This window comes from Dipodomys merriami, unplaced genomic scaffold (assembly GCF_024711535.1).
Source record: "Dipodomys merriami isolate MVZ:Mamm:240054 unplaced genomic scaffold, mDipMer1.0.p SCAF_75, whole genome shotgun sequence".
Taxonomy (NCBI): Eukaryota; Metazoa; Chordata; class Mammalia; order Rodentia; family Heteromyidae; genus Dipodomys; species Dipodomys merriami.
Genome location: NW_027206346.1, coordinates 6,288,454 through 6,360,542, shown reverse-complemented (window position 1 = coordinate 6,360,542; position 72,089 = coordinate 6,288,454). Strand labels below are relative to the sequence as shown.

The 72,089-nt window shown below is 41.1% G+C and overlaps 1 long non-coding RNA gene across 1 annotated transcript; it reads right to left on the bottom strand.

The window, feature by feature from the left end:
* Positions 1-36,258: 36,258 nt before the first annotated feature.
* On the bottom strand, positions 36,259-65,394 carry LOC138818383 (uncharacterized). Its single transcript, XR_011369095.1, has 4 exons — positions 65,266-65,394; positions 37,541-37,747; positions 37,011-37,117; positions 36,259-36,280 (listed from the first exon to the last, which is right to left on the bottom strand). It is a non-coding gene; the product is annotated as an uncharacterized lncRNA (long non-coding RNA).
* Between the last annotated feature and the right edge of the window lie 6,695 nt (positions 65,395-72,089).

Sequence of the window (72,089 nt, the reverse complement as noted above, 5' to 3'; positions counted from 1 at the left end):
TTTGCATTTCTTTTATGGCTAGGGATGTTGAACATTTCTTCATGTGTCTATTGGCCATCCTTCTTTCTTCTTCAGAGAAGCTTCTCTTTAAGTCTTTCGCCCACTTATTTATTGGGCAGTTGTTTCTTTGAGGATTTGTTGTTGGGTGGTTTAATTTTTTGAGTTCCAAGTATATTTTAGATATGAGACCTTTGTCCGTTGTATGGCTAGTAAAGATCTTCTCCCAATCGGTGGGCTTTCTATTGATCTTGCCAGCTATGTCATTTGCCCTGCAGAAGCTCTGCAATCTTATGCAATCCCATTTGTCCAACCTTTCTTTGATTTGTTGTGCTTCCGGGTCTCTATTCAGAAAATTTCGACCTGAGCCAAGGAGACCTAGGGTTTCTCCTATTCCATCCTGTAATGTTTTCAGAGTGTCTGCTTTGAGTTCAAGGTCTTTGATCCATTTGGAGTTGATTCTGGTGCAGGGTGATATATAAGGATCTAGCTTTAGTTTTCTACATGTAGTTAACCAATTTTGCCAGCACCATTTACTGAAGAGGCTGTCTTTCTTCCATTCTATTGTTTTAGCTTCCTTATCGAAGATTAGATGGCTATAGGTCTGTAGGTTCATTTCTGGGTTTTCAATTCTATTCCATTGGTCCTGAGGTCTGTTCTTATGCCAATACCAAGCTGTTTTGATTACTATGGCTTTATAGTAGAGTTTGAAATTTGGTATTGATATTCCTCCAGCAGTGTTCTTTCCGTTGAGGAGCGTTTTTGCTATTCGGGGTCTTTTATTGTTCCATATGAATTTTTGGATTGCCTCCTCTATTTCCTTGAAGAATGAGGGTGGAATTTTGATAGGTATCGCGTTGAATTTGTAGATAGCCTTGGGAAGTATTGCCATTTTCACGATGTTAATCTTGCCAATCCAGGAGCATGGGAGGTTTTGCCATTTTTTAAGTTCTGTGTTGATTTCCTTTTTCAAGATTTTAAAGTTTTCATCATAGAGGTCCTTCACTTCTTTGGTTAAGTTAATTCCTAGGTATTTTATTTTTTGTGGGGCTATTACAAATGGAGTTGCTTTCCTAATTTCAGCCACACTTTTCTCATTGTTGGCATATAGAAAAGCCATTGATTTTTGGGGGTTAATTTTATAACCTGCTACTTTGCCAAAGTTTTGAATCAGCTTGAGTAATTTGGGAGTGGAGTCTATGGGATTCTTTAAATACAAGATCATGTCATCTGCAAAGAGGGAGAGTTTTATTTCTTATTTCCCTATTTGGATCCCCTTTATGTCTGCATCTTGCCTTATTGCTGTAGCTAGGCATTCTAATACTAGATTGAAGAGAAGTGGAGAGAGTGGGCATCCTTGTCTTGTTCCTGAGTTAAGAGGAAATGGCTTTAGTTTTTCACCATTGAGTATAATGCTGGCTGTAGGTTTGTCATATACAGCCTTTATTGTATTGAGGAATGTTCCATGGATTCCTAATTTTTCCAGAACCTTCATCATAAAGGGGTGTTGGATCTTGTCAAATGCTTTTTCTGCATCTATTGAGATAACCATGTGGTTCTTATTCTTGCTCCTGTTGATGTGATGAATAATATTAATTGATTTGCGTATATTGAACCAGCTTTGCATCCCTGAAATGAATCCTGTTTGATCATGGTGTATGATTTTTTGGATGAATTGTTGAAGTCGATTGGCCAAAATTTTGTTGAGAAGTTTTGCATCAATGTTCATCAAAGAAATGGGTCTATAGTTTTCTTTCTTTGATGAGTCCCTGCCTGGTTTTGGGATGAGGGTTATGATGGCTTCATAGAATGTGTTTGGTAGTGAGCTTTCTCTTTCAATTTCATTGAAGAGTTGGAGGAGTATTGGTGTGAGGTCTGCTTTGAAGGCCTTGTAAAATTCCGCTGTAAAACCATCTGGTCCTGGACTTTTCTTAGCTGGGAGGTCTCTTATTGCTGTTTCTATTTCAATGCTTGATATGGGCCTGTTAAGCTGGTTTAACTCATCTTGGTTTAGTTTTGGCATGTCAATATTTGCTAGGAAAAGGTCCATTTCTGTCAAGTTCTCAAACTTATTAGCATAAAGTTTTGAGAAGTATTCCCTTATAATGTTCTGAATCTTGGTTGTTTCCGTGGTGATGTTTCCGTTCTCATCTCTGAGTTTATTAATTTGGGTGTGCTCTCTCCTTTTTCTGATAAGGTTTGCTAAGGGTCTGTCAATTTTGTTAAGTTTTTCGAAGAACCAACTCTTTGTTTTGTTGATTCTTTCTATAGTTTTTTTGGATTCTAATTCATTTAATTCTGATTTAATTTTGATTATTTCTTTCCGTCTACTGGATTGGGGTTTATCTTGCTGCTCTTTTTCAAGGAGGTTTAGATGTGTCATTAAATTGTTAGTTTCCGATCTCTCCAATTTGTTGATGTAGGAGCTCAGAGCTATAAACTTGCCTCTGAGTACTGCCTTTGCTGTGTCCCAGAGGAGCTGGTAATTTGTGTGTTCATTTTTGTTGAATAGCATGAACATTTGAATTTCCTTTCTAATCTCTTCCATGACCCACTCATGATTCAGCAGTGTGTTGTTCAGCCTCCATGTGATACCGGACTTTCTTTGGTGGCTTTTGGTGTTGAGTTCTAATTTTATTCCCTTGTGGTCAGAGAGAATGCAAGGTATAACTTCAATGTTTCTGAATTTAGACAAGTTTGCTTTGTGGCCTAAAATGTGGTCTATTTTAGAAAACGTTCCATGTGCTGCTGAGAAGAACGTGTATTCTGATGCTGCTGGGTGAAATGTTCGGTAAATGTCTGTTAAGTCTAGTTGATCTATGCAGCTGTTTAGATCTGCGGTTTCTCTGTTGAGTTTTTGCCCAGTTGATCTGTCTAGTGGGGAGAGTGGTGTGTTAAAATCCCCAACGATTAATGTGTTTGGATCTATCTGGGATTTGAGGGAAAGTAGTGTTTCTTTGATAAATTTGGGTGCTCCATTGTTTGGCGAATAGATATTTAGAATTGTAATATCCTCCTGAAGGAGAGATCCTTTAATTAGTATGTAGCGACCTTCTTTATCTCTTCTCACGAATTTTAATTTGAAGTCTATTTTATCTGATATTAGGATTGCAACTCCCGCCTGTTTATGAGGGCCGTTTGCTTGGTAGATTTTGTTCCAGCCTTTAACCTTGAAAATATGTTTGTTTTTACGGGCAAGATGTGACTCCTGCAGGCAGCAGATAGAAGGGTCTTGTTTTTTAATCCAACTAGACAGTCTATGTCGCTTAATTGGAGAGTTCAGTCCATTAACGTTAAGAGATAGGACTGAGAGGTATTTGGGAGTTCCTGCCATGTTATCCACCTTCTTGGGGGCTGTGAAAACTGGGTTCTTCCTAAGGTTCTTGGATTCTCAGTTTGTGTGCAGTTTCTTGGCCTTTGTTGCGTTCTTGTTGGTTTTCTATGTGTAGGACATCTTTAAGAATCTTTTGCAGGGCTGGTTTGGTGGAGATGTATTGTTTCAATTTTTCTTTGCTATGGAAGGTTTTTATTTGGCCTTCAGTTATGAAGGAGAGTTTAGCTGGGTACAGTATTCTTGGTTGATAGTTGTTTGTTTTTAGGGCATGGCATACGTCATTCCAGGCTCTTCTTGCTTTGATTGTCTCTGCTGAGAAATCTGAGGTAATTCTAATTGGTTTCCCTTTATAGGTGATTAATCTTTTCTCCTTGACAGCTTTAAGGATCTTTTCCTTGGTCTGGGTTGATCCTGTGTGGATTATAATGTGACGGTGGGATGTCCTATTCTGGTCTGGTCTATTTGGGGTTCTAAAAGCTTCTTGTATCTGAATAGGCCTATCTTTTTGTATGTTTGGGAAGTTCTCTGCAAGGATCCTGTTAAACAAATTTCCTAGACCATTAACTTCTGTTTCTAGGTGCTCCTCTACACCCATTATCCTTAAATTGGGCCTTCTGATGGTGTCCTCCAGGTGTTGGATAGATCTATCATATTTCTTGGACTTGTCTTGGATGGTTGTATGTTCTTTCTCTATAATATCTAGGCTGTCTTCAATCCCTGAGATTCGATCTTCTGCATGGTCTAACCTGCTGTCAAGACTCTCTACTTTGTTTTTTATCTCTTTTCCTTCTAATTGGTCAGCTTTGATGGCTTCAAGTTCTTTGTTGAAGCTCTGTTTTAGGTCTTGTATGAATTTCTTTACTTCCTTAATTTGGTGTTCAGTGTTTGTTCTCAAATCACTTAGTTGATTGGTTATGGTTTCTTTGGACTCCCATTCCTTCTGTTGGGTTCCATTCAACATTCCCTTTGTGGTCTCCCTGACTTCCTTCAGCTCTTTGTTAATGGATTCCATGAATGTCTTTAGTGATCTTTGTGTATTCTCTACCTGGTCTCTTAATTCTTGAATTACTCTTTGATTAGTTTCCTCCCTTCTGTGGGATTCCTGCAGTTCTCTTTGAGTGTTCTCTGCCTGCTCACGCCATTCCTCCCTTTCTCTTTGAGTATTCTCAAGTTGTTCATGCAAATCCTGTATCAGTTTTTGAGAAGCTTCCTCACGCTTATGATATTCCTGTATAAACTTCTGGGATGTCTCCTCTCTCTCCCTATCACGCTCATACAGAGTCCTTTGTACATTGTCAAACTTCTCATTTATCATGTTTGCTATTAGTGTTTGTAGAGCTATTTGGGAACTCTCCTCTGGGTTATTCTTTATCTGTTCTAATCCCTGATTATCAAGGTTGGGAATTGAGATACCCGAATTTGCCATTTTTCTTGTGTTTTTCCTGCTTACTCGGCCCATTTGAGATAAAGATTGCACCAGTTTTGTGCTAGAACACTATCTTAAGGCAACCATCAACCAAAGTTTGCATTTGTACAGTCAATAGTCTACAGATACAATCTAGTTCAACAGATACATCTATTCAACATCAAACGACTATATGATAAAGGACTTCGAACCGCAGAAAAGAATTTGGAAAACCAGAAATTATTAGGATTAGTGAGAGATGTGGGTAAAAAATAGGAATGGATTGGTGTGGGGAGGCACAAGGAGAGTTAACTATGTCCTACTCACAGTGCAGGAAATGGGTTGGGTAGGATGCAAGTAGAGAGAGAGAGAAAAAGAAGAGACGGAAAGGGGAATAAAGAGAGACCAGAAAAAGAATAGAAACGTAAAAATTAATGTTATTATAGAGGTTAAAAGACCGTCTATTTAGAGAGGAATGTGAATATGTTCAGAGAAGGGGAGGGACATTGAGGAGATGTGAAACGCTTTAAGGGAGAAGAAAAGATCAGAAGTTCAGTAGAGCTAGATAAAAAACAAAAAGATAATTAAGAAAGAAGGAAAAAGAGAAAGAAGACAAGAAAAGAAAGGAAAACTCTCATTCACGTAATTCTGAAATAAAAATTATAAGATGAGAAAAAAAAAGTTACTGGAAAACAATTATTTTTTCAGAAGAGGCAAAAATTAAAGATTGATAAAAGTTTTAGAAGGGAAAAAAATTATATACATATATATATATATATATATATAAGGTAACAAAAAACAAAAAACAAGCAAAAAAAAGAAAAGAAGAAGAAGAAAAAAAGAGAAAAAAAAAAGAAAAAAAAAAGAAGAAAAAAAAAAAAAAAGTCTTTTGATTTTTTTTTTTGGGGGGGGGGAGGAGTGGGAAGAATCCTGTATCTCCCTTTTGTCTGCAACCAGTCTCTTGGAGTCTCTGGTCAGCTTGAGGTCCTGTGGCTTGATTGGTTTCTTAAGTCGGTTGGTTGGAAGAGGCAGAAAAATGCTCTGCTTTACCCAAGATTTTGAGATCCCCCTCCCAGGTTAGTTTTCTGGGAGGGTGGTCTGCTTTGAGAGTCACAAAAGAGGGGGATGTGGTGATGAGGCTAGGTTCTGGGTGGAGTTGAGGCCTTTCAGCAAACAGTAGCTTTTCCCTGGGGCTATTTTGTGATAACTCACAGCGCCCAGCCTGGAGCCATTCTCAGGATTTCTGTTTTTCAATTGATTGTGGTGGCTGCTAGAGGGAGGGGCAGCCTCTGGCTCTGGTTACCCAGTGAGGCTAGGCTGGCGCCTGTGCTGGGTGACTTTTCCCTGGATGGAGCTGGGTCTGGCAGGTCACTTCGGCGTTAAGTTCTTGTGACCTGCTAAATGACTCATTTTATTCCAAGGCCTGAGCTGGAGCTAGCAGCAACTCCGAGCTTTGTCGGTATCCAAGATGGAGATCACCGCTGCTGGGGGGGGAGGGGTGGCCTTCCTTCCTCTGCTCCCTGAGGAGTGAGGATGTCGGGCTTGTACTCACGCCGAGTCTTGGGTCCTGGGTCGTCTCTGGTGCCGAGTCTTGGATCCTGGGTCGTCTCTGGTCTGCAAGCTGCAGGGTGAAGATGTCCGCTCTTTGTTGGTTCTTGCTGGTGTTGAGTAGAATCCGCTCGCCCGCTGCGTCTGGCTCCTTCGTCCCGGACTCTCTGTGTGAGCGCTCAGGTATGGCCCCCGGCTGTGGTCTCTGCCGCTTGCGACCCTGTCGCCGCCGCCACCGCCGTGGCGGCTGCTGGCGACCACTTGCCTTGGCTTCCCCTCTCTTGTCTAACTCTCTGTCCTGTGATGGCACACTTGGTGTGATTCTCTGGCTTAGGACTGTTCACTGGAACTCTAAAGCTGCTTTCTATGCGAGAGCTTGTTCAGATTCCAGCTTCTCCTCCGCCATCTTCCCAGAACTCTCTGTCCAATGGATTCATTTCTGAGTCTTCAGTCCTTTTCCATTTGTCCTCAGGTTTGTTCTTGTGCCATTATCTCTTTGTTCTTATTACTATGGCTTTTTAGTAGAGTTTGAAATTTGGAACTGATATTGCTCCAGTACTGTTCTTTCTGCTAAGGATTGACAAACCTACAGCCAGCATTATAGTTAATGGCAAAAAGTTAAAATCATTTCTTACAAATTCAGGAATGAGATAAGGATGTCTTCTCTCTCCATTCCTCTTCAACTTAGTATTTGAATGCCAGCTGGGGCAATAAGACAAGATGCAAACTTAAAGGGGATCTAAATAGGGAAAGATGAAGTAAAACTATCCCTCTTTGCAGATGACATGAGCTTGTATTTAAAGAACCCCATGGACTCCACTCCCAAGTTACTTGAGCTGATCAGAAACTTTGTCAAACTAGCAGAATATAAAATTAACCCTCAAAATTCAATGGCTTTCCTGTATTCCAATAACGATAAGAGTGAGGCTGAAAATAGGAACACAATACCTTTTTAATATCCCCCCCAATACCTAGGAGTTAACTTAAGAGTGAAGGACCTCTATGATGGAAACTTTAAATACCTGAAAAATAAAATTAAGGCAGAACTAAGGAAGTGGGAAACCTCCCACACTCCTAGATTGGGAAGAGTAACATCATTAAATTGGCAATACTGCCAAAGGCTATATCCAAATTCAATGTGATACCTATCAATATTCCAATCTCACTTTCAATGAAATAGAAGAAGCAATCCAAAAATTCATATGGAAGAATAAAAGACCCCGAATAGCAGAGAGGATTTATGTGATTCTCATTTGGTATTACCACTTTTATTCTACAAAGTAATCTATGGATTTTAACTTTCTTCCCTCCCTTTGGATAAACCTCACAAAAACCCTGGCTCTAGCTCCCAAGACACCTAACTCTTAGGTCTGGACAATTGTTCCTAGATAGTGAATTACTTAGTTGTATTTTGAATGCATAAAACATGCATATAAAACTAGCATATTTTGATCTCATGAGAAAACTGCCTTTTCCCTCTCTCAAATTCATTTCCTGATAGGCATTTTTAGAAAGAATATATTTTCATTTTTAGATGAAAGTATTGTAGGAAACTATGTTCATAATCTGGCTCCTCCTGCACCTCAACACCTAAACACAAATGTCACAAAGCATTTATAAGAAACAATACAAAGACCAAACACTGGGAAATGCTCAGATGCAGAAAGTTTTACAAAACCCAGAATATAACTCTGCTGTCTGAGGCAGGGGCTCTCTGTGTAAATTAACAAACCCCAAAAGAGCAGCCAGGAGTACCGGACATGAGTGTCCCTGGCTGATAATCCAAGAACAAGGAGCATGGAAGGGCACCCTGAGCCTGCAGGAGAGTGTCTGGAGGAAAGTTTCCTTGCCAGCCTGAGTACAAAAGTTAGCATCACCCCACCTGGGCCTGTATTTCTTGTCTTCTCCCCACAGCTGAGCACAATCGTCCACTGCTCCATGGATGATACTGTACAAGCTGATCCCCAGAGTGGCTTCTGTTTTGTCTGCACTCCTTTCTAGGTGGGTGCTCCCCCGCCCTGCCGTGTGTGTGTGCTATCACGGGCTGATCCTTAGGGCCCAGTCCCATGGGGCTGGTAGGTGCTAGATGTGGGTCAGTGGCACTGTGTCATTCACGCAGCAGCTTCCCTAGTCCAACAGCAGGTACACCCTGATATCCTCCCACAGAATCAGGCGAGATGCCCAGAAGCACCTGAGTTGGGCAGGCTGCCACTAGGATCCTACTTCATCAGAGGGACCAGGATGCCAGATGAAGTGGCTGCTTCCTCAATTAGTAATTATTTTATGGAGCAGTTATAAACAAATTGACCCACATTACTGTATGATATATAATGATATATCCTTGAGTCTCTAGTCTACAAAATCATTGAACTTGATACTAGCAAGAATGGATTTTATTGTATGCGTTTATAAGGCCTAATGGCAAACTGAAATAAAAGTACAACAAAACTCTTATCCAAAAAACACATTCTTAAATCTCAGAATTAAAAAAAATTGTATGTAAGTGGTGCAAATAAAGTTATACTAGAATAGTAAAATACACACAAAAATACTACATTCGTTACATTCCAAAGTAAAATAAGGAGGGGGGACCAAGATGGTGACGGGGCAGTAGGGAAACGCCACAGATCTCCCCAACAAAAAAGAGAGTTGAGTTCCAACGCTTAATCTCCCCAAGAGACCGACAACAACAAAAAGACGAACACTCAGAGAAAAATCAGAGGTGGAAAATAACAAAAAAAGAAAGAGAGGAAAAGAAGAATTTCAGAACAGAGAAGAGTGAAGACCCCTCTCCCAACCTTTACTGGCCGCATGGCAATGCGCCAAGCTGCCGGACAGCCAGCCCAGTGGGGGCTGCCGGAGCCCCAGAGACACAGGGGGCCGCTTGCAGACCACCCGCACAGAAGCGGCCTGAGGTACCGTTTTGCAGAACAACTGTTCGCCAGGAACAGAGAAACCTACCAGCCGGGTGTCTCTAAGAGGATCCCACCCCCACCCCTCACTCTCCACCCAAGCATAGAGGCTACATCCTGCCAAAGCCACCCGGCACTGGCAGCACGACAAAGGAACCTGTCTGCAGACCAACCGCGCAGAAGCTGCCGGAAGCACTAGACCCGCCCGTTCTTGAGCGCAACAACCCGGCAGGGCCCTCCCGGGTCCCAGAAGCACAGGGGGCTGCTTGCAGATCACCCGCACAGAAGCCACCTGAGCATGGACACTGTGGCCCCAACAGCTTCGATAGAGGCAGAGACAGAAAAGAATCACACAGAGCCACCACCGCCCAGCCCAGCCCGCAACCACCCCAACTGAACTAGGATTGCAAAAACAACTGATGACCTACACCACACAGAAACAACCAGCTCCAGGGTGAGTACCCCACAGGGGACAGTGCATCCCTCAAGGTAGACCAGAGCTGGAGGGAATCCCCAGACCCTGACCTAGACTCCCTACACCAACACCCGAACCACAGGACCCACTAAAATTGGGAACTGTTTGAGAGCTCCACCAGCCCATGGAGCACATTCTGATGGCCAGGCCAGAGAAAGAGTGCCCCTGGAAGGGAGCTTAAATGCCCAATATAACAGTAGAAGAAATTTGAACTGTGTCCTCCAGGCTGCATAACCTAGGTGGTATACACATCAGCACAGGCCTAACAAGTGCGCTCCAGGCTGGGGCCGGAACCAGGCCCGGGGATCTGGCGCCTGAACAACACAACCAACTCCTCCCAACTGAAGTAAAAAGCTGAGCATACGCCTCAACAGAGGGGAGAAAATCAGGAAACAGCACTCCCCGGAAAGCACGCCTGTGACAACAAAAGACCTGGAGGCCCAGGACAAGAGAAGCCCAAACACCACCAAAACTCCACCCATATACCCTAGGCTGGGAATTGGGCAACACAGGCTGCCAGCACCTGATAGTAAGCAGGAGCTCAGACTGATAAGGCGGCTCAGCAATAGAGTGATAGTCTTGGATGTATGAGGCCCTGGATCTGATTCCTCAGCATCACAAAAGCAAAAGGTTCAGAAGTGGTGCTGTGGCTCAAACGGTAGGGTGCCAGCCTTGAGCTGAAGAGCTGAGGGACAGCACCCAAACCTAGAGTTCAAGCCCACAACCAGCCCAAAACAAACAAACAAAAACGCATCAGGAGCCCATAGCAGACTCCAGTATTTGGGAGAGTGCATCCAGAGCATCTGATCTTCCCAAGAGCCCCCGTAGGAGCAAACACAAGCAGTCTAGGCTGCTCAACCCTTCCAAAGGCGGGAATTGCCAGCAATCTACAGCAGAGAGCTGAGAATCCTAAGTAGGTCAGAATAGCAGCTGGAAATAGGCTCCCAACAGAACCCAGATCAGGCACAGACTCTCTCTACCAATACAGAATCAGCAACCAAGCAAAGACAGACACACCAAAACAAAATTGAAGAGTAGTCTCCTAAACCCCCATGCGAAAATCACAGAGAAAAATCACAAGGTTTACTACCACCCAGGACAGCAAGCTCACCTCAAAAGCCAGCAGCCACACAGGGGAGAGCCGCAGTGGGAGCAAAGCAGGAATGGAAGACAAAAGCTACATCCAAGGGTTGCTGGAGGCAATGACTCAAGAAATAAAGCGAGAAATTGATCAGAAATTGAAAGAGCACAAGGATGAACTATCAAAAGAGATACAGGATATCAAACAAAAGTTGGATGCAAAAATAGAAGCTGCACAAACCTCAGTAAGAAGTGAGATAAGGGCCAAATTAGAGGAAATACATACTGAGATCAGTACTCTGAGAACCAACATCGAATCCATAAAGGGATCCATTTCCTCCATGCAAACCACAATAGAAGCCACTGTCAACAGAGTTAATGAAATGGAAGGTAGACTGTCAGATACATAAGACAGAATACACCAACTGGACCAAAAAGTAACAGATTTGGAAAAATCACTCAAATTAAACCAAAGGGAAATTCAAGAGCAAGCAGATAATGCCAAGAAGTTTAACCTTCACATAATCAGAGTGGAAGAAGGTGAGGAATTACAGAGCAAGGGAATGCAACAAATTTTTAACAAGATAATCAATGAAAATTTTCCCCACCTCAAAAACGACCATCTTAACTACATTCCAGAAGCTTATAGAACACCCAACAAGCAAGATCCCAGGAGAAACACTTCTAGACACATTATAGTAAAAATGATAGATCTGAATAATAAGGAAACAATCCTGCATGCAGCAAAAATGAAGAAGGAGCTATACTACAACGGGAAAAAAATTAGAATCACTGCAGAGCTCTCCACACAAACAATGGATACTTAAAGATGTCCTACACATAGAAAACCAATAAGACCACAATAAAGGCCAATAAATGGCATCCAAGGGAATAAAATTAGAACTCAACACTAAAAGCCACCAAAGAAAAGTCCTGTAACACATGGAGGCTAAACAACACACTGTTGAATCACCAATGCGTCATAGAAGAGATTAGAAAGGAAATGCAAATGTTCGTGATATTCAACAAAAATGAACACATAAATTACCAGCTTCTCTGGGACACAGGAAATGCAGTTCTCATAGGCAATTTTGTACCTCTGAGTTTCTACATCAACAAATTAGAGAGATCTGAAAACAACAATTTAATTAGACATCTGAACCTTCATGAAAAAGAGCAACAAAATAAACACCAATCCAGTAGATGGGAAAAAATAATTAAATTTAAATCAGAATTAAACTAATTAGAATCCAAAAAAACCTAGAAAGAATCAACACAACAAAGAGTTGTTTCTTCAAAAAGTTAACAAAAATTGACAGACCCTTAGCAAACCTTATCAGAAGAAGAAGAGCACACAAGGAAATAAACAAACTCAGATATGAGAATGGAAACATCACCACAAAAACAACCAAGATCCAGAACATTATAAGGGAATACTTCTCAAAGCTTTTGCTAATAAGTTTGAGAATCTGGTAGAAATAGACCTTTTCCTAGCAAATATTGACATGACAAAACTAAACCAAAATGAGTTAAACCAACTTAACAGACCCATATCAAGCATTGAAATAGAAACATCAATAAGAGTACTCTCATCTAAGAAAAACCCTTGACCAGATGGATTTACAGTGAAATTCTACAAGGACTTCAAAGCAGAGCTCACACCAATACTCCTCCAACTTTTCAATGAAATTGAAAGAGAAAGTGCACTACTGAACTCATTCTATGAAGACATCATAACCCTCATCCCAAAACCAGGCAGGGACTCATCAAAGAAACAGAACTACAGACCCATTTCTTTGATGAACATTGATGCAAGACTTCTCAACAAAATTTTGGCCTACCGACTTCAATTCATCCAAAAAATCATACAACAAGATCAAACAGGATTCATTTCAAGGTTGAAAAGCTGGTTAAATATATGCAAATCAATTAATACAATTTATCACATCAACAAAAGCAAGGATAAGAACCACATGATTATTTCAATAAATGCAGAAAAAAAACATTTGACAAGTTCCAAAACCCCTTTATGATGAAGGTTCTGGAAAAATTAGGAATCCAGGGAACATTCCTCAAAACAATAAAGGCTGTATATGACAAACCTACAGCCAGCATTATACTTAATGGTGAAAAACTAAAGCCATTTCCTCTTAGGAACGAAACAAGGATGACCAATCTCTCCACTTCTCTTCAATTTAGTATTAGAATACCTAGCTACAGCAATAAGACAAGAGGCCATCATTAAAGGATCCAAATAGGTAAAGATCATGTAAAACTCTCCCTCTTTCCAGATGATATGATCTTATATTTAAAGATTCCCACAGAATCCACTCCCAAATCACTCATGCTCATTGAAAACTTTGGCAGAATAGCAGAGTATAATGTTAACCCTCTAAAATCAATGGCTTTACTATAAGCCAACAATGAGAATAGTGTGGCTGAAATAAGGAAAACAACTCCATTCGTAATAGCCCCACAAAAAATAAAATGACTAGGAGTTAGTTTAACTAAAGATGTAAAAATCTTTATGATGAAAACTTAAAAACCTAAAAAAGGAAATCAAAACAGAACTTAGAAAGTGGAAAAACATCCCTGGATTGGAAAGATGATCATCATGAAAATGGCAACACTTCCCTAGGCTATGTACAAATTCAATGTGATACTTATGAGTATTCCAACCTCATTCTTCAAGAAAATAGAAGAGGCAATCCAAAAATTCATATGGAACAATAAAAGACCTCGAACAACAAAAACATTCCTTAATAGAATAGTGCTGGAGGAATATCAATACCAAATTTCAAACTCTACTACAGAGCCATAATAATCAAAACAGCTTGGTATTGGTACCAGAACTGATCTCAGGACCAATGGAATAGAAGTGAAAACCCAGAAATAAACCCACAGACATATAGCTATCTAATTTTCGATAAGGGAGCTAAAAAAATAGAATGGAAGAAAGGAAGCCTCCTCAGTAAGTGGCTGGCACAATAGGTTAATTACTCATAGAAAAATAAAGTTAAATGCTTATATATCACCCTGCACCAGAATCAACTCCAAATGGTTCAAAGACCTGGAGTCACAGCAGACACCTTAGGTCTCCTTATCACAGGTCAAAATTTTCTTAATAGAGACCCAGAAACACAACAAATCAAAGAAAGGTTGGACAAATGGGATTGCATGAAATTGCAGAGCTTCTGCATGGCAAAGAGTAAATCTAGCAAGATCAATAGAAAGCCCACGGATTGGGAGAAGATCTTCACTAGCCATACAACGGACAAGGGTTTCATATCTAAAATGTACCAGGAATTCACAAAAGTAAATCTAACAACAAATCCTCAAACAACTTCCCAATAAATAAGTGGGACTTAAAGAGAAACTTCTCTGAAGAGGAAAGAAGGATGGTCAATAGACACATGAAGAAATACTCAACTTCCCTAACCATAAAAGAAATGCAAATCTAAACAATATTGAGATACCACGTCATCCCAGTTAGAATGGCTATAATCAAGAACTCTAATAACATCAGAAGCTGGAGGGGATGTGGACAGAAGGGAACCTTACTGCATTGTTGATGGGAGTGTAAATTTGTTCAACCACTTTGGAAAGCAGTATGGATGTTCCCTAAAAGACTTCACATAGCGCTCTCCTATGATCCAGCAATCCCACTTTTGGGCACTTACCCAAATGATCACAAACATGATGATACTAAAGCTTACCAGCACAACTATGTTTATTACAGCCTTATTTACTATAGCTAAGATATGGAACCAACCCAGATGCCCCTCAGTAGATGAATGGATCAAGAAAATGTGGTATACTTACACAATCGAATTCTTGGCCTCCATCAGAAAGAATGACATTGCCCCATTTGTTAGGAAAAAATTGGAAAAAATTATATTAAGTGAAGTAAGCCAGGCCCAAAAAGTATAGGTCCCACGGTTTCCCTTATTTGCAATAACTAGTATATTTGTGAGACAAGCAAAAACGGTCAGATAAGTTGATGTTAGGTGAAATGAACCCCAAGATAAGGACAAAAATGTTTTTTTTTGTCTTGGTATTGTTTCTAGCTTATTTATAAGATGATTTATTTGTTGCTTTGTATGTCCCTCCCCCATGTTATAACCCGTTTTGACTGTATTTGATGTTGGTATAATTTGTGGAGGAGAAGGGAAAAACAAATTCTTTAAATAGGGATACAAGTGGACCCATTGTTTCGTGCATGGGTTGGTTTTGGGTGGGAGGGGATGGGAAGGGATGGGAAAGGGAAACAAAGTAGGGGGCAACAATGCTTGATAAGAAATGTAATCGTTACCTTTCTCATGTAATTGTAACCCCTCTATATGTATTTTCACAATAAAAATCATGAAATAATAAAGTAAAAATCCATGTCAATTTTTTGTGTTGTTGTTGTTGGTCGTGTGGCTTGAACTCTGGGCCTTGGCGATATCTCGCAGCTCTTCAGCTCATTGATTCCACTGAATCACTTGAGCTACATTGCCGTTTCTACTTTTCAAGTGGGTCATTGGAGATAAGAGTCTTACAGACTTTTCTGCCCAGGCTGGTTTTGAACCACCATCCTCAATCTCAGACTCCTGAGTAGCTAGGATTACAGGCATGAGCCACCAAAGCCCAGATGCAAGTCAATTTGTAAAAAGCAAGCTTATTGAAACTTCTGGCTTTTTCCAATAAACAATCTTACTTTTTAGCATTAGTTTATAACTATGAGTTATTTTTGATGTAACTGTAAAGTTTTTAATAGAAACAAACATAATTTTTACTATTGCTCAGTATCTCACAAAATCCCTTGTAATTGACTTTCCCCAAAGTCAATTATTACATACTATTACTCACTATTATTACACTCTATATTACATATAGTGTGAAGCAAAAATAGTTTGGACCATTTCATTTAAATTATTAGATGGTATTTTAGCATTATAAATTCGCATCTGTGATTTTAAAAGAAGGAAAGTATAAAAGTGTAGTATGTCCTAATTAATGCAAAATTCATGAGTTCATACAGACAAAATTATTTTCTTTCCACTAAAGGTTTGAAGGAATACTATTGGAAATAGTGAGGCAAGAGGAGGAAGAATTCCAATCATGTCAAAGAATGTCTCTGTTATTCTGCTACCCCTTCCACTAACAAGACCTACCCGGTACCAGATGTCACAAAACTTCAAGTATCTCTCTTAGAAATCTATTTGGAAAAGTTCTAAATCACTGATTATTTATGTACTATCTGTTATATGAAACAAAATATAGACATATAACAATTGAAATAAAATGCACACATATGTTGAAGTCACCACACCTGGAAAAACAACCAACAAAGTAGAACTCCCCCAGGAACAAAAACATGTTGTGTCCGGTTGTTTTGAATCACAAAATCCTCAAATACATGTTATCCTTGAGTAGCTCCATAAAGATAACTGTCTCAGAAGTACAGTTGTGTTAATTTGTAATTAAATTCATCTAGATGAACCTAATATAGCAAATCATGTGCATGGATCAAATTGTTTAAAACAAATGTGACTGTATGTGGAGTGAGAGCTGCACATATTTAAAAGAATAAAATAAAAATCATCACATACTTAAAAAATTCAGAAATGCAACCAATAAGTCCAATAGTATCCATATTGAGACCTAAATCCTACTGATTTAACAAGAACAAAATATGCAAATAATAGAATCTGAGCCATGTACCTGAGTGTACATAATTTTAAACTACTCCAAATTACACTTTGTAGAAGACTGAATGCGGGTTAATTAAAGGAAAAGATCAACCCATGATATAAATGACATTAAAAAAATCTCATGAAAAGAGAGAAGTAGTGGTGGTCAAAATCTTTCTAGTACAGACAAAATTGCATGCCTATTTAGTTAGATCCAAAAAAGATCCAAGATACTCAAAGTGATTTGAAACTTTGGCAAAATAGCAGGATACAACTGTAACATTACTATAAATGTTGACTCTGGCATGGAATTAATTTCCTCTTTGATCTGACAAATGATTATATGAAAGAACAGAATTTCAAATAAATATCAAGACCTAACTAAACATATAATCAGAAAAGTCATCATGCAAGCCATATTGCAACTGGGATAAAAGAAATACCAGTTATGCTGATTCTGTATTTATTGTAAATGTTGATTTTTTCATAAATTATTTCCTTTAGCTTGCATTTTTAAAATACTGTGTTAATTATGTATATCTTGGTGACTAATTTTGGATTCCTCCTTCAATTTAGTTCTGAGTATAATGTCTAACTTCAGTTCCTAACCCAAGAAATGATGTTGATTACAAAACAAATCTAATTACCACTGTTTTATTTATTTATTTTTTGGGGGGGTCCAGTCGTGGGGCCTGAACTCTGGGCCTGGGTGATATCTCTCAGCTCTTCAGCTCAAGGCTAAGGCTCTACCACTTGAGCCACAGCACCACTCCCGGCTTTTTTTCCTTTTGCTTATGTGGTGCTGAGGAATCAAACCCAGGGCCTCTTGCATGCAAGGCAAGCGCTCTACCACTGAGCCACCTTCCCATCCCACCACTGTTTATAATACACAAAATCTCATAAGCCTGACACCAGTAAGCATTGGTTAACATTTTGATATCGTGGTCTCATGACTGATGAGGCTTACCTGCATGAGTATAGTTGTGCCTAGATTCCTCAGCCTAAATTTAGCCACTGTTAAAAAATGTTTATATCTTTATTTGTCACCCATCGGAGATTAAACCTGAGTATAAACCTAAGAAAAATGATAAGGTGAGAATTTATCTTTATAGATATAAAGTAAACAAGATTCAGCATAGAGTAACTCACTAGTTTAAAGTCAACCTATTTCTCCAAAACTTTCTAAGCATTTCCTTACAATGTGTATTATTCTCAAGGGAATGAGGAATGTGAGAAGAGGACTAACCTAGCATTATCTTTAAATGCACATAATTTGGATTTACCTCTTTATTTTGCTATAGTCATTTTTGATTTAAAAAACTGTTTGAATAATTGATTTTCAGGTCAGCTATAATATATCCTTGTTGCATATTCCAAAGTACATTCAGAAAATTCTATATAGCAATTAAGTAAAGAAAGTCCGGGCAGAAAAAATGGCATCTCTATACTATGTGACACCCAATACTTAGGTAATTCATTATGCCCCCATTTAATGAATGTGATTGTTTAAATCTTCTTCAAGTATTAATTAAAATCAATCAGTGTCCTATAAAATAATTGTGTATAATTTTATCCTAGAATCATTCAAGAACTGCCCATTCAATCATGACATACATCACATTCCATTGGTATTCATATGGATAGGAATGAGTTTCTTAGGATCTCCCACCTGCCATTTGGAGATGGCAGGACCAGGATTCAAACTGTGGGCTCCAGCTCCCACCACTTCAACCTGAGGATAGGGAACTCACCGGTCTGTCCAAGAACATCAGCAAGACCAGTGATTAGGCAGGTACCAGTGGCTCTCAGCAGTCCTCCTTGATACTTACAAGGCTGTGATAGGAGGATCATGGTCAAAGTCACCCTAAGCAGAAAAGTCCTTGAGACCCCTGTCTAACTTCAGTGCCAACAAAGCCAGAAGTAGAGCCGTATGGCTCCAGTGGCAGAGGGCTAGCCTTGAGCAAAAGCAGCTCATGGACTGTGCCCAGATCCTGAGTTCAAGGTCCGGGACTGGCAAGAAACAGACATACACAACAATCTGTGCAGCCATCCAGCTATACAGGTCACCCTTTTGTCCCCAACTCAATTGGACAGAGTTCCCTGGGAAAGGGGCTAGAGGGCCACTGTCATCTTGACTCCGCCCATTCTGGGTGCATCACAGGATTCAGCCACACCCCCATTATTTCATGGTTCTTTCTGACCAATGGGATACAAGAATTATTGCCACGCCCACATTCCATGCTGTCTTATAGATGGACTAGGTTCTGTTAGCACACTTGGAGGCTGAGATCCACAGGGGGAAAATCCTTCCACAGGAGCAGCAGGCCCGCTGTAGGCACCCGGGCCACCAGGCAGCTCAGTGCCAGACTAAGCTGGAGCCACAGGCCCTCTCCCCCATGAGCTGTCACCACAATATGTGTGGGGATGGGAAGCAGGACATATGGGTATCTAAGAAGAAAATCTGCTTCATCCATGACCTGCCTGATGAGGTGGACTTCCAGAGTCCAGCAAGTGAGCTCCACCATGGATACAGCCAGCTATCAGCACACATCTGAACCATCGAAGAGTCCCCTTTGGTGTGTAAAGAGCAGATGTTGGTCCTGCATGAGCTGTGCTGGGAGAAAGCCGAGTGCTTGCACTGGCTGTCCCAGGAGAAGATGGAGAAGAGGAGAGTGCTGCAGGAGCTGCAGTTGCTCCCAGCAGGGGAAGGCACAGACAGCAGTCTCCAGATGCCAGCACAGGCTGAGCCCCCAACCACCAACACCGCTTCAGATGCCTCAGGGCCGGTGGTGGGTGAAATGAGGGAGGAGCAGAAAGGTTTTGAAGAATTGCAACTTGAAGACAGCATGGAAACTGCCAGAGGAGAGGTCAGGGTTCCCGAACCCATAGTGGACTCCCCCAAGAAGCATATCCTGCCAAAGATGCCCCACATCCAGATCCACCCACAGCTCCCAGGCTCAGGGGAGGAGTGCTCCCTCACTTTCTTCTGTAGACTGATGCAGATGATGACTCTCTATGTGACATACTGACTCTCAAAAGCCTTGGCAGCCACCAGAAGTAAGTGGCCAGGTGCCCTTCTCTCAGGACTCCATCTGCCAGGTGACAGGAAGTTAAACTGGGGGTCGGGTAGGGCATAGGCTGCTGGGACTTGGCCCAAACTCAAGGGACATCTAATGGCCCATTGGTGGCCAGGAAAGAGGCCCATGTTATGCTTATCACAAATAATAAATTATTTACAAAGCAAAAAAAACCTGTCCAACAAAGATTTGTTCTTCTAGTCCTGGGGCTTGAACTCAGGGCCTGGCCACTGTCCCTGAGCTCTTTTTTGATCAATGCTGGCCTTCTATCAGTTGAGCCCCACCTCTCCTTCCAACATTTTCTGTGTGGAATCGAACCCAGGGCTTCAGGCATGATCGGCGACCACTCTACCACTGAGCCACATGTTCAGCTAAGATGATTCCCCCCCCAAACCCATATGGCCATTCCTCAGATAAATAGGGCTAGGATGAATATGAAGCACAAGTCTGGTTCACAACAAAATACTCCCCCGCCCCCTCTTCCCAAACCCTTAGTTGAAGTTTCTCTTCTAACATTGAGGGATGAGAAAGGGAGAAGGGAGTCCTGAGAGAGTACCAACAACAATGGCCCCCTGAGTCCTACATCCTCTCCCACACGTGGTCCTCCAGATTCTGATCTTACCTGATTCAATGTGGAGTCTACACTGTCTCCCCACCACTGCAAGGCTCAGGATGAGCTAAATGTCAGCCCTGGCCTCAGCCCACACCCAGGGTGGAAGCTCCTAGTCCCAGACCCACTTCCACCTCTGACTGCCACGAGTTAGGCCAGACCCACCACTCACCACTATGTTGGCGGTGATGACCTCATGCATGGATTACAGGAAGACAGTCTATGGCAAAGAGCAGAAGCAGCAGGGTGAGGAGGGCAGAAGGAGGAGGGATGATTGCTGTGGGACCTTCCTTGGAGCCCTCCTATCAAGCCACAGCCATGCTGACACAAAGCATGGACAAGGCCAAGGGGTGAGACGAGATGGAGGAGCACGGGACTAAAGCAGGTACTGTTTTGTCTTGGAGCACTTGAAAATTCCAATTATATTTGGCCCATGCCAATCCCAAAGCCAACATGCAATGCCTCTCCTTGTTGTTGTTGGCCGTGAGCGCTGTCCCTGAGCTCTTTTTCTCAAGGCTGGCACTCTACCACTTGAGCCACAGGACCACTTTTGTTTTCTGACTGTTCATCAAGGATAAGAGTCTCATACATTGTCCTGCCCAGACTCGCTTGGCACCATGATCCACCAGATCTCAGCTTCCTGAATAGCAATGATGCCAGGCATGAGCCACCAGTGCCCAGTATATGATGCCTTTTGAGGCATCTTGGCAAGTCTGTAAATGAGCCCCAAAGGGCCTGGATAGAACATGACCCACTCAAGGAGCTGGGATGGGGGAAGGCTGACCTCCTAGCAATTCTGTTTCCCAAAAATTAAAGATGTCAGGTGGTATATGCATCAAAGACCTAGGCCAGCAGCCACCAGGCTTAGTGGGGAAAAAGTAGAGAATACCCAAAGATTGTAGTGTAGGAATTTCTGATTTTGTATGCATGTGGGGTGTGTGTGTGTGTGTGTGTGTGTGTGTGTGTGTGTGTGTGAGTGTGTGTGTGTGTGTGTGAACTCAGGGCCTAGGCTCTATCCCTGAGTTTTCTTGCTCAAGGCTAGTGCTCAGCCCCTTGAGCCACAGCCCCATTTGCTTTTCGATGGTTAACTGTAGGTAAGAGTCTCAAGGACTTTCCTGTCCAGGGTGGTTGAAGCATGATGGGGGCCCCAGGGAAGCAAGAGTAAACACAACTCGCAGGTACAATCTCTATGGTGGGCGACTCCTGCTCCCTGGTGGCCAGACGCAGAACATGCGGCCCCATGCCATCATCCTCAAGAGTTCAATTTGGGGAAGTGACCAGGGCCAAGCTGACTTTTGCTCACCCTGATTGTTGATGCCAGAGCAGGTCTGTTCCACCCTAGGCCAAGAGAGCTCCAGGAGGCCCTGCTTACCAGGGACACAAGGAAGGGAGAGGTCAGCTCCAGGCTGAGCTAAGAACCTTTGCCTACGGATACCCCAACTTGGCCTTACTTATCACCATACGACCTGTCAAAGAACAACCCCACAAAACAAAATGGGAGCTGTGCCTCCAAGTGGTAGAGCTCTAGCATTGAACCAGAGAGCTCAGGGACAGGGCCCCCAAGCTTTGAGTTCAAGCCTCCCAGCTGAACTTTCCCCATAAAACACAGGTTAGCTAAATGTGAACTAGTAGGATTTGTGAAGTGTTTAAGAATGGTGATACTGAAGAAAGCACCCTAATTCTAATGACAGCTGAACTTGTGACATACAGCTTTGTGGTGAGTCCTTCAAAAGGCACAATTTCTGGGTCCTTCCTGCATGGGGGTTTTGTGCTGAGTCCCCAAAATGGTGCTGTTTGCTGAATCATCCCAAAGGGTGCTATGTGCTGAGTCCCTGAGAAGAGTGGGCTGTCCTGGGTTTTTCAAAGGGTGCTGTGTGCTGAGTCCATCACACAACATACTGTAAGCTGAGTCCTTCAAAATGTGTGGTATGCTAATTCATTCCAAAGGGTCGTGCTATGTGCTGAGCCCTTGAGAAGAGAGGGATGAGTTGAGCTTTTTGAGTGCAGTGTGCTGAGTCCTTTACACAGGGTACTCTGTACTGTCTTTCAAATGTTGCTGTGTGCTGAGTTCTTCCACAGTGTGGTATGTGTTGAGGCCCTCAAAATTGTTCTATGTGCTGAGTTTTTTTTTGTTTTTTTGTTTGTTTGTCTTTTTGGGGTCCGGTCATTGGGCCTGAACTCTGGGCCTGGGCGCTCTCCCTCAGCTCTTCAGCTCAAGGCTAGCACTCTACCACTTGAGCCACAGTGCCACTTCTGGCTTTTTTCCTTTTTGCTTATGTGGTGCTGGGGAACCGAACCCAGTGCCACCTGCATGCAAGGCAAGTGCTCTACCACTGATCCACCTTCCCAGTCCATGTGCTGAGTTTTTGAAGGGTGCTGTGCACTGGGTGTTTTACACAGGGTGCTTCATACTCAGCCCTTCAAAGGTTGCTGTGTGGAGTATTAACATGGTGTGATGTGTGGAGTCTTAACATGATGTCCCTGGGAAACAGTGCTACGTGCTGAGTTTTTCAAAGTATGCCATGCACTGAGTCCTTTACACTGCGGGCTATGGACTCCCTCCTTCAAAAGGTGCTGTGTGCTGAGTACTCTACCCAGCGTACTGCATGTTGAGTCCTTCAAAGGGAGCTGTGTGCTGAGTCCTTTACACAGGGTGCTTTGAGCTGTTTTTGGAAGTGCGTTGTGTGGAGTCATCCCAGAGGGTGCTATGTTCTGAGTCCTTGAGACGTAGTTATCCCCAACAATCACACACACCCAAACACAAACACACATACATGCATGAGTGTCACCATGCAACTGCTTGGTGAGTGGAGTGGAGGAGGAAGCCTCAGGGCCCAGTCAGGGCTGTGACTGTGGGTGGGGGACTGGGCCCAGGGGAGGAGGGGGCCGAGCCCAGGTGCCCACTTTGGTGGCAGCAATGGCCAGGGACCCAAGGGTTCAGGGTCATGTGTGCAACAGGGATGGGGTGGCCCAGGAGAGGACTGTGGGGCCAAGAGAGAGCAGAAAAAAGAGTTAGCATGAACACAAGCACCAGTGGAAACGGCTTCAGTGGTGGTGGCCGCCCAGATCATAGCGTGGGATGCTGAGCCTGCATGGCAGGCACTTCGCTGGACGCAGCCCCTCAGAGTCGCGGCAGCCATGGCGGCAGGGAGCACAGCAGAGCAGAGGCTACTGAGGTGGAGGCATAGACGGTGGCGGAAGCCGCCTTCACAGGGCAGGAGGCCACTGAGGCGGCGGTGGTGGCTGAGGAGAAGGAGCAGAGGCTGCACACAGCCCCACCACGTGCCTGCAGATGCCTCCTCCTCCACCCAGCAGCACAGTGTTTCAAACATGGAGCTGACAGCACCAAAACTCGGAGCCTCTTGCAGGCACCTAGGGGAGATGGTGTGCCCCTGGATGGCTTGTGGCCTTGACTTGGTCCAGGCCTGTGGTCCTCAGACTCGGGGCACACACCCGGAGTTGCAGCTTCTCCCAGCAGCACATGTGAATGGCCGCCCTGCATGCCTGCACCCCACGACCCCTGCACCCTGCAACCCCCCTACTCTACCCTTCCCCTACCCGTGAGGACCAGGAACCGTTCCTCTCACCTCCCCTCTCCATCCCCCCCTGGACATCCCCTGCGCCCCACAGTCCACCCTGGCTCTGCCACAAATGCACTCCAGGGGTGGGGGGTGGATGTGGGTGTCTACCCAGGGATCCCACCCTCATCCTTAGTGGCCAGTGTTCCAGGAAAAGGGGAGCTGCAGGGATGGGTGGGGAGGGGGCACCACAGAACCCCTGGCCTGGAGCAGTGGGAGCCACATAGCCACGCATCTGCACCCTTCCCTGCTGGGAACCTGGTGGCTTTAGTCAGAGGTGGGAAGCAGCACCTCCACACCTGCCTTCTAAGGTCTTTTCCTTTTCACTGGGAGGGGGTGTTAGATGCAGAACATAGGCCCCCTTGATGTGTGAACCTTTGTCTTCTGTGCTCAGTCACCCTTTCACCTGAGGACATTCCCAGAAGAGCTCACTAGAGAGGTGAGGGCACTGGGGTCAGATAGAAGGTGGGTATTTGGCAGAGAAACACACCCCCTCTGACAAACATACACCTGTCTTGTACCCCCAAACCTGGGGGGGGCTGACAACCCCAGTTTTCAACAGTTCTGACTGGGTGATCACATTTCCCAGCTCTGCCAACCTCTGCTAGTGTTCCCAGGCCATCTGGTCTCCTTGTCCTACCCAAGAATCTGCCAAGTCACCCAGAAGTATCTAGGCTGGAAGTAGGGAGTCCATCCATATATATAGCCTTTAGGACCCCAACAAAGTCCCCAACAACGACCCCACCCCAGGTCAGACACGTCTCTGGAGGCACCATGACCTCCTACTTTGTTTTCTGTCCAGGCTCTGAGGAGCCACCTGTCTCCAGACTCCTTCACCCAGCGTCCTAGGGTTTTGGTGAATGGGGATTCAAGGCTGGTTGTTGCCAAGGGGAAGGGTCTGGCCCTAGAAAAAGGGGGAGGCAGGGTGGTTCTGCATTATTAGAGCATTGTTCCCCTTGGGTGGGAGCCCCTGGTTCTGACAAGGGAACCCCCGTGCTCGAGCTGGTACATGCCCAGATGAGAAACCAACAAACTCAGGAGAGGCACTGCTCTGAGTCTGTATGCTTATGTGTGTGAGTGAAAGAGAGAAAGACAGAGAGACAGAGAGACAGAGAGAAAGAGACAGAGACAGAGAAAGACACAGAGAGAGACAGAGAGAGAGAGAGAGAGAGAGAGAGAGAGAGAGAGAGAGAGAGAGAGAGAGAGAGAGAGAGAGAGAGAGAGAGAGAGAGAGAGAGAGAGAGAGAGAGATCATCTTTCTCAAGGTACAGCCTGTCTGTGCTCAGGTGAATAATCAGTTGTCAAATTCATGGATAAGTCTTCTGTCACTGGTTTGGATTTTTGTGTGTTTGTGTTTCTCTCTCTCTCTCTCTCTCTCTCTCTCTCTCTCTCTCTCTCTCTCTCTCTCTCTCTCTGTGTGTGTTGGGATAGCAGGGAGATGAGAACAATGAAAATATATTTGTCACTGTGTCTAAAAAGAGCAAGAGCATTTTATTTGTTGTTCTTTAATCACTAATGTCCAGTATGAGCCCAGCCACAATTTTTGTATTCTCTTTCACCGTTTCATGGCTCCTTTAGGGAAGGTTTCAGTAGATGTTCCTTTCCACCTCTTTCTTCCCCTTTCCTGCAGCCCACAGTAGCTGCTGGACCTGTGTTGGTCTCCCTTAGGAGGCCTGTGTGAACTGCAGACCAGAGTGGACACCTGCCCTTCTGTCTTCAGCCAGAAGGCTCATGAGGCTACTGTGACAACAGCTGCACTCTTCCAGCCAGACAATATGCTCTGGTGTGTATAATTGGAGCTAATTCAAAGTTGGGAATGTGTCTGCCAAACATAAATAGGGAATGAGATGGGGGGGAGTAGGGCAGTGGCTGTGAAGCTAGGAGGGTTGGGAAGTGTCAAACGGTGTGACATGGCAGATGGTTCACCGTGACCGAGAATGAGAGGGGAATCTTACCCAGGCATTGGCAGTGTCTGTGGGCATCAGGGAAGGGGGCTCCGGGCACCCAATGGTGGTGTGGATACCCTCCCGGGGCAGTGCACTGGTGGGCAGTCCTCCCTGGAGTTCTGCAGACTCCAATCTGTGCCCTCCTGGGCTGTTTCCAGCTGGGCAATGATAAGCAAGTGTGTTCCCCATGCTGGAGCCTGCTTGGGATCAGGACATGGCAGTTAGCTAGGGCTCTCTGAATGCCATTTTCTGTAACCTGCTGTAGGCTGTCTGCAAGGAAAAGGGGACCACTGACTTTGGAACCCTTTAAGTTTGATTGGGACAAGTGAAATACCAGATTTTCCAGGGTTTTTTTTTCTTGAAGCTGGCAATTTCTACTAATGCCTGGGATTCTGGATTGGTCAAATTAGATGTACCATTTCAGCCACCAAACAATGACGTTCAAAGTGGCACAAGCAGAGTTCCCAAGCCAGATGGTCTCCTGCTATGAAGGTCATGCCTTGACTGCCTTTCTCCGGCAGCTGCTGATTCTCCTCCGGCTCTCTCTAGGGTGACCACTACAGTTGAGGATGTCATGGGGAGCACAGACTGTGACCTCACCATCCGCAGCAACCTGCCAGCTGTGAACAGAGACAATTCCCCAAACCTGTACTGGACTCTGGGAGATTCAGAGACCCGGGATGCCTCAAGGATCCTTTCTCTGCAACATGAAATTTGGGGGCCGGATATGGTGAACCATCCTTTCTGGCCCCAGGGAGTGGAGAAGAGGGCTCTTGAGCCGGGCATTCACTTCCCAGCAACCTTGTTCACACCAGAGTAGGGAATTGAGTTCCACAGAGCAGGTCAGTGGCTGGATAGAGATCTTTGAGAAGATAGGCATCCCAGAGACCCCGGAATCCAGTGAGTACATCATGGCTCACATCCTTGGAAACAAAACAGTTAAGTGGGTGGCACCAGGAGGGTAGGAAAGGAGAGAGAACAGTGAGAAAGCTACATCAGGCTTTGCCCCCACCAAGGATGCTTACCTGAATTGAATGGGACTTTTCTGTAGTATTGTTGTAGGCAAATGCTCATTTATTTATACAACAAACGGTTACAGTGTGTGCCAGGGCCGGAAGGGAAGGGGGCGGCATAGACAATGAAAGGTTCCAGTGCTGGTTCCACAGCACATGAAGAAATCTTGGTTTGAGTTGGATGCCGGTGCTTCACACCTGTCATCCTAGCTACTTAGGAGGCTGAGATGGGAGGATTGAGGCTTAAGGCCCAGGCAGGAAAGCTTGTAAGACTCTTATCGCCTAGTAACTACCAAAAAGAAAACGCCAGAAGTGGATGAGTGGCTCAAGCCATAGACTGTTGGCTTTGAGTAAAAAGGCTCAGGGACAACACCCATGCTCTGAGTTCAAGGCTTAGGAGTGACACAAAGAGAGGAAAGAGAAAGAGAGGAGGAAACAATGGAGGGAGAAAAGGAGGAAAGGAAGGAAGAAGGGAGCATGCAAGCTTTGGTTTGGAGTCCCTGGATCAAGGGAGCCAACCATTCACAATCTCTGTGGGGTCAGTTTAAGAGCCAAAATCCAGTATGTAGGACCAAGCCACAGACCCCTCAGTCACTTCATGACATCTAGAATCTGTATGGTCGCTGACTGCAGAGGGAAACAGTCTCGGGTAGACCATAGGGTTCAGGGTGGGTCACAGAGTTTCAATCTCCCCTGTCTCACCGAGTTTATTTTCCTGTCAGATAAGAAAGTGTCCAATGGCTAGAGAGGTATAGAGTGAAAGAGTGTCAAGAGGGGTTGTCAAGGGATAAGCATTGCAACGGACCAGCTCGGCCGGAGCACTGGGACCGATGGGACAGGGATCTCGGGATAGGTGGGCAAAGGAGTTGGCGAAGTGACAAACAGACATAGACTCAAAAGAGTTGCATCTGAGTGTATCTTTATTGAGGAGAATTAACATTTTTATACAGTGTGTGATCGTGACATAGATTTTTTGTTTATTTAAGCACGTAATCAAATTTTTAAAGGCAAAGCATTGATGAATTACATGAAAATTAATGACTATTCCACCAACTGTTTAAGCTAAGTGGTGCGAAACAAGTCTAGCATATTGTTTAATAGAATACGTCATCTATTCAGCCTTTTTTATGTTTAATAATTAACAAACCTAAGACAGGGCTGTACTTACATTATACTCTTTTTAATTTTATCCAATTAATTTCATCTTTATAAGCTCCTGTATAAGGAAATGGTTCTTGGTTGGTTCAGGAAATATGTCACTAACTTTATATTTTGTGTGAAAACACCATCTATTCCCTATAACGTAAGTTGGACTAAACTTAATCATAACTGTTGGGAGAATCTTTCTTTTTCTTATATAATCAGAGGTCCCTTCTTTTTTAGAACTCTCTAAACTACTGGGATAACTCTTTCTAACTTAGTTTAGTTTATTGATTTTGTCTGTTGGACATATCTAGAAATTTTAAGTCTCTATATTTACTATTTGTGAGCTGCAAAACCGCTTGTGAAGTTGTAGGAGTTTCTGGAGGCAACGTCACATCAGATGATAGATTGATTGGGGGATTGCCCACATTTAATCTTTGGCCTTAGTCTTTATTACTTAGAGAAGCCATCTCTATTGGACTGGAAAAATACAACATGCTCTGTTCACGGATCAATAGAAAAATAGCCAAAATGAGAATAAAGGCAACGAATGTACAGCCAAGAAGAATATAGTAAGAATAAGGGTAGAGGCTATAAAGGTGCAGCCAAGTGTATGGGAAGCCTTGAACCAACACTCCTTTCCTGGGGGCATGCTTCCTTGAAGCTCTTTGTCCAACACAATCTCTCACGCAGACTCCGCAGAAGGTGGGGTGGCACCCACTGGTCACAGAAAGATGTCCACTCAGCTGGAAATACCAGGAACCACTGGAAGTGAAGAAACTTAAGCGTTTGACCTTGTTTCTCTGGCCAGAGATTATTCATTGAACTTGCAGTCCCTTATTCTGTTGTCCATGTCAAATCAGAAGCCATTTATCCACCACAGGCAGCTTTATGGAAGTGCTCTGCCCACCTGCGCCGGCCTCTCTTTGCTGAACCCAGCTAAGGACTCATTGCAGACACATCTTCATGGCTGCTTTGCCTGCTGTGATCTCTGCTCCTTTCCAAACGCTTGCTTCGGCAGCTTTCTCTCCATTGTGCCTCTCGGACTGGGTTCCCATGGTGGTTGGATACTGAGCTGCTTGTTAGAGGAGGAAACAAGAGTTGTTGTATACAATGGCAGGTCTGAATTGGCCTGGAGGCAGGACAGACGCTCTCCCAGGTGGGACTTGTCAGGGCACAGGGCAGGCATCCTGCCACTGGGCCCTGGGACACTGTGGTGAGCAGCAGTCACACAGGAATGTCTCTTTCTCAGACAACAACGGGTTAAGTCTGACCAGATTGTCTTTTTTAGGGAATCCAGTTCTCCACCATCTCCTGGGGGATGCCTGGGGCTTGAGTCTATGCCAAGCTCCACTTCTGTCCAGAACCTTTCATTCCAAAAGTTTCAACCAAGTGTATGTGGCATGGCAAAGCATGAAGATGAAGAGGGAGGACGATCCCAGATCAAGCATGTCAGGCCATTGTAGCCATGACCTCAAATGACAACCTAGACCATCAGTGATAGAGCCTTCGACACAGCCACATGGCACTTAAAATCCTGGCACTCTGGGTTCACCATTGACGACCTGGTTGTCGTTGGCTACAGGATGCCTGTGCAGTACATCCTTGGGGAATGGGAATTTTGCTGGCTCAATCTGAAAATGACACCTGCAGTGTTCATTCCTGGACAAGAGACAGAGGTAGACATGCCACTGGCACAGGACAGCCAGGAAATGAGGGCGGGAGTCAGACCCGTGTTGCTCTGAGACTTCCTCTAGGGAACTCTAGGGCCCCGTGACTGCCACTCTCTGAGGTAGAGGTGGGTCTCTTTGCTGGCTCAGCCTTTATTCTAGAAGACAGATGTAGGATTCAGAGAGGGCCGACTGAAGGTCGAGGCTGGTTGGAAAACCAGAGGCACTGGGTTCTGAGCAGGGTTGTTTCTTTGAGGATACTCACAACCCAAGATCATTCCTGGGATGGATCAGCCCATTTCTCCTTCTCGAGAGAAAGGGACCTACAACCCTCCAGTCTGCATCCCATGGCTGAGAAATCTATTCATTCCCATATCCTTGGTTGGATAACTAGACCTCAACTGACTGCCCAGTGTTGAGGCAGGACAGGGAGAGATCTTGAGTCCTTGATGAGGTCATGGTCAGTATGAGATGTTTTTTAAATTTTTTTTATTGCAAAGATACTATACAGAGGGTTACAGTTACATGAGTGAGGTAATGAGTACACTTCCTCTTGAACATTGTTACCCCCTCCATTGTTTTCCCCCTACCATCCCCTCCCTCCCTCCCTTCCCTGAGGTTCTTTTTTTTTTTTTTGATTGTGATTAAGTGATTACATAATTTCCGGAAATTCACAGTATTGTGGAATAATGATGCTCATTTAAAGTCACAAGTTCATTCTAATTTTCCTGGAGCAAATTGTCTATCACAGTCTGTAATATATAACGGTGCTCACATGTTATATACCATATATGTGATCAGCAGCATGGGGATATTTGGTAGTGGTTCAACCAGATGAGTGGGAGTTCTTTGTTTCTTAAGTCCTATTAGTTTTGTCATATCACCTAACATTTTGGATTTAGCATCCACTTATCAGGGAGACCATGTACTGTTTGTCTCTTCATTCTTGGCTTACCTCGCTCAACATGATTCCTTCTAGCTCCATCCATTTCCCTGCAAATGCCATTATTCTGTCATTTCTAATGGCTGCATAATATTCCATTGTGTATAGATACCACAATTTTTGGATCCATTCATCTGTGGTGGGGCATCTAGGTTGTTTCCATATCCTAGCTATTGCGAACAGTGCTGCAATAAACATGGAGGTGCACGTGTCCTTGTATATTGGTTCCTGTTGTTCAGGGTAGATGCCTAGAAGTGGTATGACTGGGTCGTAAGGGAGGTCAATCTTTAGCTTTCTAAGGACCCTCCAGACTGCTTTCCAAAGTGGTTGTATAAGTGTACATTCCCACCAGCAGTGTAATAGCGTTCCTCGTTCTCCACATCCCCTCCAGCATTTGTGGTTGGCTGATTTGTGGATGTGGGATATTCTGACTGGGGTAAGGTGGTGTCTCAGGGTTGTCTTTATTTGCATTTCCTTCACCACCAGAGATGATGAACATTTCCTCATGTGTTTCTTTGTTTTGGCTATTCTAGGTCTTTTGTTGTTCCATATGAAATTTTGGACTGTTTTCTGTATTTCAGTGATGTACGTCATTGGGATTTTAATAGGAATTGCATTGAATTTGTATATTAGTTTGGGAAGTATTACCATCTTTACTATATTAAGTTGGCCTATCCAGGAGCATGGGAGGTCTTTCCATTTCCTAGTGTCTTCTGCAATTTCTTTCTTTAACTGTTTATAGTTCTCAATAAATAGTTCTTTTACATCTTTGGTTAGGTTAATTCCTAAATATTTTATTTTTCGGGAGGTTATTGTGAATGGGGTTGCTCCCTTTATTTCCCTCTCTTCCTGTACATTATCAGTGTATAGGAAGGCAACTGATTTTTGTGGGTTTATTTTGTATCCTGCTATTTTGACGAAGAGAGTTATGATTTCTAAGAGATTCGGGAAGGACTTTTAGGGATCGTGGAGGTAAAGTATCATGTCGTATGCAAAAAGGGATAGTTTAACTTATTCTTTCCCTATGCAGATCCCTTTAATGTCTTTTTCTTGCCTTATTGTCCGGGCTAAGGGTTCTAGGACTATATTGAACAGGAGTGGAGACAGTGGGCATCCTTGCCTTGTTCCTGATTTTATGAGAATTGGTTGTAGCTTTTCCCCATTAAGTATAATATTGGCTATTGGTCTGTCATAAATGGCTTTTATTGTTTTTAGAAATGTTCCTTCTATTCCTATTTTCTCCAGAGCTTTTAGCATGAATGAATGTTGAATTTTGTCAAAGGCCTTTTCTGCATCTGTAGCAATAATCATGTGATTCTTGACCTTGGCTCTGTTGATATGTTGGATTACATTTATTGACTTACGTATGTTAAACCATCCCTGTGTCTCTGGGATGAAGCCTACCTGGTCATAGTGAATTATGTTTTTTATGTGTTTCTGGATTCTGTTACCTAGAATCTTGTTAAGGATCTTTGCATCTGTGTTCATTAAGGAGATTGGCCTGTAATTCTCCTTTTTGGTTGGGTCTTTGCCTGGTTTGGGAATGAGTGTGATATTGGCTTCATAGAATGAGTTTGGGATAGCTCCCTCCTTCTCTGTTTCTCTGAAGAGCTTGAGGAGTATGGGTATTAGTTCTTGTTTAAAGGTCTTATAGAATTCTGCTGTGAATCCATCTGGTCCTGGGCTTTTTTTTGTTGGAAGACTTTTGATAGCTTCCTGTATCTCATTGTAGGATATTGGCTTATTTAATTGGTTAACTTCTTCTTTGCTCAGTTTGGGCAACTTGTATTTCTCTAAAAATGCATCCATTTCTGCCCGATTTTCTTCCTTTAGAGAGTATAGCTTTTGAAAGTAGTCTGTTAGAATTGTTTGGATATCTTGGGTACGTGTGGTGATGTTTCCCGTGGCATCCCTAATCCTATTAATATGGGTTTCCTCTCTTCTTTTTTTAATTAATCTAGCCAATGGGCAATCAATTTAGTAAATTTTTTAAAGAATCACCTTTTTGTGTGGTTTATTTTGGTTATGGTTTTCTGATTTTCTAATTGGTTAATCTCTGCTTTTAATTTGGTTATCTGGCTTCGTCTAGTAGCTTTAGGTCCCATTTTTTCTTGTTTTTCTAGCTGTTTTAATTGCAACATGAGATTATTTACTTGGTCTGTCTCCATTCTCTTGATGTGGGCACTGAGGGCAATAAATTTGCCCCTCAGGACTGCTTTTGCTGTGTCCCACAAGTTTCTTTGTGAGGTGTTTTCATTTTCATTGAGTTGTAGGAAATGCTTTATTTCTTCTCTGATCTCTTCTGTTATCCAGGCATTGTTAAGGAGTGTGCTGTTCAATTTCCATGTATTAGAGAAATTTCTGTGGTATGCTTTGTTATTGAGACCTAGCTTGATTCCATTGTGGTCAAATAGGATACAGGGGCTTATGTCGATCCCTTTGTATTTACTTAAGTTCCTTGCATGAACTATGATATGGTCTATTTTGGAGAAAGTTCCGTGAGCTGCTGAGAAGAATGTGTACTGTGTTGTTTTAGGGTGAAATACTCGGTAGATGTCAGTTAATTCCGCTTGAAGTATGGCCTCTCTTAATTCGGTAGCTTCTTTGCCAATCCTCTGGTTGGTAGACCTGTCCTTTGGTGAGAGTGGTGTGTTAAAGTCTCCTAGTATTATCGTATTGGGATCTATTTTATTCTGTAAGTTTGAGAGCATTTGTTTAACATCTCTGGGTGCACCAATATTTGTGGCATATAAGTTGATGATGGTTATATCCTCCTCTTGGATTGTTCCCTTTATTAATATGTAGTGTCCGTCCTTGTCTTTCTGTACTGATTTTAATGAAAAGTTTATTTTGTCAGATATCAGGATAGCTACACCTGCTTTCTTACTGGGGGCGTTTGATTGGTAGATCCTTTTCCACCCCTTCACTCTGTGTTTGTTTGTATGTTTGGCTGAGAGGTGGGTCTCCTGAAGGCAACAGATGGATGGTTCTTGTTTTCTGATCCAGTCCTCAGTTCGTTTTCTTTGAATTGGCGAATTCAGCCCATTTATATTAAGAGAAAGTATAGAGAGATGCATTGTTGTCCCTGCCATTCCGTTTTCCTAAGTTTTTCTTCTTTCCTTTCCTCCTGTGCTTGCTCAGTTAGACTTTGAGTAACGCCTGTTTGGGGCAGGCCCCAGTTCCTGGTTGCTTTCTTCAGGTTGTGTGCCCCCTCTTAGAATTCTTTGTAATGCTGGCTTAATGTTTATGTATTCATTTAGTTTTTCTTTGCTATTAAAAGTTTTCAGTTCTCCATCGAATGTGAATGCTAGCTTTGCCGGGTATATTAGTCTGGGTTGGCAGTTATTGGCTCTCAGGGCTCGTATGGTGCTTTCCCAGGCTTTTCTTGCATTCATTGTTTGTGTGGAGAGATCTGCAGTGATTCTACTTTTTTTTCCCATTGTAGTACAGGTCCTTCTTCATTTCTGCTGCATGAAGGATTGTTTCCTTATTATTCAGATCTATCATTTTTACTATAATGTGTCTAGAAGTGTTTCTCCTGGTGTCTTGCTTGTTGGGTGTTCGATAAGCTTTTTTGATGTAGTTAAGATGGTCGTTTTTGAGGTGGGGAAAATTTTCATTGATTATCTTGTTAAATAGGTGTTGCATTCCCTTGTTCTGGAATTCCTCACCTTCGTCCACTCCGATTATGCGAAGGTTAAATTTTTTAGCATTATCTGCTGGCTCTTGAATTTCCCTTTGGTTTAATTTGAGTGATTTTTCCATATCTGTCACTTTTTGGTCCAGTTGGTGTATTCTGTCTTCTGTATCTGACACTGTACCTTCCCTTTCATTCACTCTGTTGATCGTGGCTTATATTGTGATTTGCATGGAGGAAATGGATCCCTTTATGGATTCAATGTTGGTTCTCAGAGTACTGATCTCCCCTCTCAATGAGGTATGCATTACCTCTAATTTGGGGTTTATTTCACTTCTTACTGAGGTTTGTGCAGCTTCTATTTTTGCATGCATCTCTTGTTTGATACCCTGTATCTCTTTTGATAGATCATCCTTGTGCTCTTTCAATTTCTGATCAATTTCTCGCTTTATTTTTTAAGTCATTGCCTCCAGCAACCCTTGGATGTAGCTTTTGTCTTCCATTCCTGCTTTGCTCCCACTGGGGCTCTCCCCTGCGTGGCTGCTGGCTTTTGAGGTGAGCTTGCTGTCCTACATGGTGGTAAACCTTGTGATTTTTCTCTGTGATTTTCGCATGGGGGTTCAGGAGACTGCTCTTCAATTTTGTTTTGGTGTGTCTGTCTTTGCTTGGTTGCTGATTCTATATTGGTAGAGAGAGTCTGTGCCTGATCTGGGTTCTGTTGGGAGCCTATTTCCAGCTGCTATTCTGACCTACTTAGGATTCTCAGCTCTCTGCTGTAGATTGCTGGCAGTTCCCGCCTTTGGAAGGGTTGAGCAGTCTAGACCGCTTGTGTTTGCTCCTACGGGTGCTCTTTTGAAGAACAGATGCTCTGGATGCACTCTCCCAAATACTGGAGTCTGCTATGGACTCCTGATGCGTTTTTGTTTGTTTGTTTTGGGCTGCTTGTGGGCTTGAACTCTAGGTTTGGGTGCTGTCCCTCAGCTCTTCAGCTCAAGGCTGGCACCCTACCATTTGAGCCACAGCACCACTTCTGACCCTTTTTGCTTTTGTGATGCTGAGGAATCAGTTCCAGAGCCTCATACTCCAAGACTATCACTCTATTTCTGAGCCACCTTAACAGTCTGAGCTCCTGCTTACTATCAGGTGCTGGCAGCCTGTGTTGCCCAATTCCCAGTCTAGTGTATATGGGTGGAGTTTTGGTGGTGTTTGTGCTTCTCTTGTCCTGGGCCTCCAGGTCTTTTGTTGTCACAGGCGTGCTTCCCGGGGAGTGTTGTTTCCTGGTTTTCTCCCCTCTGTTGAGGCGTATGCTCAGCTTTTTACTTCAGTTGGGAGGAGTTGGTCGTGTTGTTCAGGCGCTGGATCCCCGGGCCTGGTTCCGGCCCCAGCCTGGAGTGCGGCCAGTAAAGGTTGGGGGAGGGGTCTTCGCTTTTTTCTGTTCTGAAATTCTTCTTTTCCTCTCTTTCTTTTTTGTTATTTTCCACCTCTGGTTTTTCTCTGAGTGTTCATCTTTTTGTTGTTTTCTGTCTCTTGGGGAGATTAAGCGTTGGAACTCGAACTCTCTTTTTGGTTGGAGAGAGCTGTGGCGTTTCCCTACTGCCCGTCGCCATCTTGGTCCCCCCTTATACATAAGCTTAAAAATGTTGCTTCCCCCCTGTTTTTCCTTTTTTGTTTTTCTTTTTCATGGTCATGGGCCTGGGCACTGTCCCTAAGCTCTTAAGATCAAGGCTAGCACTTTACCACTTGAGCCACAGGGCCACTTCAGTTTTTCTGGCTGTTAATTGGAGGTAAGAGTGTCACAGATTTCCTGCTAAGGCTAGCTTTGAACTACCATACTCAGATCTTAGCTCCTGAGTAGCTAGGATTACAGACATCAGCTACTGGCTCCCAGCTAAAATGTTACTTATTTTAAGTTCTGTGATTTAGTTGAGGGAGTAGCATGAGTGTGTAGAAAGGTAACTTACAAATAATCTCCAAATAATTTCAGAGTTTCATTTTCATAATACTTATTGCAATGATTAATAACAGAAGCTCACAAAGTAACAGAATGATCCTTCATTTTCCCCTTCCTATAGGTATTATTGGAAGAAAATGAGTGAGATCCAAGTCTAAGACAATATGTACTTGAAATTATAAAAAATTATTTTGATGACACATAAACAACCAGATTACACAACATCATTTTCATTTTTTAAAGAAAGGAATGTCATACAGGTATATTTATTGGCAGGTTTTTTCATCTGAAAAACAAAGAAAAAAGTATCATAAAAAAGCTGATGGGAATCAGCAGCTATGTAAGTGTGATTGGAGAGTTTAAGACATGAATTTATTCAGGTAAAATAATTATTTGGGAAAGGTATCTGTTCACTGAGTTTATTCATCATTAATTTTATTCATGTATCACTTAATATATAAACACATACATGTGTGTGTGTGTGTGTGTGTGTGTGTGTGTGTGTGTGTGTGTGTGTGTGTGTGTATCAGCAGTATCCGTCCAGTGAACTGTTTGGTTAGGTAATTTCATGTTAAGTTCATCAAAAAGATGGACTTCCATAAACTTTAACAACCCTGCAACACCACTGCACATGCAAACTTAAGGGTTCACCATTGTAAGCCAGACCTGTGTTTTACCAAAGCATATACAAAGCGTATATAGTGTGTTATTTTTTCATTTAGGCTTGACACAAAATGTGTTTGTCCCTAGAAATAAATGATGGTATTATAACTACAATAATTTATTGTAAATCTTTACATTGAACACATGTTCAACATGAGTTGTTCGTTCTTTCTTTTTCATATTTTAATTTTAGGAAGTTGATTTGAGTTTTGATGTTGTGTTTGCCAGACAGGTACTCCACCACTGGAGTCACTACACCAATCCTTTTTGTTTAAGTTACTTTACTCATAGATTAGCAATTTTTGCACCTAGCCTAAAAAGCAGGGATCATAATTGCATTCCAATATCCCTACCTAGTAGGTGGATATGGGTGATACTTTCCTTCCTAGAATGTCTCAGAAGTGTGATCTTCTCAAATTCTACCACTTTAGTTAATAGTGTGTGATCCAGTTCTGCCTATCTGTAGAAGACAGAAATAAATGATTACCGGTAATTTGAGTTAATCATTGGCTAATATAGGTGATTTGATATTAAAATGTAGGGTAAGTTTAAAAGTATAATCACAGTAGTCATATTTTGCTAAGTAAATTTTGTTTCACATTAAAAACACATCTTAACCAGAATTAATGACTTATTTTGCTGTCTGTCAACTGGTATGTCATTTGGGAAACCTCATGTCTTCCATGCATGATAAAGGACTTTGAATGATCTGATGTACTGGCTCACATCTATAATCATGGTTAGCAATCAGAAATAAATAGATCACAATTTGAACATAGCCTAACCAAAAATTTAGGAAGTCCCAGCCTCAACAAACTAGTGAATCATGTTGAATCATGCCATTAATCTCAGTATCACAAGAGGCTAGGTTTCTGCCCAGTACCTGAGTCACTTAGGTAACTGGTTCACTTCGAGGCAGTCACCTCTTCTGATGCAGAAACTGGGCTAAGATTTAGCCAAAAGGAGGGAGGAGTCTGCCCCACCTTCCCAGAGTGGACCTCACAGAATGCAGTGAAAACATGCTTGCTTTCCTCCTCCAAATAGCTTGAGATGGCATGCTGCTGAGTGTACATTATTTGATTCCAGTGATCTGTGGTAGAGATGTAAGGAAACATTAAACTAAATTTCATATTTGCCCATTGAGCTACTCTTCCCAGCTTGTGAGTTCAATTCAGCAAGTGTTCATTATTTGAGAGTTGAGAATACTGGGGTAGGGGAGAGAGGGAGGTTTAGTGAAGGAGAGGAGAGATTGGTAGAGAGAGGGAGAGAGGAGAGATGGGGAGAGAAAAGAAAGGAAGGAAGGAATGAACAAACGAACAAAGGAACAAAGAAGGAAGGAAAGAAAGAAAGAAGGAAGGAAGGAAGGAAGGAAGGAAGGAAGGAAGGAAGAAAGGAAGGAAGGAAGGAAGAAATGATTGAGAATGAATGGTTTGGAGTCAGGAATTACATGGCAGAGGTACTACTTGTATTTGGTATTAGGTCTGCCCCAGGCCATGCAGACCCTATGCAGACACCTCCCCACTTCTTTGCTAAGTTTCCACCCTTTATGTGTTACCTAGTTATCTGGGACTCCTGAAGGCAGCCACCTCACCCCTCCCCCCCATTAAGTCACAACCTGGTCAGCTACTGGTCACACTTTCCATCTGACCAGAGGAGAGTCCCAGGCCCCGAGGTCACATCCAGATCCAATGTGGTCAGACATTTCCCCAACCTGGGCATACCTCATCTGGTCTTTGGCTTAGATACGACTTGGCCCTAGGTTGGGTCACCAACACCCCCCCCCCCTTTTCTACATGCCTCTCCACCATGTATGGCATGGGCAGCAGTTCAGTAAATAAACTACTTTAGGGGCTGGGAAAGTGGCTCAGTGGTAGAGCACTTGCCTTGCATGCATGGGGCCCTGGGTTCGATTCCTCAGCACCAAATAAGCAAAAAGAAAAAAGCTGGAAGTGGCACTGTGGCTCAAGTGGTAGAGCTAATCTTGAGCTGAAGAGCTGAGGGACAGCGCCCAGGCCCAGAGTTCAGGCCCCACAACTGGACCAAAAATAAATCAATACATAAAAATAAACTAATTTACCTGACTGAATACCATGTGTTGTTTTCTTCATTGGCTACCTAATGAAACTTACCTAATTAATATACCTTACACTTCACAGTTTCTAGTTATGAATCCAAGGATATTTTTCTGACACATTTGAGTTCAGTATCTACAAAACATATGTACTAACTCATCATTTACCAGTATAAATCTGCCTGAAATCTTTTTTTTTCAATTTTTTAAATTGTGAAAATAACGTACAGAGAAGTTACAATTACATGAGCAAGATAATGAGTACATTTCTTATGAAACATTGTTGCCTCCTCCTTTGTTTCCCCTTCCCATCCCTTCCCATCTCCCACCTCCCACGCCAAAATTGTAAAGTTCGTTTTTTTTTTTTTTTTATTTTTTTTATTGTAGAGATACTATACAGAGGGTTACAGTTACATGAGTGAGGTAATGAGTACACTTCCACTTCCTCTTGAACATTGTTACCCCCTCCATTGTTTTCCCCCTACCATCCCCTCCCTCCCTCCCTTCCCCAGGGTTCTTTTTTTTTTTTTTGATCGTGATTAAGTGATTACTTAATTTCCGGAAATTCACAGTATTGTGGAATAATGATGCTCATTTAAAGTCACAAGTTCATTCTAACTTTCCTGGAGCAAATTGTCTATCACAGTCTGTAATATATAACGGTGCTCATATGTTATATACCATATATGTGATCAGCAGCATGGGGATATTTAGTAGTGGTTCAACCAGATGAGTGGGAGTTCTTTGTTTCTTAAGTCCTGTTAGTTTTGTCATATCACCTAACATTTTGGATTCATCATCCACTTATCAGGGAGACCATGTACTGTTTGTCTCTTCGTTCTTGGCTTACCTCGCTCAACATGATTCCTTCTAGCTCCATCCATTTCCCTGCAAATGCCATTATTTTGTCATTTCTTTTTTTTTTTTTTTTTTTCATTTATATTAATTTATTTTTTTTTATTTTTTTTTTAAATTTTTTTTATTGTAGAGATACTATACAGAGGGTTACAGTTACATGAGTGAGGTAATGAGTACATTTCCACTTCCTCTTGAACATTGTTACCCCCTCCATTGTTTTCCCCCTACCATCCCCTCCATCCCTCCCTTCACCAAGGTTCTTTTTTTTTTTTTTTTTTGATCGTGATTAAGTGATTACTTAATTTCCGGAAATTCACAGTATTGTGGAATAATGATGCTCATTTAAAGTCACAAGTTCATTCTAACTTTCCTGGAGCAAATTGTCTATCACAGTCTGTAATATATAACGGTGCTCATATGTTATATACCATATATGTGATCAGCAGCATGGGGATATTTAGTAGTGGTTCAACCAGATGAGTGGGAGTTCTTTGTTTCTTAAGTCCTGTTAGTTTTGTCATATCACCTAACATTTTGGATTCATCATCCACTTATCAGGGAGACCATGTACTGTTTGTCTCTTCGTTCTTGGCTTACCTCGCTCAACATGATTCCTTCTAGCTCCATCCATTTCCCTGCAAATGCCATTATTTTGTCATTTCTAATGGCTGCATAATATTCCATTGTGTATAGATACCACAATTTTTGGATCCATTCATCTGTGGTGGGGCATCTAGGTTGTTTCCATATCCTAGCTATTGCGAACAGTGCTGCAATAAACATGGAGGTGCACGTGTCCTTGTATATTGGTTCCTGTTGTTCAGGGTAGATGCCTAGAAGTGGTATGACTGGGTCGTAAGGGAGGTCAATCTTTAGCTTTCTAAGGACCCTCCAGACTGCTTTCCAAAGTGGTTGTATGAGTGTACATTCCCACCAGCAGTGTAATAGCGTTCCTCGTTCTCCACATCCCCTCCAGCATTTGTCGTTGGCTGATTTGTGGATGTGGGACATTCTGACTGGGGTAAGGTGGTATCTCAGGGTTGTCTTTATTTGCATTTCCTTCACCACCAGGGATGATGAACATTTCCTCATGTGTTTCTTTGCCATTTTTATTTCTTCATTTGAGAAGTCCCTCTTTAGTTCCCTTGCCCATTTAGTAATTGGTTTGTTGGGTTTGGGAGGGATTAGTTTCTTGAGTTCCCTGTATATACAGGATGTTAACCCCTTGTCTGATATATTGCTGGTAAATATTTTTTCCCAATTAGTTGGTTGTCTTTCTAGCTTGGTTGCGATAGCTTTATCTGTGCAGAAGCTTTTTATTTTAAGGTAGTCCCATTTGTCGAGTCTCTCTCCAATTTGTTGTGACCCTGGGACTCTGTTCAGGAAGTTCCTTCCTGTGCCTATTAGTTCAAGTGTCTCTCCTACTCTGTCCTGCAGTAGTTTCAGAGATTCAGGTTTAATGTTAAGGTCTTTAATCCATTTTGAGTTGATGTTGGTGCATGGTGATAGGCTGGGGTCCACTTTTAGTTTTCTGCATGTGGCTGCCCAGTTTTCCCAGCACCAGCGGTTGAAGAGGCTGTGTTTCTTCCATTGTATGTCTTTGGCTCCTTTGTCGAATATCAGCTGGCTGTAGGCCTGTGGATTTATTTCTGGATCTTCTATTCTGTTCCATTGGTCTTCGGGTCTGTTTTTGTGCCAGTACCATGCTGTCTTTGTTATTATAGCTCTGTAGTAGAGTTTGAAGTTCGGCATGGATAGCCCTCCCATATTGTCTTTATCCCCTAGAATTGTTTTGGCTATTCTAGGTCTTTTGTTGTTCCATATGAATTTTTGGACTGTTTTCTGTATTTCAGTGATGTACGTCATTGGGATTTTAATAGGAATTGCGTTGAATTTGTATATTAGTTTTGGAAGTATTACCATCTTTACTATATTAAGTCGGCCTATCCAGGAGCATGGGAGGTCTTTCCATTTCCTAGTGTCTTCTGCAATTTCTTTCTTTAACTTTTTATAGTTCTCATTAAATAGTTCTTTTACATCTTTGGTTAGGTTAATTCCTAAATATTTTATTTTTCGGGAGGTTATTGTGAATGGGGTTGCTCCCTTTATTTCCCTCTCTTCCTGTACATTATCAGTGTATAGGAAGGCAACTGATTTTTGTGGGTTTATTTTGTATCCTGCTATTTTGCCAAAGTGATTTATGATTTCTAAGAGTTTGGGGATGGAGTTTTTGGGATCGTGGAGGTATAGTATCATGTCGTCTGCAAAAAGGGATAGTTTAACTTCTTCTTTTCCTATGAGGATCCCTTTAATGTCTTTTTCTTGCCTTATTGCCCTGGCTAAGGGTTCTAGGACTATATTGAAGAGGAGTGGAGACAGTGGGCATCCTTGCCTTGTTCCTGATTTTAGGAGAATTGGTTGTAGCTTTTCCCCATTAAGTATAATATTGGCTATTGGTCTGTCATAAATGGCTTTTATTGTTTTTAGAAATGTTCCTTCTATTCCTATTTTCTCCAGAGCTTTTAGCATGAATGAATGTTGAATTTTGTCAAAGGCCTTTTCTGCATCTGTAGCGATAATCATGTGATTCTTGACCTTGGCTCTGTTGATATGTTGGATTACATTTATTGACTTACGTATGTTAAACCATCCCTGTGTCTCTGGGATGAAGCCTACCTGGTCATAGTGAATTATTTTTTTTATGTGTTTCTGGATTCTGTTAGCTAGAATCTTGTTAAGGATCTTTGCATCTGTGTTCATCAAGGAGATTGGCCTGTAATTCTCCTTTTTGGTTGGGTCTTTGCCTGGTTTGGGGATGAGTGTGATATTGGCTTCGTAGAATGAGTTTGGGATAGCTCCTTCCTTCTCTGTTTCTCTGAAGAGCTTGAGGAGTATGGGTATTAGTTCTTGTTTAAAGGTCTTATAGAATTCTGCTGTGAATCCATCTGGTCCTGGGCTTTTTTTTGTTGGAAGACTTTTGATAGCTTCCTGTATCTCATTATAGGATATTGGCTTATTTAATTGGTTAACTTCTTCTTTGCTCAGTTTGGGCAACTTGTATTTCTCTAAAAATGCATCCATTTCTGCCCGATTTTCTTCCTTTAGAGAGTATAGCTTTTGAAAGTAGTCTGTTAGAATTGTTTGGATATCTTGGGTACGTGTGGTGATGTTTCCCGTGGCATCCCTAATCCTATTAATATGGGTTTCCTCTCTTCTTTTTTTAATTAATCTAGCCAATGGGCCATCAATTTTGTTTATTTTTTCAAAGAACCAGCTTTTTGTTTGGTTTATTTTGGTTATGGTTTTCTGATTTTCTAATTGGTTAATCTCTGCTTTTAATTTGGTTATCTGGCTTCTTCTAGTAGCTTTAGGTTCCATTTTTTCCTGTTTTTCTAGCTGTTTTAATTGCAACATGAGGTTATTTACTTGGTCTGTCTCCATTCTCTTGATGTGGGCACTGAGGGCAATAAATTTGCCCCTCAGGACTGCTTTTGCTGTGTCCCACAAGTTTCTTTGTGAGGTGTTTTCATTTTCATTGAGTTGTAGGAAGTGCTTTATTTCTTCTCTGATCTCTTCTGTTATCCAGGCATTGTTAAGGAGTGTGCTGTTCAATTTCCATGTATTGGAGAAATTTCTGCGGTATGCTTTGTTATTGAGAGCTAGCTTGATTCCACTGTGGTCAGATAGGATACAGGGGATTATGTCGATCCCTTTGTATTTGCTTAAGTTCCTTGCATGAACTATGATATGGTCTATTTTGGAGAAAGTTCCGTGAGCTGCTGAGAAGAATGTGTACTGTGTTGTTTTAGGGTGAAATACTCGGTAGATGTCAGTTAATTCCGCTTGAAGTATGGCCTCTCTTAATTCGGTAGCTTCTTTGCCAATCCTCTGGTTGGTAGACCTGTCCTTTGGTGAGAGTGGTGTGTTAAAGTCTCCTAGTATTATCGTATTGGGATCTATTTTATTCTGTAAGTTTGAGAGCATTTGTTTGACATATCTGGGTGCACCAATATTTGGGGCATATAAGTTGATGATGGTTATATCCTCCTCTTGGATTGTTCCCTTTATTAATATGTAGTGTCCGTCCTTGTCTTTCTGTACTGATTTTAATGAAAAGTTTATTTTGTCAGATATCAGGATAGCTACACCTGCTTTCTTACTGGGGGCGTTTGATTGGTAGATCCTTTTCCACCCCTTCACTCTGAGTTTGTTTGTATGTTTGGCTGAGAGGTGGGTCTCCTGAAGGCAACAGATGGATGGGTCTTGTTTTCTTATCCAGTCCTCAGTTCGTTTTCTTTGAATTGGCGAATTCAGCCCATTTATATTAAGAGAAAGTATAGAGAGATGCATTGTTGTCCCTGCCATTCCGTTTTCCTAAGTTTTTCTTTTTTCCTTTCCTCCTGTGCTTGCTCAGTTAGACTTTGAGTAATGCCTGTTTGGGGCAGGCCCCAGTTCCTGGCTGCTTTCTTCAGGTTGTGTCCCCCCTCTTAGAATTCTTTGTAATGCTGGCTTAATGTTTATGTATTCATTTAGTTTTTCTTTGCTATTAAAAGTTTTCAGTTCTCCATCAAATGTGAATGCTAGCTTTGCCGGGTAGATCAGTCTGGGTTGGCAGTTATTGGCTCTCAGGGCTCGTATGGTGCTTTCCCAGGCTTTTCTTGCATTCATTGTTTGTGTGGAGAGATCTGCAGTAATTCTTATTTTTTTCCCATTGTAGTATAGCTCCTTCTTCATTTTTGCTGCATGCAGGATTGTTTCCTTATTATTCAGATCTATCATTTTTACTATAATGTGTCTAGAAGTGTTTCTCCTGGGGTCTTGCTTGTTGGGTGTTCGATAAGCTTTTGTGATGTAGTTAAGATGGTCGTTTTTGAGGTGGGGAAAATTTTCATTGATTATCTTGTTAAATAGGTGTTGCATTCCCTTGCTCTGGAATTCCTCACCTTCGTCCACTCCAATTATGCGAAGGTTAAATTTTTTAGCATTATCTGCTTGCTCTTGAATATCCCTTTGGTTTAATTTGAGTGATTTTTCCATATCTGTCACTTTTTGGTCCAGTTGGTGTATTCTGTCTTCTGTATCTGACACTCGACCTTCCATTTCATTCACTCTGTTGACAGTGGCTTCTATTGTGGTTTGCATGGAGGAAATGGATCCCTTTATGGATTCAATGTTGGTTCTCAGAGTACTGATCTCACCTCTCAATGAGGTATGCATTACCTCTAATTTGGCGTTTCTCTCACTTCTTATTGAGGTTTGTGCAGCTTCTATTTTTGCATGCATCTCTTGTTTGATACCCTGTATCTCTTTGGATAGTTCATCCTTGTGCTCTTTCAATTTCTGATAAATTTCTCGCTTTATTTCTTGAGTCATTGCCTCCAGCAACCCTTGGAAGTAGCCTTTGTCTTCCATTCCTGCTTTGCTCCCACTGGGGCTCTCCCCTGTGTGGCTGCTGGCTTTTGAGGTGAGCTTGCTGTCCTGGGTGGTAGTAAACCTTGTGATTTTTCTCTGTGATTTTCGCATGGAGGTTCAGGAGACTGCTCTTCAATTTTGTTTTGGTGTGTCTGTCTTTGCTTGGTTGCTGATTCTGTATTGGTAGAGAGAGTCTGTGCCTGATCTGGGTTCTGTTGGGAGCCTATTTCCAGCTGCTATTCTGACTTACTTAGGATTCTCAGCTCTCTGCTGTAGATTGCTGACAGTTCCCGCCTTTGGAAGGGTTGAGCAGCCTAGACTGCTTGTGTTTGCTCCTACGGGTGCTCTTGTGAAGAACAGATGCTCTGGATGCACTCTCCCAAATGCTGGAGTCTGCTATGGGCTCCTGATGTGTTTTTGTTTATTTGTTTTGGGCTGGTTGTGGGCTTGAACTCTAGGTTTGGGTGCTGTCCCTCAGCTTTTCAGCTCAGGGCTGGCACCCTACCGTTTGAGCCACAGCACCACTTCTGACCCTTTTTGCTTTTGTGATGCTGAGGAATCAGATCCAGGGCCTCATACATCCAAGACTATCACTCTATTGCTGAGCCGCCTTAACAGTCTGAGCTCCTGCTTACTATCAGGTCCTGGCAGCCTGTGTTGCCCAATTCCCAGTCTAGGGTATATGGGTGGAGTTTTGGTGGGGTTTGGGCTTCTCTTGTCCTGGGCCTCCAGGTCTTTTGTTGTCACAGGCGTGCTTCCCGGGGGAGTGTTGTTTCCTGGTTTTCTCCCCTCTGTTGAGGCGTATGCTCAGCTTTTTACTTCAGTTGGGAGGAGTTGGTTGTGTTGTTCAGGTGCCGGATCCCCGGGCTTGGTTCCGGCCCCAGCCTGGAGCGCGCTTGTTAGGCCTGTGCTGATGTGTATACCCCCTAGGTTATACAGCCTGGGGGACACAGTTCAAATTTCTTCTACTGTTGGTAGTCTTGACCCAGGGGCGCTGTTCCTGGCTTGGGCATTTAAGCTCCCTTCCAGGGGTGCTCTTGCTCTAGCCTGGCCAGCTGAGTGTGCTCCACAGGCTGGTGGAGCTCTCAAACAGTTCCCAGTTTTAGTGGGTCCTGTGGTCCGGGTGCTGGTGTAGGGAGTCTAGGTCAGGGTCTGGGGATTCCCTCCAGCTCTGGTCTCCCTTGAGGGATACACTTCCCCTGTGGGGTACTCACCCTGGAGCTGGTTGTTTCTGTGTGGTGTAGGTCGTCAGTTGTTGTTGCAATCCGGGCTGGGTTGGGCGGTGGTGGCTCTGTGTGATTCTTTTCTGTCTCTGCCTCTGTCGAAGCTGTTGGGTCAAGAGTGTCCACGCTCAGGCAGCTTCTTCTCGGTACCTCTGGGGCCCAAGTGACCCCGCCGGGTTGTTGCGATCGTGATCGGGCGGGCGGGTGGTCTGCAGACAGGACCCTTTGTCGCGCCGAGCCGCTTTGGCGGGATGGAACCTCTCTGCTCGGGTGGAGAGTGCTGGATCGTTGCGATCGCGATCCGGCGGGCCGGGTGGTCTGCCGCAGGTCCTTTTGTCACTCTGCTGATGCCGAGCGACTTTGGCGGGATGGAGCCTCTCTGCTCGGGTGGAGAGTGAGGGGTGGGGGTGGGATCCTCGTGGAGACTCCCGGCTGGTAGGTTTCTCTGTTCCTGGTGATCTGCTGTTCTGCAAACCAGTACCAGATGTTCTGAAAGTGGCCCCCTGTGTCTCTGCTGTTTCTCTGGGGCTCCCACAGCCCCTGCCGGGCCGGCTGGCCGGCGGCTTGGCGCGCTGCCGCCCGGCCAGTAAAGGTTGGGGGAGGGGTCTTCGCTTTTCTCTGTTTTGAAATTCTTTTCCTCTTTCTTTTTTGTTATTCTCTGCCTCTGGTTTTTCTCTGAGTGTTCGTCTTTTTGTTGTTGTCGGTCTCTTGGGGAGATTAAGCGTTGGAACTCGAACTCTCTTTTTGGTTGGAGAGAGCTGTGGCGTTTCCCTACTGCCCCATCGCCATCTTGGTCCCCCCTCTCTAAAGTTCGTTTTTTGACATAATGTGTTGTACATCTCATTGTTGCAATGAGTCCACCTGTATCCTTATATGAAGAATTTGTATTTTCCCTTTCCCTCTACAAAGTGTACCAACATCTGAATCTTTAATAGCAGCATAATTAACCTTAAAGTTTATTTTGTTTGGTTTGCTTTCTTTTCTTTTTTTGCTTAAAGTAATCAAAGATTTGCTGGGCCAATCTGAAAAAATCTCTGCCTTCATACTTTCTAATCACCCTGGGCTATGTGATACCTGCTCAGATGATGGGACTTTGAAATTCTGGAAAGCAGATGCACATCATAAGGCCCTATGGCTTTGGAATTTCCCACATTCTTTTTTAAATGTAATTGTTACTCAGGTGTGTACAGTGAGTTTACCATTTCACAAAACATGTAATGTGTACATTTTTCTTGTAGGCAATGCTATCCTTTCCTTAGCTTTCTCCCAGTTTCTGTTTTTTTGTTGTTGTTTTTGATTGTTTTTGTTTTTGTGCCTGACTTGCAGCTTGAACTCAGAATTGGGTGCTGCCCTTGAGGTTTTGTAATCAAGGCTACTCTACCTCTGGAGCCCCGGTTCCCTTTATGGATTTTTGATTGTTAATTGGAGAGAAGGGTCTTACAGATTTTCTCACTGGAGCTGGCTTTGAACTGTGATCATCAGCCTCCTGAGTAGCTCGGATTATAGGCCTGAATTCCCAGTGTCCAGCTACTGAAGTGTTGGTTGCATGCTTCCCTGGTTGTGTTACAATTTTCCTCGACTCTTGCACTAATACTGAATATTGCCTGGCTCAAATCTGAACTGGTGGAAATGCTTGTATTTTGAGGAAGGCAGGAATAGGAAACTATAGGCTATAGGGACATATACGCTAATCAAATTATTTGGAACATGGCATAAAGACAAGTAAGTTTACTGCCAGTTGACTTTGTCCTGTCTTTACTGTTAATTCTGCATGGCCTGTGAATGAAGTCAGACATACCCAAATGGCCACTGGCAGAAAGAAGTTCACTCGTCCTGTTCTAAAAACAAAACAAAAAACAACCAAAAAGTACTACGTATGAGTGTAGCAATGTCCTCCAATTAGAGACCAGTCTGCCCTAGTTTATGAAAAAAATGTCTTTTATTCAAGTGCTGCTACTTTTTCTAACTACAAATATAATTAAATCTGCAGTAGTCTGTAGAATTGTATACCACAGCTTTCATTTTAGTTCACAAGAAATTCAGACATTAGATGCTGGCAAAATTGATTAACTACTTGTAGAAAACTAAAGCTAGATCCTTATATATCACCCTGCACCAGAATCAATTCCAAATGGATCAAAGACGTCAGAGTCAAAGCAAACACTCTGAAAACATTACAGGATGGAATAGGAGAAACTCTAGGTCTCCTTGGCACAGTTCAAAATTTTCTTAATAGAGACCTGGAAACACAACAAATCAAAGAAAGGTTGGACAATTGGGATTGCATGAAATTGGAGAGCTTCTGCATGGCAAAGGATTTAGCTAGTAAGATCAATAGAAAGCCCACGGGTTGGGAGATCTTCACTAGCCATACAACAAACAAGGGTCTCATATCTAAAATATACCTGGAACTCAAAAAATTAAATCCCCCAACAACAGATCCTCAAAGAAACAAGTGCCTCATAAATAAGTGGGCTAAAGACTTAAAGAGAAACTTCTCTGAAGAGGAAAGAAGCATGGCCAATAGACACATGAAGAAATGCTCAACCTCCCTAGCCAAAAAAGAAATGCAAATTCAAACAACATTGAGACACCACCTCACCCCAGTTAGAATGGCAAAAATCAAGAACTCTAAATAACAACAGATGCTGGAGGGAATGTGGAGAGAAGGGAACCTTACTGCATTGTTGGTGGGAGTGTAAACTTGTTCAACCACTTTGGAAAGTAGTATGGAGGTTCCTCAAAAGACTCCACATAGAGCTCCCCTATGACCCAGCAATCCCACTTTTGGGCATTTACCCAAATGTTTACAAACAAGATCACACTAAAGCTACCAGTACGACAATTTATTGCAGCATTATTTACCATGGTTAAGATATGGAACCAACCCAGATGCCCCTCAATAGATGAATGGATCAAGAAAGTGTGGTATATATACACAATGGAATTCTTTGCCTCCATCAGAAAGAATGACATTGCCCCATTTGTTAGGAAATGGAAAGACTTAGAAAAAAATTATATTAAGTGAAGTAAGCCAGGCCCAAAGAAATATAGGTCCCATGTTTTCCCTTTTTTGCAGTAACTAGTATATGTTTGAGTCAAGCAGAAAAGGTCAGATAATTTGATGTTAGGGAAATGAACCCTAAGATATGTATTCAAATGTTTTTTTTCTTTCATGCGATTTTTTCTAACACATTTATTTATAAGATTATTTCTTTGTTGCTTTGCATGTCCCTCCCCCACGGCTTTACCCCTGCTTTCACTGTATTTGATGTTGGTAAAATTTGTATAGGGGAAGGGCAAAAACAAATCGTTTAAATAGGGATACAGGTGGACCCATTGCAACAATGATATATACAAGTTGTTATGTCGAAAATGAACTTTATAACTTTGGTTGGGGGGAGGATTAGGTGGGAGGATTGAGGGAGGATGGGAAGGGATGGTAAGGGGAAACAGAGGAGGCTACAATGCTTGATACGAAATGTTCTCATTATCTTGCCCATGTAGTTGTAACCCCTCTGTACTGTATTTTCACAATAAAAAAATTCAGACATTAAAATGCTTTTTTTTGTCAGTTGTGGGGCTTGAACTCAGGACCTGGACACTGTCTCTGAGATTCTGAGCTCAAGTTAGTTAGCACTCTATCAATTGAGCCACAAAGCCACATTTGCTTTTTCAGTAATTAATTGGAGATTAGAGTCTTATAGGGACTTTTCTTCCTGGGCTGTCTTTAAACTGTGATCCTCATATCTCAGAATCATGAGTAGCTGGGATTACAGGCATGAGACACTGGCTCCTGGCTTCAAATAGTCATTTTTAAAATGATGAACTGCTTGGTGCCTCTGGCTCACATATATAATCCTAGCTATAGGTAGGATTACAGGTATAAGAAACAAGAACTACGTGTGTTGTTTATGATGGTTTGTATTAGCATGTTTTAATACTGTTTGTTTCTTATACTACATTGCTCTTATTTTTATTTTCACCTAGGTGGGGGTTATAGGTGCTGCCAGTGTTGAACCTTCTTTGGTTGAGATGGAGCCATATGGAAGTTCTTGCCTAGTATGGCATGAAATTGAAGTCCTCCTGCTCTCAGCTCCCCATGGACATGAGATGATAGATGTATTCCATTACGCATAGCTAGGTTTTGGGAGCATTGAAGGTAAAACTACACTGGTCTGAAACTGATGTCCCAAATAGCTAGCTTTACAGGCAAAACCTTGTATTCCGTTTCACTTTGAAGAATTGTAGGTACATACTTAGAGAGTACAATGATAGCACACTACATGTTTAATATATTAAATAGTCAATATAATTAGCAGGTTTATCTCCTAAAACATTGAAGCTAATGAATTTGGTAACCTGACTCTGCTAGTTATTTTGGAATATACCATAAACATGAATAAACTGATAATGTGCAGTAGAAGATTGGAAGTTGATAGAGATCGAGACAAATTAGACTATATTTAGTAAATATATATTTATCTATTGCTGCTCTGAAGAACATTATCATATATTCACGATGACAATACCACCACATATCCATCATGACAATAATTTTCCTGCAGTGTAGAATGTTCCATTTCATAATCTGCCATCGTTTATCTTTTTTACATTCTCCTAATAAGTATGAATGTTTTCCAGTTTATTATAATGTTTTGAAATTATTATATGATGGATTAAAAAATTTGGAGAGTCTACTGAAATTATCTCATTTTGTCTGGTTTTGTGATGCTAAATCATTAAGAACACAGATTCCTGAAAGTTATGCTAGCAGACTATATCACTAAATTGTATTCTAAGTATATCTTATTATTGTATTTTGATATAGGTTTTTACTGTTGCTGTTTTATGATATAGAATGTTATGAAGCTGGACTGAAACTTGCAACCCCACTGCCGCCAGTAACAGTTTTATCACCAGGTTCTGGAGGCTCATAATTAGAACTCTAGCTAATCAGGAGGTTGAGACCTGAGATTTAGTTCAGACAGCCTGAGCAGGAAATTTTATGAGTCTCTCCTCTCCAGTTCACTACAGAAAACTTGCAGTGGAACTGTGGCACAATTGTTAGAGCACTACACTCAAGGGAATGATGCTCGGGAATGTCATATAGCCCTTGAGTTCAAGTCCTAAAACACACATATGCACAAACACACATTCACATACATTCACACACCCTCCCACACACATGTACACACACAGATTCGCAGGCAATGTTATATCTTAAATTCTTATCCGGAGATTAGACAACAGCCCACTTATTTGTGAAAGTTTTTCCTGATTATTTTGAATGAGGAGGATAGTTCGTGGGACACAGATGACAAGACTTTAGTGAGGAATACTTTATAAACGACTAGCTTATAAAAAGGACAGGAAAATAGCTTTTATCTTTAAATCTTACATTCCTTCAACTATTGTATTTTGAATTATGAGAAGACAATGCAGCACCTCTTCCCTTCTCCCCCTCACCTCTGTCATAAGATATGAGAAAATTATCAAGAATAGTCTTTTATCTTACAAGAATGAACACCCATAAAAATGTCTGACTATAGGTGTAAGGTTTGTTTTTCAATACTTGTACGATTTTCCACATGACAGCACACACGGGCTTCAAGAGCAAACAGAAGATTAGGAAATAAAAACCTAACAATGTCCTAAGAAGTAGATGTCAAAAATACATCCAAGAATCAAATGGCAGGCTGAGAAGGCCCTGAGAGGCAAAATGATTTGTGAAGGATGAAAGGAATAGTGACAAATAAGGCATGGGTCTGACCTAGGAAGGGTTCCTTGTGGCTGAGATCATGCTGGCTTGTAGGCCTAGCTGAGGATGTTTGGATTTGATCATGTCCACATGTGTACAGAGTGATGTTGGAGGGGAGATTTCAGCCTCCAGGTTGTCTTTGGAATGTTCTTATGTGAGCAAGCAACTCTGATCATTGGGCTCTGAGAGATGACACTGCCTCCCTTACAATGGAATAGAATATGGAACTCTGAGAGACAGGCAACTGTAACCGACAGTCAGCTCAAGCCAGCTCACGTGGCCTGTAGCTCGGGAACAAGAAAGATGTTCCTGTGTTGTTTTCAAAGTTCAAGAGACTCAGGTCTCAGGCATGAGTGGTATGAGTGCTGCACTCGATGATACAGACATTGGATCAGTGCCAAACCATGAATCCAATGTCTCAGGCCTTTTTATAAAATAAACCAAGGGAATCACAAGGCAACTCAGGCCAGGTGTAAGTATGACAGGAAACCTATTTAATCTCATCCTAGCCTACAGTACAACCTTCTTCTTGTGTGCTTTTATATGTGTATACTGAGAAAAATTTACTATGCACTTTTCAATCCACTCTGTTACTCACTTTGAAGTGTACTCCATTTTCCATGTTTCAAAGATCCACTCTTTTTACCACCTCAGTGTGACAATGAGTCAGCCCAAAACCTGAATGTGCCTTATAATATATGCAGCTTGGATTCAGGCTTGTTGTAAATGTTGGCAATGGACCTGTTCCCTGCCTACCAGAAAGGTGATTTCTTCTGTGTTGGAAACTTCCTCCACCACTATAGAGAATTGGGAACAATGGAGCAGTTGCTGGATATTCTGTTTAAAAAATGAGTGTTCTTCTTTCAAACCCAGGGCTGATGATACCCCCCCCCCCCCGGCAGATTATTGGAATACTTGATACTTCTCTGAAACTGTTTCACTGAGGTCTTATCACAGGAAATTGGCTTGAGACAAAGAAGTGCACTCCAAGTTAATTCTTTAGGACTGGGCTGCCAGAATATTTCATTTGCCTCAGGAGCTAGTGGAGCCTTAGCAGTTTGCTTGCTGAGAGACTAGGATTAAAGAAATGAGTCAGCCCCACCCAAAGTCCACCCTCACCTAGGAAATCACTATCTTGTAGGCCTTTGAGGGAATATAGAAAGAAGCAAGGATGCAACTTGAATTTGGGGCCTGAGTGCTGTCCCATTCCTAGCACTCTACCATTTGAGCCCCAGTTCCAGGTCTGGCCTTGGACTGGTTACTTGAAGATAAGTGTCTTTAGAATTTTACAAACTAGACTGGGTTCAAACTGTGATCCTCAGATCTCACCCTCCTGATTAGTAGGATTAGAGGCATGAGCCATTGTGCACTTATTTGGACAGATGCATATAAACATCCTCACAGAATTTCCTTGAAATTGTATAGACATACCTCCACTTTTTGTCTGTCATGTTTACATTGCCATTTGGGACTTAGCCAGTCCCATGTGTGTCCTGTTAGTTCAGAAAAGGAGAAGCATAGAGTTAGCATCCTCCTCCCCTTCCATTGGTATAGATCCTTCTACTGTAACTGGGAGGAAGATGAAAAAGATGAAGAAGTAAGTGGATGTTGGCACAAAGATAAGTTCAGTCCTTGAAAACTGGGTATCTTTGAGGTTTCTGAATCAAAGTCAACTTTCTTCTTTGCACACCAGTTGTGATTTTTACCAGGGGGTTGAGGCTTGCCACTTCAGTGGATAGCAGATTACACAGTTGTGGATGTGTTTGTGGTTTTGGACTCTCATGGATGACAAGGAGGACTGTGTATAACAAGTCAGATTCAGTGGGGAAACAACTTTCTCTTCCTAGCACATGCAGAATTATAGAGGATTGTATTTGAGAAATTCCTAGAAGTGGGTTGTGAGGAACATCCTGCTTGCAGGAGTCTCTTCCCACTTCCCAAAATGCACGTCCTGCCAGAAAAATGCTTTAGTACAAGGCTCAGGATGGGGAGGGCGGGCTCTCATTTTCCTTATCACCAATATGCCCACAGCATGATTTGTTCCATCTTCCCTATGAGGATGCTCTTCTGCCCTGATGATTTCTATGACCACAAGAACCAAGAAACCCTGAAAGAACTTACACAGTATGTCAAGCTAAACATGCCCTCTTCAGACTTGCTCTTCTGCTTATATATTCTTCTGGAGCTTACAAATTCAGATGGAGGAATGCATGACCCATGAGACCAAGAAAAAGAGGGAGAAGTCCTTGTTTACATGCCTTAGAGCTGGTGAGTAGGAATGGAACCTGTGTCTCTAGAGATGTGCATGATTGGTCAAGAGCCTTTAGTACACCCTAGCTTGGCAAAATATCCTTTTATGGATATTCTTTAGATAATATCTGTTCTCCTTTTGAAAGAACTTGGAAGCAGCCACTCATTAGAAACACCCTAACTTGGGGGGGGGTGTTCCAGGAAGATGGCGGAGGAGAAGCTGGAATCTAAGCAAGCTCTCCCATAGAAAGCAGTTTTAGAGTTCCAGTGAACAGTCTTAAGCCAGAGAATTACACCAAGTGTGCCATCACAGGACAGAGAGTTAGGCCAGAGAGGGGAAACCCAGGCAAGGAGACACTTCTGAGCTCTTGCCAGCAGCTGCCGCGGCAGCGGCAGCTGTGGAGGTGGCGGCGGGTGAGCACAGGAGCCATACCTGAGCCAAAGAGAGTCTGGGATGAAGAAGCCAGACGCAGCAGGCGAGCGGATTCTACTCAACACCAGCAAGAACTGACAAGGAGTGGACATCTTCATCCTGCAGTTTGCAGACCAGACACAACCCAGGAACCAAGACTCGGCATGAGTAGAAGCCTGACATCTTCACTCCTTCTCAGGGAGCAGAGGAGGGAAGGCCACCCCTACCCCCAGCACCAGAGATCTCCATCTTGGATACCGACAAAGCTCAGTGGAGCTGCTAGCTCCAACTCAGGCATTGGAAGAAATCTAGAGTCATTTAGCAGGTCACAAGAACCTAACTTGACCTGCCAGACTCAGCTCCACCCAGGGAAAAGTCACACAGCTCGGGCACCAGCCCTAGGAGTGACTTTCTTCACTGGGTAATCAGAGCCAGAGGCTGCCCCTTCCTCTAGCAGCCTCAACAATCAATTGAAATTCAGTAAACAGAAACCCTGAGAATGGCTCCAGGCTGGGCTCTGTGAGTTTTTCAAAAACTAGCCCCCGGGAAAAGCTACTGTCTGTTGAAAGGCCTCAACTCTACCCAGAACCTAGCCTCATCACTGCATCCCCCTCTTTTGTGATACTCGAAGTAGATCTGCCTCCAAATGAACTAACCTGGGAGGAGGATCGCCAAATCCTGGGTAAAGCAGAGCATTTGTCTGCCTGTTCGAACAAACTGACTTAAGAAACCAACCAAGCCACAGGACCACAAGCAGACCAGAGACTCCAACAAAAGGATGGCTACAGACACAAGGGAGATACAGGATTTTTCCCACCCCTCCCAAAAAAAATCAAAGAACTTTTCTTCTTCTTCTTCTTCTTCTTCTTCTTCTTCTTCTTCTTCTTCTTCTTCTTCTTCTTCTTCTTCTTCTTCTTCTTCTTCTTCTTCTTCTTTAAAAAAATTTTTTTTTGGTACCTTATATAAAATTTTTTTTTCTTTTCCAAAACTTTTTTTAATCCTTAATTTTTGCCTTTTTTGAAAAAAAATTGTTTTCCAGAAATTTTTTTTCCTCTTATAATTTTTATTTTAGGGATACGTGAGTGTGCGTTTTTCTTTCTTTTTTTGTTTTCTTTCTCTCTTTTTTCTATTTTAATTATCTCTTTCTTTTTTGTTTACCTCCACTGAACTTCTCATCTTTTTTCTTCTTTTCTTATCCTTTTCACGTTCTCTTCTCTTTCGTTCTTCTTTATGTGACTTAATTCTTGTCCTGCACATCCTCAGATAAACCCTTAGTTGACTATTAGACCCTATCCCCCATTGTGTACACACTTAATCCAGAAATTTATCACTCAATTCAAAACCTCTAAGACTTAAATTCCTTAATAGCAGTACTACCTCTTTATACCTATATAATATTTTAAGCATTTTTATTTTTAGGTTTTTCACATCTCCTTTATGTCCCTCCCCTTCTCTCAATATATTCACCTTCTTCTCTAAATAGATAGTTATCGGGTCTACATAATTTTATTAATTTTTACTTTTCTATTTCTTCTGGTCTCTTTTCTTTTCTCTTTCCCTTTCTTCTTTTTTTCTCCCTCTCTATTTTCATCCTACCCTACCTATTTCCTGCTTTGAGATTAGGACTTAGTAAACTCTCTCTGAGCCTCCCCACATCAATCTATTCCTAATTTTTATCCATATCTCTCCCTAACCCTAATAATTTCTGGTCTTCCAAATTCTTCTTTGCGGTTCGTAGCCCATTAATGTATAGTTGTTTGATGTTGAATAGATGTATCTGTTGAACTAGATTGTATCTGTAGACTATTGAGTGTACAAATTCAGACTTTGGTTGATGCTTGCCTTAAGATAGTGTTCTAGCACAAAACTGGTGCTATTTTCATCTCAAATGGGCAGAGTAAGCCGGAAAAACACAAAAAAATGGCAAATCCGGGTATCTCAATTCCCAATCTTGATAATCAGGGGACAGAACAGATAATGAATAATCCAGAGGACAATTTCTAAATAGCTCTACAAACACTGCTGGCAAACATGATAAAGGAAAAGATTGAAAACATAATAAAGGAAAAGATTGAAAACATAAAAAGGACTCTGTATGAGCGTGATAGGGAGACAGAGGAGGCAATCCAAAAGTTTATACAGGAATATCACAAGCATGAGGAAGCTACTCAAAAATTGATAAAGGATTTGCGTGAGCAGCTTGAGAATACTCAAAGAGAAAGGCAGGAATGGTGTGAGCAGGCTGAGAACACTCAAAGAGAACTACAGGACTCCCACGAACGGGAGGAAGCTAATCAAAGTGTAATGCAGGAATTGAGAGAGCAGGAAGAGAATACACAAAGATCACTAAAGGCATTCATGGAATCCATTAACAAAGAGCTGAAGGAAGTCAGGGAGACCACAAAGGGAATGCTGAATGGAGCCCAACAGAAGGAATGGGAGTACAAGGAAATCATAAGCAATCAACTAAGTGATTTGAGAATAAACACTGAACATCAAATTAAGGAAGTAAAGAACTTCATACAAGATCTAAAACAAAGCTTCAACAAAGAATTTGAAGCCATCAAAGCTGACCAATTAGAAGGAAAAGAGATAAAAAACAAAGTAGAAAGCTTTGACAGCAGGTTAGACCATGCAGAAGATCGAATCTCGGGGATTGAAAACAGCCTAGATATTATAGAGAAAGAACATACAACCATCCAAGACAAGTCCAACAAATATGACAGATCTATCCAACACTTGGAAGACACCATCAGAAGGCCTAATCTAAGGATAATGGGTGTAGAGGAGCACCTAGAAACAGAAGTTAATGGTCTAGGAAATTTGTTTAACAGGATCCTAGCAGAGAACTTCCCAAACATGCAAAAAGATAGGCCTATTCAGATACAAGAAGCTTTTTGAACTCCAAATAGAATAGGACATCCCACCGTCACATTATAATCCACACAGGAACAACTCAGACCATGGAAAAGATCCTTAAAGCTGTCAAGGAGAAAACATTAATCACCTATAAAGGGAAACCAATTAGAATCACCTCAGATTTCTCAGCAGAGACAATCAAAGCAAGAAGAGCCTGGAATGATGTATGCCATGCCCTAAAAACAAACAACTATCAACCAAGAATACTGTACCCAGCTAAACTCTCCTTCATAACTGAAGGCCAAATAAAAACCTTCCATAGCAAAGAAAAATGGAAACAATACATCTCCACCAAACCAGCCCTGCAAAAGATTCTTAAAGATGTCCTATACATAGAAAACCAACAAGACCACAATAAAGGCCAAGAAACTGCACCCAAACTGAGAATCCAAGAACGATAGGAAGAACCTAGTTTTTGCAGGCGCCAAGAAGGTGGATAACATGGCAGGAACCCCCAAATACCTCTCAGTCCTTTCTATCATCATTAACGGACTGAACTCTCCAATTAAACGACATAGACCAACTAATTGGATTAAAAAACAAGACCCTTCTATCTGCTACCTTCCGGAGTCACATCTTGCCCATAAAAACAAACACATTTTCAATGTTAAAGGCTGGAATAAAATCTACCAAGCAAATGGACCCCATAAACAGGCCGGAGTTGCAATCCTAATATCAGATAAAATAGACTTCAAATTAAAATTCGTGAGAAGAGATAAAGAAGGTCGCTACATACAAATTAAAGGATCTCTCCTTCAGGAGGATATTACAATTCTAATATCTATTCGACAAACAATGGAGCACCCAAATTTACCAAAGAAACACTACTTTCCCTCAAATGCCATATAGATCCAAAGACATTAATTGTTGGGGATTTTAACACACCACTCTCCCCACTAGACAGATCAACTGGGCAAAAACTCAACAGAGAAACCGCAGATCTAAACAGCTGCATAGATCAACTAGACTTAACAGACATTTACCGAACATTTCACCCAGCAGCATCAGAATACACGTTTTTCTCAGCAGCACATGGAATATTTTCCAAAATAGACCACATTTTAGGCCACAAAGCAAACCTGTCTAAATTCAGAAACATTGAAGTTATACCTTGCATTCTCTCTGACCACAAGGGAATAAAATTAGAACTCAACACCAAAAGCCACCACAGAAAGTCCGGTATCACATGGAGGCTGAACAACACAATGCTGAACCACGAGTGGGTCATGGAAGAGATTAGAAAGGAAATTCAAATGTTCATGCTATTCAACAAAAATGAACATACAAACTACCAGCTCCTCTGGGACACAGCAAAGGCAGTACTCATAGGCAAGTTTATAGCTCTGAGCTCCTACATCAAAAATTGGGGAGATCTGAAACCAACAATTTAATGACACATCTAAACCTCCTTGAAAAAGAGCAGCAAGGTAAACTCAAATCCAGTAGACAGAAAGAAATAATTAAAATTAAATCAGAATTAAATGAATTAGAATCCACAAAAACTATAGAAAGTATCAACAAAACAAAGAGTTGGTTCTTCGAAAAACTTAACAAAATTGACAGACCCTTAGCAAATCTTATAAGAAAAAGACGAGCACACACCCAAATAAATAAACTCAGAGATGAGTATGGAAACATCACCATGAGAACAACCAAGATTCAGAACATTATAAGGGAATACTTCTCAAAACTTTATGCTAATAAGTTTGAGAACTTGACAGAAATGGACCTTTTCTCTAGCAAATATTGACATGCCAAAACTAAACCAACATGAGTTAAACCAGCTTAACAGGCCCATATGAAGCATTGAAATAGAAACATCAATAAGAGACCTTCCAGCTAAGAAAAGTCCAGGACCAGATGGTTTTACAACGGAATTCAACAAGGCTTTCAAAGCAGAGCTCACACGAATACTCCTTCAACTCGTCAATGAAATTGAAAAAGATTTCAAAAGATCCCCAAACCAGGCAGGGACTCATCAAAGAAAGAGAACTATAGACCCATTTCTTTGATGAACATTGATGCAAAATTTCTCAACAAATTTTGTCCAATCAACTTCAATAATTCATCCAAAAAATCATACACCACGAGCAAACAGGATTCATTTCAGGGATGGAAAGCTGGTTCAATATACGCAAATCAATTAATAATATTCATCACATCAACAGCAGCAAGAACAAGAACCACATGGTTATCTCAATAGATGCAAAAAAAGCATGCGACAAGATTCAACATCCTTTTGTGATGAAGATTTTGGAAAAATTAGGAATCCAGGGAACATTCCTCAATACAATAAAGGCTGTATATGACAAACCTACAGCCAGCATTATACTCAATTGTGAAAAACTAAAGCCATTTCCTCTTAACTCAGGAACAAGACAAGGATGCCCACTCTCTCCACTTCTCTTCAATCTACTATTAGAATGCCTAGCTACAGCAATAAGACAAGATGCAGACATGAAGGGGATCCAAATAGGGAAAGAAGAAATAAAACTCTCCCTCTTTGCAGATGACATGATCTTGTATTTAAAGAATCCCATAGACTCCCCTCCCTAATTATTCAAGCTGATTCAAAACTTTGGCAAAGTAGCAGGGTATAAAATTAACCCCCCAAAATCAATGGCTTTTCTGTATGCCAACAATCAGAACAGGGTGGCTGAAATTAGGAAATCAACTCCATTTGTAATAGCCCCTCAAAAAATAAAATACCTAGGAATTAACTGAACCCAAGAAGTGAAGGACCTTTATGATGAAAACTTAAAAATCTTGAAAAAGGAACTCAAAACAGAAAATAGCAAATGTCAAAACCTTCCATGCTCCTGGATTGGAATGATCAACTTTGTGAAAATGGCAATACTTCCCATGGCTATCTACAAATTCAACGTGATACCTATCAAAATTCTAATCCAAAAATTCATATGGAACAATAAAAGACCCCGAATAGCAAAAACGCTCCTCAACGGAAAGAACACTGCTGGAGGAATATCAATACCAAATTTCAAACTCTAGTATAAAGCCATAGGAATAAAAACAGCTTGGTACTGACATAAGAACAGACTTCAGGACCAATGGAATAGAATTGAAAACCCAGAAATGAACCTACAGACCTATAGCCAACTAATCTTTGATAAGGGAGTTAAAATAATAGAATGGAATAAAGACAGCCTCTTCAGTAAACGTTGCTGGCAAAATTGATTAACTACTTGTAGAAAACCAAATCTAGATCTTTATATATCACCCTGCACCAGAATGAACTCCAAATGGATCAAAGACGTCAGAGTCAAAACAGACACTCTGAAAACATTACAGGATGGAATTGGAGAAACCCTAGGTTTCTTGTCTCAAGCCAATATTTTCTTAATAGAGACTCGGAAATACAAGAAATTAAGAAAGGTTGGACAAATGGGATGGCATGAAGTTGCAGAGCTTCTGCATGGCAAAGGACATAGCTTGCAAGATGAATAGAAAACCCACGGATTGGGAGAAGATCTTCACTAGCCATACAACGCACAAGGGTCTCATATCTAAAATATACTTGGAACTCAAAAAATTAAATCCCCCAACAACAAATCCTCAAAGAAATAACTGCCCAATAAATAAGTGGGCTAAAGACTTAAAGAGAAACTTCTCTGAAGAGGAAAGAAGGATGGCCAATAGACACATGAAGAAATGTTCAACCTCCCTAGCCATAAAATAAATGCAAATCAAAACAACATTAAGGTACCACCCCACTCCAGTTAGAATGGCAAAAATCAAGAACTCTAACAACAACAGATGCTGGAGGGAACGTGGACAGAAGGGAACCTTGCTTCATTGTTGGTAGGAGTGTTGAACTTGTTCAACCACTTTGGAAAGCAGTATGGAGGTTCCTCAAAAGACTTCACACAGATCTTCCGTATGACCCAGCAATCCCACTTTTGGGCATTTACCCAAATGTTTACAAACAAGACCACACTAAAGCTACCAGCACAACTATGTTTATTGCAGCACTATTTACCATAGCTAAGATATGGAAACGACCCAGATGCCCCTCAGTAGATGAATGGATCAAGGAAATGTGGTATATATACACAATGGAATTCTATGCCTCCATCAGAAAGGGTGAGTTTGCCCAATTTGTTAGGAAATGGAAAGGCTTGGACAAAATTATATTAAGTGAAGTAAGCCAGGCCCAAAGAAACATTGGTCCCATGGTTTTCCTTATTTGCAATATCTAGTATATGTATAAGTCAAGCGGAAAAGGTCAGATAACATGATGTTAGGAAAATGAGCCCTTCATTATGTATTTTTTTTGTTTATTTTATTTTATTTTATTTGAGAACATACTGTACAGAGGGGTTACAATTACATGGGCAGGATAATGCATATATTTCTTACCAAGCATTGCAGCCTCCTCCTTTGTTTACCTTTCACCTCCCTTCCCAGCCTCCCTCCTCCCCCCCCCACCTAATCATACCCCTCTCCTCCCCCACACCGACATTGTAAAGCTGGTTTTGACATGACATTTTTTTTAATTTAATTTAATTTTATTTGAGAACATACTGTACAGAGGGGCTACAATTACATGGGCAGGATAATGCATACATTTCTTACCAAGCATTGCAGCCTCCTCCTTTGTTTATCCTTCACCTCCCTTCCCAGCCTCCCCCCTCCCCCCACCCAATTATACCCCCCACCCCCCCACACCGACATTGTAAAGCTGGTTTTGACATGACATTTTGTACTTGTCATTGTTGCAACAGGTCCACCTGAATCCTTAAATGACTTGTGTTTTTAAATGTGTTTTTTCTTTCATGCATTTGTTTCTAACGCATTTATAAGATTATTTTTTTGTTGCTTTATTTGTCCCTCTCCCACAGTATAACCCCTGCTTTCACTATATTTGATGTCGGTATAATTTGTGGAGGAGATGGGGAAAAACAAGTCGTTTAAGGATACAGGTGGACCCGTTGCAACAATGAGAAGTACATGTTGTCATGTCGAAAACGAACTTTACAACTTTGGTGCGAGGGGGAGGGGAGGATTGAGTTGGGGAGCCGGGGGAGGCTTGGACGAGATGTGAAGGGTAAACAAAGGAGGAGGCTGCAATTCTTGATAAGTAATGTACTCATTATCTTGCCCATATAATTGTAACCCCTCTGTATGTTCACAAAAAATAAAAATTAAAATTAAAATTAAAAGAAAGAATTAAATTTTTAGGGGCTGGAAAGGTGACTCAGTGTTAGTTCGCTTGCCTTGCATGCATGAGGCCCTGGGTTGGGTTCCTCAGCACCACATAAGAAGAAATAAAAGACGGAAGTTGCACTGTGGCTCAAGTCGTAGGGTACTAGCCTTGAGCTGAATAGCTGAGCGACAGCACCCAGGCCCACAGTTCAGGCCCCATGACCAACCAAAAAAAAAAAAGAATGAAATGTTTAATTCCTTATTATATTAAGTCAGAACTATTGCTTACACATGAAACACATATTCCTGGATCAGAAAGGAATAAAGAAAGATCCCTACTCAATCATGCTTTGCTCACAATATCTAGAAACTTCCACTCTTTGCTCATTGTATAAAAAAGAAAAAGAAAAAAAAGAAATGTACTCATTACCTTGCTCATGTAATTGTAACCCCTCTGTATGTTATTTTCACAATAACAAAAAGAAAAAGAAAAATATATGCATGAAAAAAGAAGGATACAAACAGGAAATATGAAGACTTACCAATAGTTCATCTTTAATATTATAACTATTATTTAAATAACATTAAATGACCATACTCTTTGTCTCATGAGTTATTCTTCATAACTAAACTGAGGCAGTTTGCACAGCTTTCCATGTGCACTAGTGTTGTTTTTTTTTAATTTAATTTAATTTAATTTGTGAACATACTGTACAGAGGAGTTACAATTACCTGAGCAGGATAATGCGTACATTTCTTACCAAGCATTGCAGCCTCCTCCTTTGTTTACCCTTCACATCCCTTCCCAGTCTCCCCCCTCCCCCCAATCCTAATCCTTCTCCTTCCCTCCCTTCCCTCCCCCCCCCCCGCACCGCCGTTGTAAAGCTCGTTTTGGACATGACAACTTGTACTTCTCATTGTTGCAACAGGTCCACCTGTATCCTTAAACAACTGGTTTTTCCCCATCTCCTCCACAAGTTATACTGACATCAAATATAGTGAAAGCAGGGGTTATACTGTGGGGGAGGGACATACAAAGCAACAAAGAGATAATCTTATAAATGCGTTAGAAACACATGCATGAAAGAAAAAAAACATTACACATCTAAGGGTTCATTTTCCTGACATGACATTATCTGACCTTTTCTGCTTGACTCATACATATACTAGATATTACAAATAAGGGAAACCATGGGACCTATGTTTCTTTGGGCCTGGCTTACTTCACTTCATATAATTTTTTCCAAGTCTTTCCATTTCCTAACAAATGGGGCAATGTCATTCTTTCTGATGGAGGCCTAGAATTCCATTGTGTATATATACCACATTTTCTTGATCCATTCATCTACTGAGGGACATTTGCATTGGTTCCATATCTTAGCTATGGTAGGGACTTACTGTGTAGCTTAGGCTGCTCTAAAGCTTACAATCCTCCTTGGCGCTGGGATTACAGGCATGTCTACCATTATTGGCTTTACTCAGTAACTCTATTTATAACATTTTCTGCAAGAAATTCATTCATGCTCATGAAGATATGTGGCTTAAAGCTGTTCACATTAGTATTCTACTGTACAAAATATAAATAATATAGCTGGACATGGTACTATGCTACCACATGGTAATGCCAGCCAATACTCAGGAACCTGACACAGGAGAATTACGAGTTGAAGAAAGCCTGGTCTACACTGCAGAACCTTGTTTCCAAAGTTAAGAAATTCTATAAATATAAATCTACTATGAAACATACAATATGTTAAATTTATATAATGGAACAAATAGATCTTTGTTAATGGAAATAAAATCTTGGCAGAAATTTTAAATACATACATATGTATATATATTTTAATTTGGAGAAATAAAATTTCAAGTGGTATTATCTGCATCTTTCAGTCTGTCACCTATCTATTTACTGACACATTGATTTCTGTTTAGTCTTCACAAAACACTGTTTTCTCACATAAGTACCAAAAAATGAAAAAGAAAAAGTACAAAAAATGCATTGTCATAAATACAAATGTAGTTTAATCCCTACCATAATAATTTGGAAAACGTGCATTAAGTTATTGACATTGAATACTGCTCAAGAAAGGGAGTCTAGGGGAATGTACATTGTGTGTATGTGTGTGTGTGTGTGTGTGTGTGTGTGTGTGTGTGTGTGTGTGTGTGTGTGTGTGTATGTGTGTGTGTGTGTGTGTTTTCCATGAGTGAGTCCAAAGTAGACTAATTATACTTGGTTAGTCTTTTTGCTCAAAGCTGACACTCTACCACTTGAGCCACATCTCCACTTCTGGATTTTGGGCTGCTTTAACCCAAGATGCTCAGTTTTTGACCTCTAAAGTAGCTAGGTTTTCAAACATGAGCCACTGGCGGACAGTAACTACGTTAACATTTTTTGCATGTTTGGATAAATTTTAAAGTAAGACATATATGTTACATTTGAGAATGCTGGGAAATAGTAATGAATGTTTAACAGAATTTAAAGCATACAAAGCTGAGAATGGCAAGTAGCTGAGAATAGGCTGGAATAAATCAAACTTACCTATGACAGTTTTCAGTCTGTGCCCAGAAATGATTGCATTGTTGAAGTTCAAGGCCATCAGATAGCTGAGCTCCAGCTGGCTGCTATGCTCATGAGGCCAGCTAGTGCTATCCACAAGAATGTGGTGGTGTTGGATGGCAGGGGCAGCTTCAAGTTCAGAACCTGAAATATTTCAATTAATCTAGAAGGGGAAACATAACAGGACAAGGAATGTGATTAACAGTGCAGAATGCAAAAAACATCCAGTCCAAGGAAGACAGAATAACTCTTTCTATATCTGAAAAGAGTATTCTCTCACAAAGAATCTTGTGCCGACTATGGTGGTCAATGTTTGTAATCTCTGAACTTGGGAGGCTGATTTAGAAGTTAGCTTGAGACCAGCCCAAGTTTTAGGCCAACAGAAGGACACATAGTAAAATGCTATTTTAAAACAACAACAACAACAACAAAAGACCCAATGACTGGGAATGTGATTAGTGGTAGAGTGCTGGCCTCGCATGCATGACGCACTTGATTTGATTCCTCAGTATGACATAAGCAGAAAAATTGGAAGTGGTGCTGTGGCTCAATTGGTAATGTGCTAACCTTGAGCAAAAGAAACTCAGGGAGAGTGCCCAGGCCTTGATTTCAAACCCCAGGGCTGACAAAATTAAAAAAAAAAAACCAAGTGCAAAATGCTGTTTGTTGAAATAAATATGTTGAAGAATTCTTTTTACTCACTAGAAAATTGTGGTGCTGAGAATTCATCATGAACTTGGTTAGGAAAAAGTAAATTAATGATATATTGTCTGGCATTGGACAGGACATAGTGAGATCTAAAAATGATTGCTGCCTATGGTTACTTGATACAACTAATGTTACAGATACACTTGCCAGATTGTAAATTTTTAAAGATAGAATAATGGGTTTTTCTTTTTCAAAATAATTTTACTGCTGGCTGCCAGTGGCTCACACCTGTAATTCTTGCTACTAAGGAGGCTGAAAACTGAGGGTCTCTGTTCAAAGCCAGCACAAGCAGGAAAGTCTGTGAGACCCTTATCTCCAACTAAAGGTTCAGAAAATGTGAAGTGGCACTGTTGCTCAAGTGGTAGATTGCTAGCCTTGAGCTGAAGAGCTGAAGGACAATGCCTAGACCCAGAATTCAAGCCCCACAACAGACAAAAAATAATAATAGTAATAATATTAATTTTATTATTACAATTAAGGTGTTATATATAAAGGCTACCATTACAAAAGTTTGTGTATCTGCTCAAAGAAACATATATCCATATTCATTGCTAACAGCCAGGATTTGGCCATCTGCTTTCCAGCTGATCTCTGGGTGTAGAGGCAATGTGTAATACAAAGTAATACAAACCAGTTCTGACTTTAAATTATTTTTCTCTGCACATCTTAAAAATCAATGCTGACACATGAAATAAAAAATCCTTAAGTTTAAAACATTCTTCTAGACAAGTTAAAGAAATCGTGAGAACAAGTATTTTAATAATTATTTCAGAGAACTTGAACTCTGGACTTGGGTTCTGTATCTGAAATTTATTACTCGAGGCTAGTGCTGCCACTTTGAGCCACAGTGCCACTTCCAGTTTTTTTTGTGGTTAATTGAACAGAAAAGTCTCACCAACTTTCCTCTCCAACCTGGCTTTGAACTAGGCTCTAGACATCTCAGCCCTCAGAGTAGCTAGGATTATAGGCATGAACCCCTAGCACCTGGCTAGAATAATTGCTCACCTTTGACAGACGCCAGTTAGTATTAAATGCCAGTCATGTTTAACTTTGTAAAATAAAGTTAACTGAAATGCCTTACAGTAGAAATAAGGAATAAATTGTGTCTCTGGGTTACAAAGAACTTACAAAAAGCTACATATTTTCCTTGTTTTTTTATCTTCCAAAATTGTGTGGTTTCCAGAATCATACCTTATCTTTCCTTGCTGATTTCTTTATTTTATTTCATACAGGGCCACAGGTTCTTCAACTATCATTTATTTATATGAAGAGCTTGCACATATCTATTTCAGTCCAAATTCCTTGTAAGCATCTCTCATCCATATGTTCAACTGCCATAAAAAATTGTGAAGCACTAATTGTCTCTTTCCATTACTGGATATTAATGTGTAAATAAAATTTAGGAAAATAAAGAATAGCATCAATAAATATAACATGATTTTCATAGTAATGCTAAACATAAATTCAATGTTTATTATTTTCTGAGCAATTTAATAAAAACTTCAAGGAAAAGAAATCAACTTTTTTGAGTGCTAATATTTTGGTTTAAACTCAGGACCTTACCTTCTCACTTAAGCTTTTTCCCTAAAGGATGGTGTTCTATACTTGAACCACAGCTCTCCTTCCAACTTTATTTGGGGGATTATATAGAGATAAGAATCTCATGGAATAAAAACTCATTTGTGTCCATATCTTAGGGTTCATTTTACTTAACATCATCTTATATGGTCATATGATACCATGTACTAGTTACTGCAAGTAAGGGAAACTACAGACGGGACCTATGGTTTTGATCCTAACTTCAATGAGAAGGCAGGGATCTGGACATCTCACTTCAGTGTCAGCTCAGATAGGAAAGTCTGTGAGATTCTCATCTCCAATTTACTGCCAAAGAAAGCTGGAAGTGTATTCGTGGCTCGTAGCCTACAGCAAAAAGCTCAGGAACAGAACCCAAGCCTTGAGTTCAAGCCTTAGAATAGTGCATATACATACACAAGGGAAGTAAGTCACTCAAGTTCTCAACCTTCAATTTCCCTAATCCTAACTGTAATCCTGGTCAGAACCCTAAGAGTAATCTTCATGATAATAGTAACCCAATCCTAAAATTAATGGAAAATACTCGAGTTTAGATACATCCTTACAGATACGCACTGTCTTTGAAATGATTTGCAGTTTGCTCCAAAGACTACAGATTCCTAGACTTGGACTCTGATATCTATCTTGTTCCCTATTACGAATCATTAACCTCAAATCCTCATATCATGAAAAATACCATAGTTTCCACTAATCTTAACTTGTACAGAACTCCTATATCTCCAAAAAGAAGTCGCAGGTTTGCATAAAATCTACTCTAGTTCCTAACCCTTACTATATATCTAAACCTTACTAGAAACCTAACTCTAAATTTAACCCCATTGAACCCTGCATAGGAAACTTAGAGAAACTCTGTAGTTTTTGTTAAATTTCAAACATATTTTACTTGAAAATGTTAACAAAAAATTCAATTTTATTTAAAGCTTACCCTTCCCTAACCCTAAGCCTAACCTGAATTAGAAAAGTAACCCTAACACTGGAACTAATGTGCTTTGGATTTTAAAAGCCACACAAATACATTAGTTTTTATTCATCCTAACTTTGATTCAACTTATCTTTCTTAAAATAGTTTGTAGTTTTGCTCATTATCTTTCCATTATTGTAACCCTAACTCTAACTGGAATATTCAGGTTAACCCTCACACTAATCATACCCTAATCTTAATATTATTAGCCGTTTCCTATTTCACATTCATCCTAATTATAACTCGACTTATTCGAAGATTTACTTACAGTTGTACCCTAACTTTCCATTTCCCTAATGCTTACACTAAGCCAGCTGGAACTGAAACCTAACTTTCACCCTAATGATAGTAGAATTCTAATGTTTAAGAAAAAGACTAATGAATACTCCAGTTTGCACTCTGGAAATTAGTTTCAGTATGCCCTAATTCCTACAAATTTTCTGACTCTACCTCTGAAGTTATCTTGTTCTCTATCATGAACGATTATATTACTTGTCCTCAAATTCTCTTATCAGGAAAAATTTTTTTATGTTAGAATATTTAATATTTATTGCCCTGTTCATAAAGTTTTGCTTCAGAAACAAAAACTATATAAATATCTTTAAAGAAAACATAAGATCTTATTTTTCACATTACTATAAAGTATGATATCAAAATTATAAACATTTTGGTAAAAATCAGCGTTTTGTGTCTTCTTCATAGATGATGGTAATTCAGAGATTATTGAGTCAAAATCCAAATGTGAAGTTTAGGGTTAAACCTATTCTTAAACTTTTTTATTTCATTGCAAAACCAGTTGAAAATTTTCCTGTCAGATTTGAGCCACTGTACCTAGTTTAAATCTTGATACTCTTAACTTAGATTGTTCCACAATAACTATTTCACGTTGGACAGTTAAGTCCCAGGCTTTTTTTTAAAATTTTATTTTATTTTATTTGAGAACATACTGTACAGAGGGGCTACAATTACATGGGCAGGATAATGCATACATTTCTTACCAAGCATTGCAGCCTCCTCCTTTGTTTACCCTTCACCTCCCTTCCCAGCCTCCCCCCTCCCCCCACCCAATTATACCCCCCACCCCCCCCCCCACACCGACATTGTAAAGCTGGTTTTGACATGACATTTTGTACTTCTCATTGTTGCAACAGGTCTTATCAGGAAAAATTTTGTAGTTTCCATTCATCCTACCTTTTCCACAAACCCTGTACCCTAAAACAGTTTCAGATTTACTTACCCTCTAGTCCATTACTTAATGCTAACTCTCAACCTAAACCTGGCTGGAAAACTCTCATTAATCATTACAAGAATGATCACTGAGAAATAAATATAATGATAATGCTCTAGTTACTATTCAGTCTCATATTTTTGCTTCTACTTGTTAGTGAGGACTGAATTTTATACTAAAAACTTTCTTATTCATAACAGTCATCATAATCAGACCAAAATACTGACCTTAATCTTAATCCTAATTGTATGACAATACTAACACTAACACAAGTACACTAGTTTTCACTCATCCTAACTTGATTCAAATAAGCCTTCCAAAAATGGATTTCATTTTTTCGAATATCTTAGTCATTTTCTAACCCTAACTTAATCTTAACTGGAACATTGACAATAACCATAAGCCTAATTGTAAGTAGATTCTAATATTAATAGCAATACTCTAGTTCACATTCATTCTAATTACCAGGCTTATTCTAAAATTTACCTTCAGTTTGAGCCTCATTTTCTTCTCCTTCACTCTAACGCTAACCATGGCTCGAATCCTAACCATAACCTTGATACTAATAGTATCCCAATTCTAAAATTTATGAAAAATGCTCGTTTTCTGCAATCCTAACTGAAATTCCACTTATAATTCTTGAAATAAATTTCAGGTTTTCTGTAAACCCTACAGATTTTCTCACTCTTAATTCGGAATATATCTTGTTCCATAACAGGAATCATTATACCCATTGATCTCAATTCCTGATATTATGAAATAAATTGTACTTCCATTATCCCAGTATTTCCTGAATTCCTAGAACCTAAAATAAGTTCAGCTTTACTCATCATTTAACACATTTCTTTTTTTTTTTTTTTTTGTCGGTCGTAGGGCTTGAACTCTGGGCCGGGGCACAATCCCTGAGTTGTTTAGCTCAAGGTGTGTGCTTTACCACTTGAGCCACAGCACCACTTTTGGGTTTTCTGGTGGTTAATTGGAGATAAGTACACGTACTTTCCTGCCCGGGCTAGCTTTGAACTGTGATCCTCAGAAATCAGCTTCCTGAGTAGCTAGGATAATAGGTGCAAGCCACTAATTTACCCCATTTCTTTACTCTATCCTCAACCCCGGTTAACCAGAAACCTAATCTTAATCACCGTCTGATTTAACACCAAATGGTTAATGTAAGGAAAATTGTCTAGATTCTATTTAATCACACATTTTTTGCTTCTACTTCTTAGTGTAAAAGTAAAATTGACAGTAAAGCTTATCCTTCCCTATCCCTAGCTAGAACAAACAAAGTATCTCACACTTTAAACCAAATTATATCTGAATGTTTAAAGTAACACTGGTTTTCATTCATTCTAACTTTGATGCCCTTCATTCTTCTTAAAATATGTGGCAGTTTTACACAATATCTTATATCTTTTTTCTCATCCTAACCCAACTCTAACTGGAACACCTTGCCTAATTCTAAGCCTACATATATCTGAATCATCATGTTAAGAAGAAGCCTTTTCACATTTATTCTAACTCTTGCTCAGCATGTAGGTCTAAATTTTAATTGCATTTTGAACCTAAAATTTTTAAGTGTTTTCCTATGTACTGGCAGGTTTTATTTTTCATTATTCTTTTAAAAAATTTATTTTGTTGTAAAGATGCTTTAAAGAGGGATTAAGTACACTTGTAACATAAGGAGTACATTTCTTGTTGAGCATTGTTACCCCCTTCTGTCTTGTTCTCCCACTATCCCATCCCTCCCCACTTCCCTTACTCCTCCCTCCCCAGGGTGTAAAGTTCATTTTCAACATAGTGTCTTGTGCATATCATTGTTGCAATGGGTCATCCTGTGTTGAACCTAAATTTTCTATTTCTCTAATTCTAATTCTAATTCTGTCTGGGATCCTAACCCTAACCATAATAATATTGATAACTCAAGTCAGAAGTTAACAAAAAATATTGAAGTTTTTATTCATCCTATTAATCCACTGTAGATCTTGAATTAAGTTGCAGTTTAGCTTAAATATTCCAAATTAGTTTATATGCACGTATATGAAGATGTAATTTTATGTGAAAAGCAGAAGATCTTTGGAGAAAGGAGCAATGAAAAGGAAATAGAAGGAGTATAATCAAATGCTTTAAATATATTATAGAATTGCCACTTCTGACAATTAATAACTATTAAGAAAATAACTAAAAATTAATAAAGAGCACACTGCTTTCTCGTGTTCCTTAAGAGAGCCATGATATGTCTTGTGAAAGAAATACTTGTGTTAGATAAACTTTGTTCATGCATAATTTATATTGTTATTGGCCAATTATTTAACTTAA